The following is a 60,948-nucleotide window of genomic DNA, read 5'->3' as shown; positions in this document are numbered from 1 at the left end:
GATCGATCAATTCCATAAGGTGTAATTCTCCAAACCAATCAATTGAAACGAAATAATACTAATTCCACTTACATCTGTAGGACTTAAGAAAAGTGGATGGTTGTAATCAATACCTTTTCCAGACATGGACGGATTCAGCTGGACCCGTTAACCTAGGGTTTCTCACCTATCATTTTTCAAACTTTCTTCCTGATTTCTGTAGTTGTAAGGACGATCTGAGCTTAGATCTGTAGATCGACCAAAAAAAACTTTGATAAATCTATGAATCTAACTAGATTCTTTGACTCAAAAACTAGAACACCTATCACAGTGAATCACTGTGATACACGCTTTGATACCATGAACAAATTAATACTTGTCACTACCCAACTCCGTAGGCCATGATTGGTGCCCGAGTTGGGCACCCATACGTACCCTTAGCCCCACTTAGTACATTAATCGAATAAACATAGGTAATGATTAAAAGGGATCTCTAAACAGATATAATGCATGAGGGCCGATAGGCCATCACGAAACACAAAAAAACCCAAAACATATATACAAAACCCACATCTCATGTCTACGGACCTCTACGGAATAATATCCTAGTCATATGACAGGATAGGGCCCCGCCGTACCCCTGAACAACGTATATATATATACAACAGAAAGTGGCAGTACCAAAATAGGGCTCCGGACAATGGAGCACTGTCGACCAACATGGTGGATGTCCTAAGCGAGCGAATCATCAAACTAATCATCTATACCTGCGGGCATGTAATGCAGCCCCCGAAGAAAGGGGGTCAGTACGGAAAATGTACTGAGTATGTAAAGCATGGACTGAAATCAGTAAAGTCATTACCAGAGCAGAATGTGCAAAAATGAGCAAAATATCCAAAAATATCAAATGTTGATCAAAACCTCAGATAATGTATGCAGAAAAACATATGCCATATCCGGACCCATTATGGGACTCGATGAACAAACGTGGTCGCCCTTCCATCATTGGTGCCACAGCACAGCATAACACCAGAGTAGGGAATATCTCCGTAACAGATCATATCATATCAAATGGTCATATCAAATTATATCATATCATATCATATCATGTCATATCATATCATAAGCAAATGTGTACATGGCACAGCATAACTCCGTGACATAACATACACCACCCCATGTACATGTCATACCTGCCCCCTCACGTCGGGACACGGCGAACAATACAGAGAAGTACGCACGATAACAAAACCTAGCCCGAGCTCGGTGAAGGAAGCATTGAGGTATCTACGAGTGGAGTAGTGAGAAACTAATGCAAATTAAATCATATTTAAGACTCGATGGAATAATCAGAATGAGCTATCATGTAAAAATCGAGACAAGAGTCATGTCAATTACCTTTCGAAAGTTACCCTGGATTATATCAAAATAAATCTTCTAGAATCATATACATGTATCGAAGCATAATAAAATACCTTTCGAAAATCAAGAAATTGGCCATCCTAGTGGCTCTAGGAATAGGAACTTATCTGAAATTATATAAAAGACATATTTTTGTTTCATAAATACCATGCCCAAAAGAAAGATTAACTTTACGTACTTATGCCAAAACATACCAAGAGAAAGAATAAGCTTTACATACTTATGCCAAAGATATGCCAAAAGAAGAGAAAGGATAGGCTTTACATACTTATGACAAAGACATGCCAAAAGAAGAGAAAGGATAGACTTTACATACCTCTTACGGATTACTCTTAACTATGCTCGCCTCGTCGTCTCTTGAACCTATTTAACATGAAATTAATACTAAGGTTAATAACCTTTCACTTTCCAATTCCAACTCTACAACCAAGTCTCCATATAGGTCCTTTCCTTATTCATTTCCCTCAACTATTCATTACTAGCTACGAATCTACCGAAAATCGGGCAGCATCTCCCGTATAACTTCAACATCCCCGAGTTCTCAACTCGGTCATAATGTCAACAACAATACCAAAAAAAACAGCCAGTAGCATGTATACAAGTAAATCACTTCAAATTTACACAATACAAGCTCCAAATAACTTGTTCAAAACTACGATACCAAAGTAGAGTTTTTAACCTTTATTTCATAAAATATTTAATCATACCAAATGGAGGGTCGTGTGGCTGCAACCAGCAGCACCCACATCCATTTTTGAGTACTTTACAGCCCTGCAACACGCAATTAAGCCACCACCAAACTGCAGCACCACCAAACAACACACTACGCGACTTCGATTTAACTACTACGACTTCCATTTAGTTTGTTTCTAACGTCAAGCATCCTTATACATTTTTTACACTTCCATCATATTTTAAGACATGTAATATACTTCATAACATCCTCATAAATTTCAATTGAAAGATAAAACCTTACCTTTCCCGAAATTCACCAAAACTCGCCAAAACTCACCTCAGAATTTCCTTTAGCGCAGCTGAAACTTATTGGCTGTTTGGTAACGTTTTGGGCTGCTTCAAACCATAAAATTTCATTACTAATATCTTCATAACATCATGGTATAACTCATATAATTAATTCTTAGAACGGAATTGGAGAACTTACCTTTTTCTCCTCCCAAAACCGTAGCTCTTTCCTTCTTTCTACCTTAATTTCTCTTCTCTTCTCTTTTTTTTTTCTTGTAATTTCGTTTTCCTTGCTCTTGAACACTCTAGATGAGTGTGGAAATTAATGAGTCATAAGACTCATATATATATATATACTATTTTAGGGGTGACACATGTCATCCCCCAAGTGGTGACACGTGTCAAGCCCTAAGTGGCGACACATGTCAAGACCTAAGTGGTGACACGTGTCAAGATCTCATTGGTCCAACACACCCATTTCCTCCAATCACGGGCTTCCATGTGGCATGTGGGGCCCACATGAATCTTCTTGAAGACTTTATGAAATTCCTATTTTACCCCTAGCCTTCCACAATATTACCATAGGCCACTTTGCCAACTTTCCTTTTTGCCCTTTGCCTTTTCCATTATTTCCACACTATTAATGATCATAAATAATATTCATATCCAACTTGTATATTAAATAAATTTTGGAAGATGGTCATTCCCTTAACTTTACCACAGCTACCCTAAAACATCCAACCGTATAAAATATGGGATATAACATTCTCTATGAGAAATTCCAATTTTTGCCCCTCACCTTTTATAATATTTCCAAGTTGAAATTCTAATTTAGTCATAAGAATTTTGTATCCAACAAGATCAAACATAGCCTTGTCCTTGACTTGTTACCATTATCTCCAAAATATCCTAATGTGCAAAAATACGGGTTATAACAATACTGAGCTTCAGTGAGCTTAGAACCTCCTTGTGAGAACAAGAAATAGAGAAAAAATACAGAGAAAATACTGAAGAAAAGAAGAAGAAGAGAGAAGAGAGAAGAAGAGGAAGAGAAGAAAAAATATCTTCACATATTTTCTATATTCCACTCATCATCATCATACGTGTATATTACACATACTTATACACTTATTCAGCATTTAACAACTAGTCAACCAATCAGTTACAACCACCTCAACTAATTAACTAACTAATTAGTTCTTTAATAGATCTTTAGCAAAAAGACCAAAAAGTCCCTAGCTTACTTCTTAACTTCTAATCGACGAATTTAGTTGAAAGATAGTTTGACAGATTTTTCACTAAGGCAAAACCGACCTCAATATTTGAAAAGCTAATTTATCATATTTAAATCATCATCTCCAAGATATTAACTGATATTTTCATTATGGGGATCAGTAAAATATGCGATGAACTTTTTTTTTTAATTTCGATTTTGTCCCAATTGAGTTTTTATAGCAAAATTTTTAATGAGACAATTTGAAATGTACACTATTCGATATGTATACTCTTTTTGATTTAGTTGAGTTTTTTCCATTAAATTTTTCCTGATAAAATTTTAACAAAACATATTATCTGTTAATGATCATTCAAGGGGAATGTTATGAAATAATATCCTTATGGATGTTTATTCCTTTATGGTTAGATCTAGCAAAGGAGAATTTCCCTTATAATATCGTATTGTAACTTGACTTATTTCCCTAAAATTTAGCATTTTTTTCTTGTGGAGCAAAACTTTCTTGTTTTCTATAAATAAGAGATTCTCTTATCCAAATAGTATTACGTACTATATTAGAATCTCTACAAATTCTACTCTTCTCATCTTCTTTTATTGTTATTTATAAGAGTTTGAGATACATATTTTTGGAATAGCTTATAGCGGCTGAGGTCAAACTAATTGTTTCTCCAATAAAAGCAATGTATCTCTTGTTATCTGTGATATTAGATATATAACATAAATTGTCTCTATCGACTTTTCTATAATAAGAGAAAAAAGAAGAAAGGCTAGGAATGGTAGCCTATGGCCCAAAACATAAAAATTAATGGTCCATCATCTTTAATTCTTTAGTTCCTTGTACATGTCCACTTTTTCCTATGCGTCTACATGCACTCACTTGCTCCCGTCGACATTATTATTTCCTCTTTCGTTAGGAATTTTGACATATGAAGCATGTAAAAATTGCTTTTTTCTTTAGTGGAAACACACATCATTCCAAAACTAAAGGACCAAAAAAAGAGATTGAAATCCTCTCTTAATTTTAGCACAATAGTATTAAGTTTCAAGACCAAAAAAGAGACTGAAAACTTATCTGTTGAGAATCAATTGACTACCGGTCTCAAAAGATTTAAGAAATAAAAAGAACATGTTCAATGATGGGATCAAACTGTTGGCATTAATTTTCTTATCCCATGCCACCAAACATTAATATCCCCATTCCCCTCCTAAGTTTCTTAGCACAATAATATTTAGTTCCAAACTTTTAGTTTTTCTATCAACTTTAGTCTTGGAGGGTGTTTTGATTGAATTCTTAGTTTACTTCTTAAAAGAATATCAAACACAAGTGATTACGACATTTACACTGTTTTAATTAACTCAAAAGGTATCACTCAAAGGATGGCCACTGTATATTTAACAGCTTAATTAATAATTATTAATTTCACTATCAAGGGCTTATTACTTTAATCATTCTAGTCTAATTATTTATGGTCACATGAGGTGTCAAAGTCAGTTGATCTCATGCCGATTCCCGGCATGGTTGAGATTCGATCTTTTTTACTTTGATAATGGAAAATCTTTGGTAAATAGTAATTTATTCTTTTCGTGATTTGACAAATTCAAATCAAATAAACACTAGATTTCGAACTCTGTATCCACCCTTTTTTTTAGTCAATGTCAAAGAAAATGACACGTTTTTGTAAGAAGTACTTTTAAATGTTTATTTTATTTTTAATTAAATAATTTATAATTATATAAATATTTTTAATTTATTTTACATCTCAAGTTTTAAATTTATTTTTTCTTAAATTTTATGTCAAGTCAAATAATATCGCATAAATTGAGATAGAAAAATAATATCGCATAAATTGAGATAGAGAAAGTAATTAAAATTCAATCCATTCAGTGTAAACATCTTTAAGAATCATCATTTTAACTATTAAATAAGCGGCGTCACACTATAAGATGCGACATATGACACACCCGTACGTCGTGCCAAATGCAATTATGCAAACTCTATTTGTTACCGTATAATAATAATAATAAACTATGAAGCATACACTTTTTGTTTTTTTGTTTATAGTTTATCCCTCAATATTTAGATTTGCATGATAAGTTAAGTTTATAAAATTTAAAATTTAAGACTATAAAATTTAAAAAATTATTTTTAAATTTATTAAATTTCGTATTTATTTAAAGTAAGATATTTAAATTGAGATGAGAGGTTATAATATTATAATAGGTAATAAGAATGACAAATCCAAATAAAGTGACCAAAAAGGCTGTCAAAATCTCACAGCACATTTAATTTTGTATATATATATATATATACACACAAGTGATCTCCCACAATACATTAGTGCAATCTGATTTATTAGGAGTCTCTTATATTAGAAAGGTCGAAAAATGAAGAGTAGTACTAGTGCAGCTTTTCTAATAATTTCCCTTGTTGTTGTTGTTGTAATTTCTCCTACTATTAGGGTAGTAGATTTGAGATTTTGTTCATTGGTGTTGGTTCCTATTATTGGTGTTGGGATATTTTATAGTCTGTGGCTAAAGTCAGCTGAGAGACTTCGATGGAAACTTAAGAAACAAGGCATATATGGTCCTAAACCATCATTTTTATATGGAGGAAATGTTGCTGAAATGCAAAAGATTCAAGCTGCTGCATCTCCCAACAATGTGTATGCTGAATTTGTAGCTCATGATTATACTTCTTCACTCTTTCCCTACTTTGAACAATGGCGAAAACTATACGGTAACATTATCATCCTTTTTCTTTTCTTATTCTACGTTACAATGTTAATAGAAAAATTACTGGGTGACACTAAACTATAATTTGTTCCTTAGCTTCACTCAGCTAATCAGAAGATTTTGCATAGGATGAATTTTTTAGTTACTACTTCACTAGGTGTAGCCTTTCCATATAGAAAAATTACTAGGTGACAAATGAGCGGATCGAAATGGATAAATTATTTAACTCGACTCATATTTAATATTTAATATGGATAAAAATTGATAAACCCAATGGATACTGCTTCTTATTATGTAGAGAAATACCTACTTCCATTAAAAGATTTTTTTTTCTTAATTTTTTCTCTCTTTTAGGGTGTGTTTGGTATGAAGAAAAATATTTTTATATTTTGTTGAAAATATTTTTTTTGAAAAATGAGTGGTCCTAAATTGAGACTGAGGTCAAAATTCGGGTCTCGGGTCAAGGTCAGAAGTCGGGGTCAGAAGGACTCATTTCGAATGATGTGGTTTAATTAAAGTTTTGAATTATTTTTCCTAATTTAAGGAAAATTTTGATTTTTTTTGCCCTTAATTTACATATGAAAGTCAGAATTAGAGGAAAGTAAGTTCATTTCAAAAATATTTTTCAAAATATTTAAGCCAATCAAACTTGAAAAAATTGAAAAATATTTAAATAAAAATATTTTTTTTATATCAAATACATTCTTAATAAATGTACTTTTTAGGGGTTCCTACTTCCTACTTCCTACTTCCTACTTACATATATTAAGGAAAGTGCAATTGATAGATACCCATGAATTATATATCCATATTTTATGATAGATAATGTGAATTGATCTATATTTGACACACTTTTAAATAAATAGATAACCAATCCATTTTAAAATAGGTTAATCGAACGAAAATTTTACCTATTTTGCCACCACTGATGAGGGACTTAGAGAAGTTTTTTGGGCTAAAAATATTCTTTACTATATCAATAAGATAGTAATTCTATAAATATTTATGCATTTTTGGTTAAAATTTAATAGTTTGTAGTTTGTTTGTCTCTATAATATGCAAATAAAGAAAAGACTGCAAAAGGTAGTTATGCTATTAATAGTATTATTATATGATGCTGATATTGCTTGCAAAATTATCTAGTGATTCCGCCACTTAGAACTAATTAAAAGACCTTGACACAACAGTCTATATTGTAGTGAGGTATTGATTCCTTCATTTTAATTAGAATTTTCGAATTCGATTTCTAGAAATGAAAAAATTATATTGAAATTATTGTTTTCGAAAATAAACCTTACATGGAGGAATATGACTTTAGTCGTACTCTAATATAAATATCCGATTAAATAGAAATCCAAAAAAACAACCATATCTTAAATCATCAAAAACAATAAGGGAGACATGCGCTGGCAACTATGTTACTAGTTTATATATATCATCTCTTATTAGACTCTAAGGTGCTATAAAGTAGTGCTACTTGCAGATTCAAAAAAGAAAATTAAGAAAGGAAAAAGAAGAGAAAAGAAAAAAAAGAGAAGCAGGAGAGAGAGTATAAAATCCAAAGCTTTAGAGATATTGATTTCATCATATGCAGTTATGCACCAAGGTTTGTCTTCTTGCTATTATTAAAATTTAGGCCTCTTGTCCAACAAGGCTCAAAATATAGTATATGGTTTGTCATCACATACTTTTTTGGCTTTGTTTTTTCGATTTTTCTAAGATGCTATGACATATATATTTACGTTGATGACAATTAGTCATTTTCAATTCATTTACTAATATTTTGAGATGATATATGATTTAATACGCAAACGAACATGATATATGATTTAATACTGAGGATCCTTAAATAATTGCCCTCAATATTAGATATTTAGACTTTAAAATTTAAATAACTGTGGATATTTAGACTTTAAAATTTAAATAATTGTGGATCATTAAAAATACTTTTATGGGAGTCTTCTTTAATTTTAGAAGATTTTTGAAAACTCTTTAGTTTCAATTATTCCGTAAATATAATAGCCCGTTTGGATGAGCTTAAAAAAGTAACTTTTATGTATAAAGTGTTTTTAGAACTTTGAAGTGCTGAAAGTTATTTTTATAAATAAGCAGTTGAGTGTTTGGATAAAAGTGCTTATGATGTGAATTTTAGGGTTAAAAGAATAAAAAAAGGTAGTTTGTGAATTTAGTTAAAATATAAAGGATATAAAAGTAATTTCCATGGTCAAAGAAAATGACTTTAAGCACTTTGGAAAAAAAAGTTAGGAATCCTAACTTTTCATTTTTGACTGACTTTAAAAACTTTATAGCTTAAAGTCAGCATTAGGCAAACACGTCCAAAAGCTGAAAAGGGACTTTAAGTTGGTTTTGACCAACTTAAAGCCAATCCAAACGGGCTCTAAGTCACATTATGGTCACGTGATACCCTTAATCACGGAGAGATCTTGTCAGATAAGAATGACATATTAGTTCTTATTCTAATTCTCCCTAAAGATGTGAGGTTTTTTCTTTAATAAATGAAAAAAGGTACTAAATTAAGAATAACTAAACCAATTTATATGGACTTAAAGTATCAAATTTGACTTTAATGATAGTCATTTTTGGAGTGATATTGGATAATTATCTTTGAGATTTAATAAACTGTAGTTGATGTAGGGTAAAAATTACGATCAAATTGTTAGTTTTAGTTTACGGAGCTAGTAGTCAGCATGAATATATTTTGCTCAAAACAATATATTTGTGTTAATAAATTTATTAAATATGTTTAAATATTAAATTTAAATTCCAGTTATTATCACTAAAAATCATTATTATAAAATTCAGTGCTCATTAAATTGAATCCTACACCTCTTGGGGTTGGTGAGAAGGAAAACCTTTTTCTAAAAATCAAATGATTTTTTAAATTTATTTTTTAATATTTAGTAAGTAATTAAACCAAAAATATTAACCTAAAACATTCTTTATATAATTTTGATAAATTTTAAGGAGTCATTTGGTTGGGAACAAGTTATCACGAAATTAATTATTTCGAGATAAGTTATTACATCATATATATATGAAATAATTTATTTCATCACTAAAATATAAATAGTAAAATAAATAATTCTAAAATTATCTAATATTTTCAATCAAACATAAAATAAAATAATCATATATTTTATTTTGAGATTATCATACCTTATGTCTCACAACAACTCATGTCTCCTAAGAGATGGGTAGGGAGTCAGAACGATAAGCGTGGATGGGGAAGACACCATCACTCAAACGGATGAGTGAATTCTTTTTAAGTTTGATTAAACTTGCATTGCATTCTTATCTGAATTTCACCTCCTGTTCAAGTAGTGTACTAATAATAGAGGGCTGACATACAGCAGGATGAGTTGACAAGTTAATAATCCTAGAGACAGAAAATACTGTTCATGCCTAGAGTCTAGAGACAAGTTATCCCCATTGTACTTACAAAGAGCCTCTTCTTCCACAAAATCATACAAGTACTCCTAGTAAATATTTTTGTTTTGTTGATGGTCTAAACAGTTGCAAAATTGAAAAATAAAAATGAAAGGTACTTGTAGCCTGTGTGGCTTAATTTATTTTAAACAACTTATAAGTTGAAAAAAAAAATTGAGATTTTTCTTGACTTATAAGTTGCTTTAAATAAGTTAAGTCAAATAGAACCAATTATTTTTTGAATTTATTTTAACCATAAAATGACTTTAAGTTTGATAAGCTCATAACTGGAGCTGTGTATAACCTCACAACAATGAGAAGGTTTAGACGAGAGAGAAGCAGTGCAGCAGAGAAGAACAAGAAGCAGAAAAACAGATGAAGAAGATAAAGCAGAAGAAGAAGAGAAGAGAGCAACTACATTGTGTAAAATATTATCAATTTTCAATCAACTTTACATGTGTGTGAGTGTGGTGCATTTATAGATCACTTTGTAGTTAGTTTCTAATTTCAACAACCTCTAACTAACTCTAACAACCTTTAACACCTCACTTAACCATGGTAGCTTGTTACCTTCCCTATGGTTAACACTCTCCCTCAAGCTCATGGTTTGATGGTTTGAACAAGTTCATAACTCCAAGCTCATTCAGTAGCATATTGTATTGTGCCTTACCAAGACTCTTTGTGAGCAGATCAGCTAGTTGATCCTTAGTGTGTGTGAACTCTGTTTTCAGCATTTCTTGATTGATTTTCTCTCTTACAAAGTGACAATCAATATCTATGTGTTTGGTTCTTTCATGAAAGATAGGATTAGCTGCAATCTGAATTGCTACTTTGCTGTCACATACCATGGTTATAGGCAGCTCGATGTGTACTCCAAGTTCTTCAAACAGTCCTACAAGCCATGTAACTTCATCTGCACAGTTGGCCATACTTTCAGGATATCAATGCTCCACCAAACTTAACCAAATAACCAGTTATTGATCTCCTTGTCTCTAAGCATTCACCCCAATTTGAGTCACAGTTGGCAAGAAGTTTGTTAGTGTCTTCTACTGGCATCAATAATCCAAGTCCAGGTGCTTCTTTTATGTATCTAACTACTCTCAATGCTTTTTCCATGTGAGACTCTTTAGGACAGTGCATGTACTGACTTAGGACCTGAACTGAGAAAGCTAGGTCAGGTCTAGTCATGGTCAAGTATAGAAGTCTTCCTACTAATCTTTGGTATCTTCCAGGATCCTGTAACTTATGATCTTCATGTCTCTCATTGCTTTTGATACACTCATCATATTGCACTGATGTTAATTTCTAATTCTGTTCTAGAGGAGTTCCAGCAGGTTTGGCTCCCCTTAGGCCACATTTAGCTATTAGTTCCAGAGCATATTTTCTTTGAGACATGTGAATCCCTTTGCTTGATCTAGCACATTTAATACCTAGGAAGAATTGGGCTCTCCCAGATCTTTCATCTTGCACTGTTTTTGTAAATCTTTCCTTATGTCACTGATGATAGATTTACTGCTACCAGTGATCAAAAGATCATCTACATAGACCAACACAATGAGTATATCATCTTCATCATGTCTAGTGAATAGTGAGTAGTCATAGTGACTCTGATGGAATCCCAATTGAAGTAAAGACTGTGTTAGTTTGAAGTTCCACTGTCTTGGTGCTTGTTTGAGACCATATAGAAACTTGTGGAGTTTGCAGACTTTAGAGCTCTCCCCCTGTCTAGCAAACCCAGGAGGAATGGTCATGTATACATCTTCTAAAAGATCACCATTAAGAAAAGCATTATGAACATCCATCTGATGAATAACCCCACCCTTAGATGCAGCAAGAGCAATGATGGACCTCATAGTCACCATCTTAGCCACAAGACTGAAAGTCTCACCATAATCAAGTCCCTCCTGTTGAGTGTATCCCTTAGCCACTGATCTGTTCTTTACCTCTCCACTTCCCCTGTAGACTTATACTTGACCTTATAGATCCATCTGCAACCAATAGGCTTCTTACCAGGTGGAAGATCTACCAGATGCCAAGTCTTATTTTCCACCAATACATCAATTTCCAGCCTCATTGCTTGAATCCATTGAGGATCAAGAGCAGCTTCTTTATAAGAGAAAGGCTCTGAGATGGCTGAATAAGCTTTGAGACATGAGGTATAAGAAGGAGAGAGGTGTCTATAGGTAACATAGTCAGACACAGGATATACACTAGAGTGGCTTTTAGGCTGAGTGACAAAGTCCTGAAGCCAGAAAGGTGGTTTGGTTGATCTAGAAGACCTCCTGGGAAGGACAGGAACTGCTGCAGGAGGTGAGAGAACAACAGATGACAGATTAGGAGAGTTAGAAGTAGGAGTAGAGGAAGGGACTACAGGTGCATGTGGACTGGAGAGTGAAGTAGGGACACTTGTAGTAGGTGGATCAGCAGCAGGTGGGATGAAGGTTAAGACTGAGAATATGGGATTGGATGATGTGTGAAAGTTGCTGAAAGGAAACAGGTCCTCTTTGAACACAACATGCCTGTTTACAAAGAAGGATTTAGAATGCAAATCATATAGAAGGTACCCTTTTTGTGACAAAGAGTAGACCATGAGAACAGCAGGTATGACTCTAGGAGAGAACTTATCTTTGATAGTTGGACAGGTGGCATAACACAGGCAACCAAAGGTTCTGATATGAGAGAGGGGGGGAGAATGTTGATACAGTAGCTCAAAGGGAGACTTATAGAACAAGAGTTTGGATGGAAGTCTATTGAGAATACAGACAGCAGTGGTAACACATTCTCCCCAAAACTATAAAGGTACAGATGCCTGGAACCTTAAGGCTCTTGCTATGTCTAATATAGTCCTGTGCTTCCTTTCTACCACTCCACTTTGCTGAGGTGTATGTACACATGTGGTTTGATGGCATATCCCAAGACTCGACAACACGGACTTACATGGTGAGCTCATAAATTCAGCCCCATTATCAGTTCTAAACATTTTGACATATGTAGAAAACAGATTGTGAACTTGAGCAAAGAAATGTCTCAGCACAACTATTATATCAGATTTAGATATGACAAAAAATAGCCAAGTGAACCTGGAGTAATCATCTACTATAGTAACAAAGTATTTCATTCCATGATGAGTAGGCATACTATATGCATCCCAAACATCACAATGCACTAAGTCAAAGATTGCCTTTGAAGTATGAGTGCTTACAGAAAATGGAACTTTAGTTTGTTTAGCTAATGGACACATAGTACATGTAGACTGATCAGAGACATCTATACCATCAAGGCTAGAAGACCTCCTTATTACATCAATGGGAGCATGTCCTAACCTTCTATGCCATAGTGCAATGGAATCAGAACTACCATAAACAGTACAACATAAACTTTGAGTAGAAGCAGAATAGTTGAAGCCTTCCTTGAGGATGTAGAGTCCTTGATCTTCTCTACTAATTCCCTTGACCTGTCCACTGTAGAGATCCTAGAAAACACAAAAATTAGTGAAAAAAGCTGCCATACATTGAAGTTCCTTAGTTAGCTGAGACACAGATAACAAGTTGCATTTGAATTCAGAAACAAAGAGAACATTTCCAATAATTTGATCCCCAAGGACTTTTGTGCTACCAATATGAGACACTAATACTGTATTTCCTGTAGGTAGAAGTATCTGCCTTCTTTCAGACTCAGACACTGAGGTACACTTATCTAGCAGGGCTGACTTAGATGTCATATGGCTAGTGGCTCCTGCGTCAACTATCCACTCCTTATTCACATATTTAGACACTATAGCAGATAGAACTCTACCTACAGTGGCTGCTTTAGCAGAGTGCTCTCCACCGGTGTCACTTTCTTTGGTTAGTAGATGCAGGATCTGTTGATATTGATCAGCTGTGAAGAAAGTTGCAGGTGGCTTGTTTGCTGCACTAGTTTCTTTATTGTGTGATGAGGCTGCACTTTGAGTAACTGAAACTTGGTTAGCAAAAGAACTAGAGTTAGATGTAGAACTACCAGTTTTCTTCTTGGATCTCCAGCCAACTGGATAGCCCTTGACTTTAAAACATTGTTCTTTAGTGTGACCTCTGTAACCACAAACTTCACAAGTGATAACAGACTTCTGTGGTTTCTGAGGATTATACTGAGGCTCATAGTGAGTTCTACTTGGATTACCATCACCTCCACTTGATGGATGACCAAAGTTACCACTACTAATACTGTGACCACTCCCTCTTTTTTGACTGAACAAAGCAGTGCTTTCAATCATTTAGGAAGGGATGATCCTTCATAGCTAGTGTGTGCTAGGTTCCTTTGACTTTCATGATTGATGACAATAGAAAAGGCTTTATTCAAGTTTGGAATCGGTGACTGCATTAGAATTTGTCCTCTGACTGTAGAGTAAGTTTCATTCAGCCCCATTAGGAACTCTAGTAGCCTTTGGTAATCATAATGATCTTGAAACTTCTTATATTCAGGACATGGGCAGCCTAGAAAGTGCATAATTGAGTCATATTCATCCCATAGTCCTTTGAGAGTAGTGTAGTAATCTGTAATTGTCATAGTTTCTTGACTTAGACTATGAATTTTCTTATGGATTTGATACACATGAGCTCCATTAATTTTGTCAAACCTTTCTTTCAGATCACACCATACTTTGTGTGCATCACCACCACAATAGTCCCTAGTAATCCTGGTCGAACAACATTCATGATCCAGGAAAGAACTACAGCATTACACTTCTCCCAAGCATCAGAGAACTCAGGTCCAAACTTAGACTTAGAAAATCTTCCATCAATAAATTCAAGCTTGCTCTTCCCTAGCAGTCCAATTCTCATGGATCTACTCCAGATTGCATAGTTCTCAGAACCTATCAGTTGAAGGGATATTAAGGAGCTACCTGGAGTGTCATTTTGGTGCAAAAATAGTGGATGATTGTGATCAATGTTTGGAATTATGAGGTCAGGTGTAACACCTTGCTTGCTTCTGTGTTTGGATAGAGGTTTTCAGTACCTAATGTTCCAGCTGCAACTTCACCTATTCAGCATTGCAATTGCTTCGAACCTGAGTGTGCTGCTGATTTGATACTTACTTGTGATTCAAACACTTTCCGGGTTTGAATCTAAGTATCTGTCTGCACTACTTTAAGTACTCTATGGCTTGATCTAATTAGACTTCACCAACGCTCTGATACCATGATAAGCTCATAACTGGAGCTGTGTATAACCTCACAACAATGAGAAGGTTTAGATGAGAGAGAAGCAGTGCAGCAGAGAAGAACAAGAAGCAGAAAAATAGATGAAGAAGATGAAGCAGAAGAAGAAGAGAAGAGAGCAACTACATTGTGTAGAATATTATTAGTTTTCAATCAACTTTACATGTGTGTGAGTGTGGTGCATTTATAGATCACTTTGTAGTTAGTTTCTCATCTCATCAACCTCTAACACCTCACTTAACCATGGTAGCTTGTTACCTTCCCTATGGTTAACAAAATTGGCCAGTCAAACACAAAAAAAACTGAAAACAACTTATAAGTAACTTATAAACCAATCCAAAAGGGATCTTAGCATTAAAAGCTAATTAAGTTGTGGATTCTTCACTTTCAATATTGCATTCGTGTCCAATTTTATTAATTACACTACTTTTGAAGAATCCAACATATACCAATTAAAATTTTTAAAAAATTCACGCAACATAGATTAAAAGGAACACCACATACTCTGACTAGCAAGTACTGCGATTCAAAAAATAAAATGCCAGTGCTTGAGATTTTTAGGGGCTCATATTTATGGGTTAGATAGAAATTAGCAAGTAATATAGTAAAAATAAAAATTCTCTAAGGGGTTAAAAAATAAAAATATACTATTTAAAATTTAAATTTGAAGTCTTACTGAATTTGAATTCCCCATATACAATGTAATATTTTATCAATAAAGTGTAGGTGATTATCATGCACCCCTATATTCCGCCTTTTGTTATTTGATATAATTTTGAAGTGATTCACGTTTTATATCCAATTCGATAGCCAAAAATATGAATCATATCATACTTATTTTACAAGTGAAAAGCCTCTAAAGTTAAAAGTTGAACTATCAAAATATCCATTAAATATTGAATAAGTTGATTGTTCTACCATTTGAGTTGTCTTTTTCTCTTTTACAACTTGCCTTAACTATAAGACCACTAAAATCATTGTTGGTTTTTTTTTTTTTTTTTTGGTGGCCTGTATTTTTTCTTTAAAATGTACTTATACATATTATTAAAAATAAATTGGGAAGGAAGTAAAATAATTTTTTAGTTAACCATTGGTTTTTATGGGAGAATGACATAATTTTGGGAATAGTTTCCTTAATTACATGAAAAATTATATTTTCTTATTTATCTCCTAACAACTTGGGCCTATATTATTATTTATCTTATATTTATTTTTTCTATTCTCTTGTTTAGTTATTTTTATTTTCAATATTGAGCTCCTTCCCGTGCCTACAAGTTAAAAAGAACAAAAAATTGAAGAATTATTGTCCTTTCCAAATTTCAAGAATCACAACAAACAATTATTATATTGAAGGAACACAATATACTTCTATATCGTTATATAACTTATCAATTTTTTGTATCAAATTTTATTATTCTAACTTTAATTTATAGTTTTTCTTGAAAATTTGTTGTTGTTAATATTCTTAGTTCATATGTATATATTCTTGTTTAGTTGTTATAGAAATTTATTCAATTTAAATAAGTCAACTAGAAAATATGATTCCAATTTTATAAAAAGAGGGAGAAAGAGAAAAATTGAAGAATTAAATAAATCCCCCAAAAGAGCCCTTGATGGATTTTTAACAAATAAAAAAAATTAATATTGAAAAATATAGGGGATGTTCTTCAAATGAATAAGTCACTAATAGAGTTGAGTTAGATGATAATAACATCCAAGAAGAAAATCTAGAAGAAGTTAGTGAAAAATCTGACATAGTACCCGAAGATAAAGAACTCCTAATACATATATCGTTTCAAGAAAATTTTGATTAACATTATGGAGCACACGTGTTCATAAACTAGTTATGTTATAATTATGGAATACTAAAATTTAAGTGAATATAACATATTTGTTACTTTCTTTTTACAAGGTAATATACTAAACTTGATTGAGCAGAGAGTCTATCGAAAATAATCTTTTTACTTTATTAAAATAAAAGTGAAATATGTATATATCCTACTTTGTCAGACCTGATCACTTACGAAATTACATTTAATATGTATATTAAACTTATATGAAAAGTTACCTTTTGATGTTAATCAACTTAGAGCCCGTTTGGATTGGCTTTAAGTTGGTCAAAACCAACTTAAAACCCCTTTTTAGTTTTTGGACGTGTTTGTCTAATGCTGACTTTAAGCCATAAAGTTCTTAAAGTCAGTCAAAAATGAAAAGTTAGGATTCCTAACTTTTTTTTCCAAAGTGCTTAAAGTCATTTTCTTTGACCATGGAAATTACTTTTATATCCCTTATATTTTAATTAAATTCTCAAACTACCTTTTTTTATTCTTTTAACCCTAAAATTCACATCATAAGCACTTTTATCCAAACACTCAACTGCTTATTTATAAAAATAATTTTCAGCACTTCAAAGTTCTAAAAGCACTTTATACATAAAAGCTACTTTTTTTAAGCCCATCCAAACGGGCTCTTAATATGGATGGTAGCATTTTAAAACAAATTATATCCATCAATGTAGAAAAATAATTTTAACTTTTTCTTTAGGTAAAACCTTTCCTTGTTTGGTGTTATACCATTAAATCACCTTCCTTGAATAGACTAGATGGAGGTGGGTTACAGTTAGACACATGTAACTGAGTTAAATGCAATGTAGGAGTTTGAACTCCATCAACTTCTCATTTTAGCTTTACTCATTAATGGAATTTCAATATTGCGACTCTAATTAATCTATAATTGCACAAATTTCACACTATATTAGTTAATGGCGGAGTCAGAATTCTTAGTTTAAGAATTTTGTACCAAAGCTACTATTGTAGTTATTATTGTGGTTCCACCAAAAGCATATTCAGGATTTTTAGAGGATAGGTACAGTATAGATTGTATGCTATATCATCTAGCATTACTAGTTTTAATATACACATATGGTTTAATTATATAAAAAATTGATAGTACTAGAGTTTTGGAAATTTTGAAAGACTAAGTAAAAAAAAGGAAAACGGTCTGCAGTTGACACTTTTTTCTAAAGTATAAAACGGTGTATTTGTTGGTTAATAATTAAGTCGATGTTTTGGTGGTTTAATTGCAGGTCCTGTATTTACATATTCAACTGGAAACAAACAACATTTGTATGTGAACCAGCCTGAGCTAGTTAAGGAAATGAACCAAAGTATTAGTCTGGATTTAGGAAAACCTTCTTATGTCACTAAGAGACTTGCCCCTATGCTTGGAAATGGTATTTTGAGGTCTAATGGCCATATTTGGGCCATGCAAAGGAAAATCGTAGCGCCCAAATTCTTCATGGACAAGGTCAAGGTAATTAATTAATATTAAAAAACAATGATTGGATATATAATTACACTGTAAATTTTTTTGTTGTTTAGCTATAGAATTTGTGTAGTTATGAATGTCGAACATGAACTTACAGGGCATGGTGAGCCTAATGTTGCAGTCATCAGAGTTATTGACGAGGAAATGGGATGAAAGGATTGAAGCGGAAGCGGGCAAAATGGCAGAGATTAGTGTGGGAGAGGATCTGAGAAGCCTATCAGCAGATGTGATCTCAAGGGCTTGCTTTGGGAGCTCTTATTTCAAAGGCAAAAAGATTTTCTCAAAGCTTCGAACCCTTCAAAAAGTCATATCAAACACAAGCATTCTTTTTGGTTCTCCCGCATTAGGGTACGTTATTTTATAACTCACACGAGTAGCAAGGAGGGTTCAATCGAATCTAATAGCTTGTGTCAAATATTATTATGTGTTCAATCGATACAAATTTAGTTTGTCAAAATGACTTATCTTTTGAATAGGAGGGAATTGTTTTCGATTATATTGACATGAGGAATACGTGATAGGTTTCTTCCGAGTAGGCAGCAAAAGGAGATTGAGAACTTAGAGAAGGAGATAGAGTCGTTGATATGGGAAGCAGTGAAAGAACGAGAAAGGGAATGCTTAGAAGCACCCTCAAATGAGAAGGACTTGTTACATTCGATACTCGAGGGAGCCATCAATGATGACAATGTAGGCGCGAATTCGTCTAGGAAATTCATAGTTGACAATTGCAAGAACATATACTTTGCAGGTCATGAATCCACTGCTGTTGCTGCATCATGGTGCCTCATGCTTCTGGCTCTACATCCAGAATGGCAATCTCGTATCCGCGAGGAAATGACTCAGATTTTCCCTGATGGTGTCCTAGATGCCGAGTCTGTCTCCAAGATGAAAATGGTACTTAACACATTAATCCTTGACTACTCAGCCATATTATTTTAAATTGTTAATTTTATATTGAATTGTATGATCATCCCATCTAAAAGTTAAAAAGAAGACATGTTTAATTGCTTGATATATTATGCCTCAATAATTTGTATCTAACAATTAATCCTAACATTAAGGTGACAATGGTCATTCAAGAAGTGATGCGTTTGTATCCACCAGCAGCATTTGTGTCAAGGGAGGCACTGGAAGATACACAGATTGGTCACATTGTTGTGCCAAAAGGTGTATGCTTGTGGACCTTGATCCCAACACTGCATCGCGACCCTGAGATATGGGGACGAGATGCCAATGAATTCAATCCAGAGAGGTTTGAAAATGGAGTTTCGGGTGCTTGCAAACTGCCACAAGTTTATATCCCATTTGGACTAGGTCCTCGTCTCTGCCTAGGCAGGAATTTCGCGATGGTGCAGCTCAAGGTTGTTATTTCACTTATTATTTCCAAGTTTCGTTTCTCTCTGTCTCCCAAATACAGACACTCGCCGGCTTATAGGATGATTGTAGAACCAGGCCAAGGAGTACACATTCTTGTTGAGAGATTGAATCAACGTTGACACACTGGATATAATATGCTTCAGCATCAACAGACACTTCGTTCTTTTCAGCTTGTGTTGAAAATGTAAATGTCGATACATAAATAAATACATAGATATGTTTTACTTAGATGTGTAATATTAGTAGAGACTAGTGCATCGAGCCCCATGACTTTCTTTGTTTTAGGATTTTAGCCCATCCTTTACTAGTTATGTTTCTCCCCTTTTACTCACACAAAAATGGGGTTATTTGCACCGTTGTCCCTATTTTGTGTTGGTCTTTTAACTTTTTGTTTGAAAATATGGAGCAAGAACAATGGAATTGTGTGTCTTTAGATTCGCAGCCGATTGTTGTTGTTGTTACCAAGAGAATTTACCTGAAGTCTTCTTTAATTTTACTAGAAAATCAAGATTAATATTCACAAACTAAATGTTCTTTTTTCGTGTGTTGATGAGATCTAGAAAATTAGGATAAATTTCTGCTTTCTGATTTTTGTCTTTCTGATGCATTACTTCCGCATAAGAGTCTTTTCTCCTTTTTAAGTAGGAGAGGTTGAGTGGTTATAAAATTGTTCCCTCTCCTTTTCAAAAAAGGATTTGAACAGTAACCGTTCCCTCTTCCAAAAAGATAGGTTTGAACAATTATAACGTAACTGTTCTACCATTATTTTAAATCAAATATATCCTTTATTTACAGGTCGGGTAAGATTGGATTGGGTTGGTTCACATGGGCGACCCATGATCCCCAAAAAAATCTTACATCTCCCACTTCGCATATGTTGGACAAAACTCGAGACAATATCACATCAACTAGACACACAATTCATAGGACAAATAGTTCGTGTGACTTGTGAGCATCAAAGCTTGTCTTCAAGGTCTTATAAACCTTGTATAGAAATTCAATCACATATGGAAAGAATTCACTATTAATATGAGAATACCAGTACTCACAATACCCAGCCTTTACTACATCAGTTGTTTCTCATTCGATCTCTCATCCTCTTTAAGAGTTAAACTAAAGTTCAATTTTAACTTCATATACATAATTACACTCAAAATCTTGTGTACATAAGTCATATTATTTCAATTTAATAGTCTTTCCTTTTTACTCAAATCTATCCGTCTCAAATCAATTGCTTTCCTAGACATATACTGCATTGCCGAAACATTCATAGGTATTAGACATGCTAAAGTAGCAACATTGATTGAAATTTCAAGAAACAGTAAAAGGTCAAAGGGTATTCTAAAGAAAAGTTTAACTTTAACTTTTTAGGGTCTCACACAATGAAGAAGCATAGATCATTCTTTCATCAATCCATTGATCGCTTAACTATTTAGACAATAACTTTGCCATATTAACTATTTAGACATTATATATGTAGGATTTATCAAATAATTTTGAATATGATGATTTAATCGTATTTAGATTTGAATATCATCTCACTTAGACATCATGCCCATAGAATTTTATAATTTTAATATATCATGCCTATATATATTTTAATTAATATTTTTCAACATGCTAATCATTTAGAAATCATGTTCATAAAATTTTATGTTAATATCATATAGCAAATCATGTCTATAGGACTTAATAAATATGTTTCTGATTGTAAATCATAATTAAATTTTAGCATGTATGAATATGTAATGAATATTTTCAGAAGGTCACTTTAGGTAGAAATTATGCCTATAGGTTAAGATTGACCTCCCTAATTAATCATGCCTAATGTTGATGACATATATTTTATCAATTTAGACACCATGTTCATAGGACTTAATTTAATACTCTCAGCATGACAATATGCATAGAAATCATGTTCATAGGATTTTAATAAATGTTTATCATGATATTATGTGTAGAAATCATGACTATAGGATTTTAATAATTATTTATCATATTATTTTATATTGAAACCGTGCGTATAACATTTTAATAAATATTTCAGCATATAATCGTATTAGAAAGCTTGCTTACTATTTTTCATAATTTTTCAATATATTGTTAGAAATCATGCTTATAGGATTTTAAATAAGTTTTCATAATGTTATTTTATAAATAGATTATGCTTGTGACATTTTAATAAATTTTCAGCATGCTATTAACTAAAAATCATGTTAATAGAATTTTATAAACACTATTAGTTAATAACTAAAATTATCAAGCATGCTTTCTTTTATTACAATTACCTTAGTAATTAAAATTACGTGCCTCCATGTTGTTCAAGTTTTTATATTTATGATGCATACATTTGATTGTGTATGCACACAGGTTAATTTTTATGACTTTTCATTATTTATCTGTGTTTTCAAGCATGCTAATTAATTAATCTAGATGTTTACTTGAGATTCTATGTGCTAACTGCTCGTCCTATCTGTTTTGTTTGACGTGTTACGATGTTCTCACCTTATCTTGAAGCATGTGTCTCATTATCCAACATCGTACATACCTTGGTCTAGATACCTCTTGATGTCTAACCTGAGTTTGTCTCTTCAGTGATCCTTAAACTCATTTTCTTAGAGAGACTTCTTGTCTGTTTTTTTTTAAAAAAGTTATAATATGACAGTGAAAATTATCTCTTCACTTTCTTTGACGAAAGAGTCGATTGCTTGTGTGAGAGAGCCGATCTCGCGACTTGTTCGACACATTTTACTTTCAAAACATTATCACATGCATATGAGATATAAATTCAGTAGTCTTATATTGATGAAAATATTATAACAACAAAGTTGTTTTACTGTACAAATCATATCCTACGTAAATCTAGATCCTTAACATGCTTCTCAAACAAGTCTCTAGATATCTCCTTTGTAAAAGGATCATCTATCATTTCACGAGTAGGAATGTATAGTAAATTCACTTCTCCACTTGCTACAAAGTCTCTCACAAAATTATATTTGATGTTAATGTGTTTGGTTTTACTGTGATACTTAGGATCCTTCATATATGCGATAGCTACTTGACTGTCGCAATACAAAGTCATGGGACCTTTAGAATTCTTTGTAATATTCAAATGCTCAATTTTTTTTAACAAACAATTTCTTGTACTGCAGTTGCACAAGCTACGAATTTAGATTACATAGTTAAAAGAGCTGTGTAAATTTGTTTCTTACTTTTTCATGAAATAGCACCACCATTAAGTAAGAAAGCATAGCCGGAGATTGATTTTCTATCATTCCGATCACCAGCCCAATTAGCATTTGTGTAACCTCTTAAGAGTAAATGAAATCCACTAAATCATAGTGAATAATCTGCAGTTCCCTTCAGATATCAAAATATTATCATTACTGCCTTCCAATGATCTCTTCTTGGATAAAATTGATACCTACTAACCAGATCTATGACATAATAAATGTCTGGACGAGTACACACCACAGCGTACATCAGACTCCTGATGGCACTATAATATGAAACTCAAGACATGTCTTCCTTTTCTTTTTCATTCTTTAGACACATTTCAAGACTTAAAGTATCGTCTCTTGCTACAAGAGTATCCATGGATTTGTAACTACTTATTCAAAAGCATTCCAATATTTTCTTTATGTATGTTTCTTGAGATAAACTCAAAAATTTCTTGGAATGATCTATTTGTATCTTAACATCTAATATATAATCTACTTCACCCATATCTTTCATTTCAAATGACTTTGAAAGTCACGACTTAATAGTTTTTACATACTCTAAATTATTTCCGGCTAATAAAATATCATCCACGTAAAGAGAAAGAATTATAAACTTTCCATTGGACTTTTTCACATAGATGCAATGGTCTTCATTGATCATGGTGAAATCAAATAAAATCACCTCTTTATGAAATCTTAAGTACCACTGCCTTGAAGAATGCTTTAGGTCATAAATTGATCTTTTCAATTTATAAATTTTTTATTCTTTCCCTTTAACAACAAAACCTATATGTTGTTCCATGTAGATTTCCTCGTTAAGTTCTTCATTGAGAAAAACGGTCTTCACATCCATTTGGTGTAATTCTAGATTTAAACATGCAACGATAACCAAAAGTAATTTTATAAAAGTAAACTTTACAACTGGTGAAAATGTTTCCTCATAATCTTTTCCAGCTTCTTGAGTAAATCTTTTGCCACCAATCGTGCCTTGTGTCTTTCTATTGACCCATCCAATTTGCGTTTAACTTTGAGAATCTATTTATTCCCAATAGCTCTACGTCCTTGAAGAAGGTTAACTAGATCCCAAACTTTGTTGGTTTTCATGGAGTCTAATTCTTCTTTCATCGCTTTTAACCATCCTTTTTAGGGCTCGATAAAATCTCAGCCACAGAATTAGGTTCATCTAGTTCTGTGGGAGATACCAAGAAAACATAATCCTCAATATCATAAGATCATTTAGGTACACCTTTTCTTATACTTTTACGTAATTGAAATTCAGATTCCTCTATAGGATTTTGGGATTCAAAATTTCCACTTGGAATCCATTGATCTATTAAGTATGTCTGATGATATTATCTAATCTTCTGAATTCAATATTTCGTAGAGAGGATCACCTTCATTTATATCACCCTTTTTGGAAAAATTATACTCTAAAAATCTGACATCTCGTGATTCAGTTTCAGTAATACTTCCATCTTCCAATTCATCAATGAACACATACCCTTTGGAGTGTTCTAAGTATCTAATAAAGATACATTTATTTCTTTTTGGACCTAGTTTACCGAACTCACCGAAATGATCTTTAATATATGCAACACACCCCCAAGGTCGTAGATCATTCAGATTTGTTTTATGACCAGTCTAAAGTTCTAAAGGAGTGGAAGATACTGATTTAGAAGACACTTTATTCAGTAGGTAGGCCACAGTCAATAATGTATCCCCCCAAGAAAGAGAGAGACAAATTTGCCTGCGCCATCATTGATCTTGTCTGACAATGCCTTTTTTCAGTGCATAAATCTTCAAATTGTTTTGAGAAATATTCACATCCTCGGTCGGTTCTTAAGACCTTTACTCTTTTATCTAATTGATTTTCAACTTCATTCATATATCTTTTATAGAACTTAAATGCTTCAGATTTATGAGAAATCAAATAGACATAATCAAAGCGCATGAAATCATCAGTAAATATAATGAAGTTTGTGGTACCAGACCTTCCTATCACATTCATTAGACCATAAATATCAGAATGGATTAATTAAAGTAGGAACTCAGCTTTTTTAGCCTTTCCAAATGGTTTACGTGTAATCTTTCCAGCAAGACAAGTTTCACAACTTGGCGTATCAATTTTGGAATAAGAACCTAAAAGTCCTTCCTTTACCAACCTGTTCATGCGATCTTGCCCTATATGACCTAATCTTGCATGCCATGTAATAACATCAGTATCGTTGTTACGTGAATAATATGTTACTACACAACGATCAACATAATAGTGATAAGTTGAAGAATTGCAATCTAAAATAACAAAGCGATCATAACGAAGTCCAAAATCATACAAAACATTATCTAGAGTTATTCTAACACCATTACTGTTGACAACCAATTTCGACCAACTCATAATTATTTTTCGGATTGCTATCTTAATAAATAGACATTTCTCAAAAAATATTTCTCTATTAAGTAATTGAATTTATATTTAGTTTAACCAATATATCGTATATTTTGACATTCATAATTTATAATATTTTTGCTATTTATTAATATTATTACTATTATCTTTATTTTTTTATTTTTTTTAAAATAACAAGCTTCATACGTTCAAATATTTTTACGTGTCTATTTAGTATATATTATATGTGTGTGTATTTTTTTAAAATATAAATATTACTTAACTAAGTTTATTTTATAATTTACTTATTCTTATTAATATGTACATATTACATATCCATTTTAATACGTCTTATATACATGTGTATATAAAGTTATTACTTAATTAATTTTATTATATATTTTAGTTAACTATATTAATTATACATCTATTTTAGTACGTATTATATACATACATACGTTATATATACATATATTTATATAGTATATACCTAAGTAGTTACTTTATGTATAAAAATATTACTACTTGATAACGTTTATGATTTTACTTATTCAATATATATATTATGGTTATTAATTAGATAACAATTTATTCAATTTTTCTCCATTTTATTTTAAGCATAATTCTTTTATTCAATTTATTTTAATTGTAGCCTAAATTAAATTAAATATGACTCAAATTTAAATTTTAAATCAGTTTTTTAATCAAATCCATCCATCCATCTCATCTTTATTAAATATCAAAAACCAATCCTAACCACTTATCAAAATTAATAAACGGCTAAAATTACAACCCCTATTTCTAATTACTCAAACCCTTATCCTAACTCCATTTTTCATCTTATCAAAAATAGAAGAACAAATCCGCCGCCCTCTCTCTCTCGAGAGCTCTCCATATTCTCTCCTCTCTTCCGTCTCTTCGCCGGCGACACCACCAAAAGGAACGAAGCCGCCGCTCCTTCCTACCTCCCTTTACTGTCTCCGACGAAGTCTCGCCGTGGAGACCATACAGCAGCCTCCGCCACCCTCTCTTTCCTTCCAGCCGCAGCTCCTCAACGAAGCAGCCTCCGCCACCCTCTCTTTCCTTTCTGCTGTTTCTCCTCCGCCAGCAGCGACCACTAGCGCCACCCCTATACTCCTTTATCCCTCTCACGCACCAACACCACCGCTCCACTGAACTACTGTAGAAGCAGCCGCTGCTCCTTCTCCATCAGCGAAAACCAGAGAACCAGCAACAACCACCAGCGAACACCTCGCGCTGGCGTACTGGTCCGATCTCCTCCCGTCGCTGCTGATGCTTCTCCTCCACGAGCTCGCACCAAACAGCCGCAGATCCTCAACACAGCAGCCACAACCGTCGCCTTCTTCCTCTCCTATTCCTGCCAACCGGAGGAACCACCAACTCCGGCGAAGCTCCATCAAAGCGGAGCTTCCATGGCTGCCTTCCTGTTCTCTTCTCACTCTCTCAACTCCTACGAAGAGAGCAGCTCACAGAGAGCTCCGATGGATTGGCAATGATCACAGCAAGATCATTGATGCTCATCCAGCAACCGCGAGAATGACAACGAGCATCAGACGGAGTTTTGAGGTCTTAGTCCCTAGAGACAGATCTTATCTGTGCTTGGTTAGTTCTTTGTTAAGTTATAATCTTGTTTTTCTAACAAATTTTAATTTATTTTTGATTTTTTAGTATAAGATCTATGATTTTTCTTGCATGTTTGTTTATTTGAAAATCTATAGTGGTTGTGAAATTTCTCTTTCAGTAAGAACTCTTTGTGATTGTGAGCTTCCGGACTTGTGTATTTTTAACCCTGTATTTTGATATTTGCTTGAATGAAACAGGTGTTAGTATGTCCTTAAACTTTCCCTTTACACTGGTTGGAATTGTCGGCATTGATATGGCTGTGTGTTCTATTTGATTTAGTGATTTTAACGTAACAATTGATTGATTCTCCCCATTTTTGATTACTTATTCTAACCACTCTTAATTAGCCTTAGCGCATAATTTTTGCCCTTGGTTTATTTTTGAGTCAGTCTTTTGGTTGAATTGTAGTTAATTTGCTATAATTTTGGATGCTAGATACGATGCTGAATTAACTTAGTATATTTTTTTACAAGATTCTTCCTCATTTAACTGATTTCGGTGTTACCATTATTCCTTATATATTAGTATATTTATTATCGTGATGATTGATACCCTTTACTTAAAAGCCTCTCTTCTTAAATTAATTTAGGTAAAATATCATTGACTCTCACGCCTAATTAGTATTTTTGTTTTACTCATTTGTTTATGGTAATATGTATATGCTTGAATTAATTATAGACATGTCAATCATAATATTTCTTGTTTATGGTAAGATGTGATATTCCTTAATCAATTTCCCTTTTTATAGTATGTATAATTGATATTCTTAAATTTTGAACAACTCTAAATCTAGTTTCCTTGGAATTCTCAATTATTCCCGTTGTGATAAATGTTACTTTATTTCTGCCCATCATCGATTATTTTTTTTCTTTACAATTATTGATAATGGGTCCCTCTTGGCATGATATTTAGGACTTTACTGACAGATATTAGTTGTTCTTTATGATTTTTTTCACCAATTGTTGAAATAATGTTTGATTAAATTTAACCAAATCACAATAATTGATTTGGTTGTTGTAATTTTGAAAGATTTTATGGTTGACATTTTTTTTGATTTTGTTGTTGAAATTTGGTATCCCCTTTTAAAAATATTTGCTCATTTATTTGAATTATTTGAAAAAATTTTGACTAAAAATAGTGGCCAGCCATTTTTGTTGATCCTCTTGTCTGTTCTTTGATGACTATAATAAGAAGACCTCCCATCTTTATTACGGGAGGACAGACACACACAGAGAAGAAAAGACGAGAACAAAAACACAGAGAGTAGAGAAAGAACAGAAAAGAAAACATTTTACTTCACATTTTTTAAAACACCTCAAACAAAAATAAAAAAAAGAAAAAGACAAGAGCTTCTAGCATATTTTAATATTCTGTTTCTAGCTTGGTATCACAGTTCAGATTTGTATTTACTTATTTTTCCTAACTAAAGTATCCAGGATAGTTCCAACCTTTCTTTATATGTTAGCTTATTATTTTTAAAAATGCTTTTGCCTTGCTTGTTTGCTTTATTGAAGTAAAATTATATAATCATGCAATACCTCTATATTATTTGTATACTGCTTGTATTTTCTTTATGGTTTAACAGAGTTTGGACTTCAAAGTTCAAGACATTAAGAGTTCATTTGGAACATGATTCAAATAGTTTTAGTTCTTGTTTTATTATTTCTATTTGCCCATTATTCTTTCTTAATTATTTTGGCTTGTAATAATAAACTTTGTATATAATAAAAGGGGAAAATACATGGGGAGGGAATATACTTGCTACTTGCTTATTTTATTTATTTTTTAGTTTATCATGAATTTATGTGTGTTTGGGATATAGGTTTACCTGATCTAGTTATAATATGTATATCCATATGTTTAGGCTCATTTATATGCTATATAAGTATTTTATTTTTTTAAAAGATGTTTGCTTTAATAAAAATAAAATAAAATGATCTAATGTTAATTTATTAAATATCGTTTATCATCATATACGTTTCAAAATAATTTGTCTATTTTATATGTGCTATCTGTGTTTATTTTTTTTATTTAAATCTCATTGGAGTGATTGTTTTGATGGCTATCTTACATTATAGCATGTCTTTAGAAACTGAAACAATGCTTATAATTTTAAACAATAACTTTGCCATATTAACTATTTAGACATTATATATGTAGGATTTATCAAATAATTTTGAATATGATGATTTAATCGTATTTAGATTTGAATATCATCTCACTTAGACATCATGCCCATAGAATTTTATAATTTTAATATATCATGTCTATATATATTTTAATTAATATTTTTCAACATGCTAATCATTTAGAAATCATGTTCATAAAATTTTATGTTAATATCATATAGCAAATCATGTCTATAGGACTTAATAAATATGTTTCTGATTGTAAATCATAATTAAATTTTAGCATGTATGAATATGTAATGAATATTTTCAGAAGGTCACTTTAGGTAGAAATTATGCCTATAGGTTAAGATTGACCTCCCTAATTAATCATGCCTAATGTTGATGACATATATTTTATCAATTTAGACACCATGTTCATAGGACTTAATTTAATACTCTCAGCATGACAATATGCATAGAAATCATGTTCATAGGATTTTAATAAATGTTTATCATGATATTATGTGTAGAAATCATGACTATAGGATTTTAATAATTATTTATCATATTATTTTATATTGAAACCGTGCGTATAACATTTTAATAAATATTTCAGCATATAATCGTATTAGAAAGCTTGCTTACTATTTTTCATAATTTTTCAATATATTGTTAGAAATCATGCTTATAGGATTTTAAATAAGTTTTCATAATGTTATTTTATAAATAGATTATGCTTGTGACATTTTAATAAATTTTCAGCATGCTATTAACTAAAAATCATGTTAATAGAATTTTATAAACACTATTAGTTAATAACTAAAATTATCAAGCATGCTTTCTTTTATTACAATTACCTTAGTAATTAAAATTACGTGCCTCCATGTTGTTCAAGTTTTTATATTTATGATGCATACATTTGATTGTGTATGCACACAGGTTAATTTTTATGACTTTTCATTATTTATCTGTGTTTTCAAGCATGCTAATTAATTAATCTAGATGTTTATTTGAGATTCTATGTGCTAACTGCTCGTCCTATCTGTTTTGTTTGACAGTGTGTCTAATTAGGATGTTTATATTTTCTTTAGTCTAAAATGTACTCTAATAGCACGTCTAATACCTCTTGGATATTAAGTTGGGACGTTAGACACCTATTAGGACGTTCGTTTTTATTTATTTCTTTTAGATCGCTTTAGAATTATAATAATAAATAAACCTAGGAGGGGTAGGGGTAGATAGGCCCTTCGATTATTGTTAAACACATTTTTCTAAAATTAGTCAAAATCAGAATTTTTAAATCACTGGTATAATAATAAATAAACCTAGGAGGGTTAGGGGTTGATTGGCCCTTCGATTATTGGTAAACACATTTTCCAAAAATTAGTCAAAATCAAAATTTTCAATTCATCGGATAACCGCGCGTTAGCGGCAAGTTTGAATGCTTAACACTTTCTCAAAGTGGAAATAAAAACTCATACCTTTTTTCTCTCAATTTTTAAGATTTAAATCTGTTAGGGTCTTTTAAATTAAGTTTTCTTAATTTCTTTAAAAAATTAAGTGGCGATTTTTTTTTTCTAAAATTGATTTTTTCGCTATAAAGTTGAAATTAATTTTAAACCGTCTATTTTGGACATAACAATTACGACTAAAAAGAAATTGAAACCAACATCCAAAAGAACTAAGACAGATACTAAATTTCATCAAATCTCTAAAGTATATAGGGCGTCATGCAGCATCAAAGATCGACCACCTCGCAATTCCAATTTGCAAGTGCATATTCCTTTGATCCAAGTGAAACTCGATAGAACTCCACAAATGCTTCTCGATCTCAACTCACGTGGTCAGTGGATCCTGGGTCTATAATCCACTTAGGATGAGATTCAGTTAGTAAACAAGTTCTAGAAATATATGAAGCACTTGGAGATGCGATTAGAAATGCTACTTTTTTCTGCTTGGTACATTCATGAGTAAAATGCCCAAATACTTGGCAATTGTATCACTTCATTTTGTTCTTGTCTCTTTTCTTAAAAAAATTGTTTTCCCTTCTTGGAATTTGATTTGTTCTTTTTCTCAAAGGGTCCTTCAATTTCCTTACTCTTTCCTTTCTTTTTCTAATTTTTCTTACTCTTAAATCCTAAATACTTTGTACCACTAGATTTAACCACAAAGACATTAGAAGCAGCTTTAGCAGCATCAAGCCACACGTCTTCAAGTTCAACATGTCGAGTGACATTAGAAAAAGTTTTGATACTTTCATTGTGGGTCAAGTTAACCTTCAAATGTTTCCAACTATTGGAAAGCGACCGGATCACTGCCTGAACTTGTTGCTCATCTGAGAGAATATGACCAACACTCTTAAGTTATACTATTATGTTTAACATCACCCTAAGGCATTGTTTGATGCTTTGATCATGACATTTTTTGATAGTGTCAAACATGATAGTCAGTTGTCTAAGAAGGGTCACAGAAGTACCTCCATATGTTCCTCGTAAGTGTGGCCTACATGAAATGAGCATTAAGAAATTCCTCACATTCACAAATCAGTTCATCAACCACAAAACTCACAATGATTTCATGTGCAATAAAATTTGTTCTTTTTCAAGCTTTGTAAGCTTCAATATCTCTTACATGTTGAGTAGTGTTGCCCTCTTCAGGTTGACGTAGGACATGGTTTATGCCTTCGTGAGCGTTTTGCTCATTCATGACATACCATATCTTTATGACTCTAAATGTCGTAATTGTCACCATTTAGTTTCTCACCTTTGTTTAAGTCAGCAATAATGCTTTTTAATTAGGAGGAGTTGAGCGGTTATAAAATCGTTCCCTCTCCTTTTCAAAAAAGAATTTGAACAGTAACTGTTCCCTCCTCCTAAAAGGGTAGGTTTGAACAATTATAACTTAATTGTTCTACTTTTATTTTAAATCAGCTATATCCTTTATTTACGGGTCGAATAAAATTAGATCGGGTCGGATCACATGGGTGACTGATGATTCCAAAAACATCTTACACTTTTTTCCGTTAAGGTAAATAACTTTTTAGTGAGACATAAATTTATAGAAAGTTCTGAGTTAATATCTCAAAATATCACTGAACAATAAGAGTTAATCTAATAAAGTCATTGAACTAGATGTTGTATCAATAAAATCACTCAACTTATGACTTTTATTTTTTGAAATCACTCTAACTCATGTTTCAAAAAGGTTTATGCTACAATGGCAAAATGCAGGAAAAATAAAAATTATTTTCTATTAAACTTGAAAAAAAAGCCAACCTTAAAGGTTTCAACTTAAATTTATAAAATAACTATCTCAAGGCAATTTACATGAAAATAACGAATAATCAAATTATCCAATCATGCTCTGATATCATTTGTTAGAAAATACAGAGCAAGAACAATGAATTGTGTTCGTTTAGATTCGCAACGGGTTATTGTTATTGCTAGTAAGAGAATTTGCCAACAAGTCTTCTTGAGTTTCACTAGAAAATCAAGATTAATATTCGCAAAATAAATGCCATTTTTTGTGTGTTGATGGGTTCTAGTAAGTGAGGATAAATTTTCTCTTTCTGATGCGTTACTTACACAGAAAACTCCTTTCCCCTTTTTAAGTAGGAGAGGTTGAGCGGTTATAAAATCGTTCCCTCTCCTTTTCAAAAAAGAATTTGAACAGTTACTGTTCCCTCCTCCTTAAAGGATCGGCTTGAACAGTTATAACTTAATTGTTCTACTTTTATTTTAAACTAGCTATATCCTTCATTTACGGGTCGGGTAAATTTGAATCAGGTCGGATCACATGGGCGACCGATGATCCCAAAAATATCTTACACTTTTTTCCCTTAAGGTAAATAACTTTTTAGCGAGACATAAGTTTATAAAAAGTTCTGAGTTAGTATCTCAAAATGTCACTGAATAATGAGAGTTAATCTAATAAAGTCATTGAACTAGATTTTGTATCAATAAAATCACTCAACTTATGGCTTTTATCTTTTGAAATCACTCAACTCATGTTTCAAAAAGGTTTAGGCTACAATGGCAAAACGCAGAAAAATCAAAAATTATTTTCTATTAAACTTGGAAAAAAAGCCAACCCTAAAGGTTTCAACTTAAATTTATAAAACAACTATCTCAAGGCAATTTACATGAAAATAACGAATAATCAAATTATTCAATCATGCTCTGATATCATTTGTTAGAAAATACGGAGCAAGAACAATGGATTTTGTTCGTTTAGATTCGCAATGGGTTATTGTTATTGCTACTAAGAGAATTTGCCCCAAGTCTTCTTGAGTTTCACTAGAAAATCAAGATTAATATTCGCAAAATAAATGCCATTTTTTGTGTGTTGATGGGTTCTAGTAAGTGAGGATAAATTTTCTCTTTCTGATGTGTTGCTTACACAGAAGACTCCTTTCCCCTTTTTAAGTAGGAGAGGTTGAGCGGTTATAAAATCGTTCCCTCTCCTTTTCAAAAAGGAATTTGAACAGTAACTGTTTCCTCCTCCTTAAAGGATAGGCTTGAACAGTTATAACTTAATTGTTCTACTTTTATTTTAAACTAGCTATATCCTTCATTTACGGGTCGGATAAATTTGAATCAGGTCGGATCACATGGGCGACCGATGATCCCAAAAATATCTTACACTTTTTTCCCTTAAGGTAAATAACTTTTTAGCGAGACATAAGTTTATAAAAAGTTCTGAGTTAATAGCTCAAAATGTCACTGAACAATGAGAGTTAATCTAATAAAGTCATTGAACTAGATTTTGTATCAATAAAATCACTCAACTTATGGCTTTTATCTTTTGAAATCACTCAACTCATGTTTCAAAAAGGTTTAGGCTACAATGGCAAAACGCAGAAAAATCAAAAATTATTTTCTATTAAACTTGGAAAAAAAGCCAACCCTAAAGGTTTCAACTTAAATTTATAAAACAACTATCTCAAGGCAATTTACATGAAAATAACGAATAATCAAATTATTCAATCATGCTCTGATATCATTTGTTAGAAAATACGGAGCAAGAACAATGGATTTTGTTCGTTTAGATTCGCAATGGGTTGTTGTTATTGCTACTAAGAGAATTTGCCCCAAGTCTTCTTGAGTTTCACTAGAAAATCAAGATTAATATTCGCAAAATAAATGCCATTTTTTGTGTGTTGATGGGTTCTAGTAAGTGAGGATAAATTTTCTCTTTCTGATGTGTTGCTTACACAGAAGACTCCTTTCCCCTTTTTAAGTAGGAGAGGTTGAGCGGTTATAAAATCGTTCCCTCTCCTTTTCAAAAAGGAATTTGAACAGTAACTGTTTCCTCCTCCTTAAAGGATAGGCTTGAACAGTTATAACTTAATTGTTCTACTTTTATTTTAAACTAGCTATATCCTTCATTTACGGGTCGGGTAAATTTGAATCAGGTCGGATCACATGGGCGACCGATGATCCCAAAAATATCTTACACTTTTTTCCCTTAAGGTAAATAAATTTTTAGCGAGACATAAATTTATAGAAAGTTCTGAGTTAATAGCTCAAAATGTCACTGAACAATGAGAGTTAATCTAATAAAGTCATTGAACTAGATTTTGTATTAATAAAATCACTCAACTTATGGCTTTTATCTTTTGAAATCACTCAACTCATGTTTCAAAAAAGTTTAGGCTACAATGGCAAAACGCAGGAAAAATAAAAACTATTTTCTATTAAACTTGGAAAAAAGGCCAACCCTAAAGGTTTCAACTTAAATTTATAAAACAACTATCTCAAGGCAATTTACATGAAAATAACGAATAATCAAATTATTCAATCATGCTCTGATATCATTTGTTAGAAAATACGGAGCAAGAACAATGGATTGTGTTCGTTTAGATTCGCAACGGGTTATTGTTATTGCTACTACGAGAATTTGCCCCAAGTCTTCTTGAGTTTCACTAGGAAATCAAGATTAATAGCAAAATATATGTCATTTTTCGTGTGTTGATGGGATCTAGTAAGTTTGGATAAATTTTCTCTTTCTGATTTTTGTCTTTCTGATGCGTTACTTACACAGAAGACTCCTTTTCCCTTTTTAAGTAGGAGAGGTTGAACGGTTATAAAATCGTTCCCTATCCTTTTCAAAAAACAATTTGAACAGTAATTGTTCTCTCCTCCTAAAATGATAGATTTGAACAGTTATAACTTAATTTTTCTACTTTTATTTTAAATCAACTATATCCTTTATTTACGAATCGGATAAAATTGGATCGGGTTGGATCACATGGCGATCGATGATCCCAAAAACATCTTATACTTTTTTCCCTTAAGGTAAATAATTTTTTAACGAGACATAAGTTTATAGAAAATTTTGAGTTAATATCTCAAAATGTCACTGAACAATGAGAGTTAATCTAATAAAGTCATTGAACTAGATTTTGTATCAATAAAATCACTCAACTTATGAGTTTTATCTGTTGAAATCACTCAACTAAATTAATTAAGTATTACAAAGAAATTAACATGGAAACATAAATTATTTCTTTATATCATATAAACATGGACTCCACAAATAAACAAAATTAAAGAAAAGATATTTGGACAATAATTAATGAGCTGTTTGGACAATATTTGCTTAACATTAAAAAAAAACATTATAATCGAAAGAGCATAATTGATAGTCAAAATTGTGCTTGAATATTAATTTCCTTTAACAAAAACGTTGAAAATTTGTGAATAGATTATCCATTGATATACTCATCAAATGGACTTTTATAAATATCTTATTACCCGTATTTGCAAATAATAAAATAGATAAGAGTATTTCCCAAATACAAAGGCATTGAAGAAGTCATTCATTCATACAAAAGAAATAAGAAAGCAGATTTTCAAAATAAGTAATGTACATATAATTGGAACTTCGGGACAAAGTAAGAGATATTTAGTATTTACACATCATCAGGATCAGGAGGAGGAGAATTTACGATTTAAATTATCGTGGCTGGCACCCACATCAATCCTCATATGGGTGAATGAAGAAGGAGAAAAAGAATTTCACGACTCAAATCATTGTGACTAGCACACACACCAACCCCTCTAAGGGCGAACCAACACTTTACATCCTAACTCATACGACTTAAAACCATTCTAGTCAAAATATAAAGGCACAACAGTAGATAACTCCAAGTCAATAAATAAATAAAATAGTGGAAGTCTAAACTATTACATCCCAAAATCATCATGCTAAAATATCTAACTAAAAAGTTTAAGAGTAGCAATAAATTAACAATAAATAGTCTCAATGTCCGAAAAGAAAGACATCATAAATAAAAGGATTTGCTACAGCTCGATCAAAAGTAGCTCACTCTTAGATATGGAAATAGTGCTACTAAATACGTTGGATCACAGTCCGCACTCAAAATAACTGCAGAAATAGCATCAATACAAACACTATGTACTGGTAGACATCATAGTCTGACTAAATTAGTAATAAATATATAATCACAATTATATAACAAGTAGATATACATTTTCACATAAGTCACACTTCATCAAAATCATCGCAAGTCATTAGCTCGTCAATGTGAAAACAAACATAAAATACAACTCATTATCCTTTTTAATAGTCCAAAGTCAAATACCTTAACTTACCAAGTATACACTGCTCAATCCCCATTTAGCAATTATAAGTGGAATCAAATATAAGATACCAAGTATGTACCCCTCTTTAACAACATTAGACCTTAACTAGCATATCAAATCATGAGGCACTAAAATTAACCATCAATAAATGTAAATCATCAAACACTTGTTCAACATACAAACAAGTCAATATAATCATGGAAATCATATTCATCCTGGCCTTACATTTATATAGTCACTGTAGCTATCAGAAATCACGAACCATCTCTCAAAATCATAAGTCTCACTCTCATATGTATACATATATGCTAAAGGGTCTTAATCTTGCTCATTTCGTCATGACCTGTAGGAGACCCTAGGTGTCCATGTACCGTAACAACGTGATACCCAATCCAATCACACACACATAACCGCTCTATCCTAAGCTCACATCAAACTCGAACCACTCATCATCTGAATAGTGGATATATATCCTAACTGAATTTGGATAATTTAATATGCTAACCTCTCCAGTTACCTCTCAAGATAACACAACAAGCATAAAATAGCCACTCAAAAGTATAGGATAAGTACAAGGTTCACGTCTTGTTTCCGATCTCGAGGTGAATCAGAGCTACCAACTTGTCCTCTTTTTTCCCTCTAGGACTCTCTCTAGGGACTATATTCTTGGTCACTCCCCGCAATCTCCTAATCATATAAATTGTTGAAAGTTCAACTCCTATTGTTCTGGATGGTTTTGTCCCCCTATATGGATAGGAGTCAATGCATCACTGTTGTATCAATTTTGATCGCCTACTTATATGTTGCTCCTTGAATTTGGATGGTAGTACCACATCTTCTCCATTCGGGGGCACATCGTTATTTTGGGGTATGCCACTATTGAATTGGTTACCATCCAACTGAGTGTTTCTTTCAATTGTAGACATGATAGTGACTTTTTGGGTAAAACATAGTAAAGCAAGTTAGCAAAGAGTTATCAACATGTCAAAAGAATACTACAATTTTCATGTCCCCATGGTGCGCTCCAAATTGTTTAGCCCTAAATCATTGGCTTAGAATAACAATTGAATTTATTTTAGAAGTTCAAGAGCATACAAATTATAATTACCAAATAAAATTTGTTGTTAGTGAATATAATCAAAGCAACAAGCAAGAGTAATGGACAAGAAAAGAATGAATAATCAAGATAGAGTGAATCTTAGTAGATTCTTCTGACATAATTGTAACGTCACCAGAAAAGTGAGAGCTTGAGAGTTTGAGTTACAATAGAGAATACTAGAGTTCCAATGATGAAAGTCAGATGGAATACAAGTGAAGTGAAGGGATATATTTATAACCTAACCCTAAGTAGTGTTTTGCATGAGTTTCACCCTTAATAATGAGTATTACTGCATATTAAAGCCATTTTCTCTTGTTAGAGAGAATCTCTGATTCTTAGGGGACTGTTACTTGCAAGGTTTATTTGTTCCCGCGACTGATACCCCCGAACTTATTGCTTCGCAGCTGAGTGAGTTTGCTTCATTGCTTTGGGCCTTTGATAAACAAGAACAAACTTTTTTGATGCCACTTAAAGGTATGCCAGGCTTGAGCACCGTTGAGTGGCCACGTGTTGTCTTATGATATTTTTGTATATCAAAATAGGGATTTAACCTATAAATGTTTGGTAGTTTAATTTTTTATTTTTTTAAAAAAATACTATACTCCATTAATTCGGCATGGTTTGATTTTGGTATGGAAAGTTAGTAATCATAGTTTATTAAACTTGGAATCTTCAAGAAACCTCTCAGTTATCGTATATTTTCACCTTCCAATTATTGAAAAGCAAAATCAATTGTAACACCCCAAAAATTTCTACGCTAAGATCTGAATCATTCTTTGTATGCGTATAGGCCCGAATCCAATAAATTCTTTCGTAATATAATTGTTATGACTAATTCTTTAGTGTTTGAAGTGTATTTGAAGTGAATTAGGGTCACAATAATCCTCTAGCACAAAGTTGAGTTGGAAGCTTTCGTACCGATTGAGTTTCGATATAAGATATTAGGTTGTCAACTTCAAAAGATCATATCTCCTAGAATATAACGAATTAGGTGTCCCATACCTACTAAATTAAAGTTCTTTGATTCTTCTTTCCAACGCCACCAAATTTGCCTCATTTTGAGTTTGGAGTAAAAAGTTATGATCATTTTACTAGAGATTGTCAGACCATTAGAAGTTACGGGTCAACATTACGACTCATGGATATTTGTACGGGTCTTAGAAATGACCCGTAGAACCTTTGAACACTTAGAAAAATTTCAATCTTTTGGGTCTTTTCTACGAGTCTTGATTACGACTCGTAGGAATTCTTACGACTCGTGAAAAGGACCCGTAGAACCTCCAAAATACTTAGAAAAATTCCAAAAGTAAAGTCATCCCTACGAGTGATGATGAAGACTCGTAGGAGAGATTTAGAAACTCAATTTTTAGAGTTTGACAGGACGAGTGGATTTGACGAGTCGTAGGAACGACCCGTGCAAGGCCCAAATCAAATTTTTTCTTAAGGATAATTTGGTCTTTTTACACTATTTTCCAATCAAAATCTTGACGTTTTGGGACTATTTTGTCCCTTAATAGTACCCTATGTGCCTAAGTCGTCATTAACACTTAGTTTATTTGAGAGCAAGTATTGGAGAACAGAAAAAAGCTAGGGTGCAAGCGTTCACTCCCATCTTTCAAACTTTTGATTGTTCTTCGAGTTACAGGCATGTAAGGCTAACTAAAGCATGGTTTAAGTTCTTCTATATTCCTTAAGTAGATGATTGGTTGAGTAGTAAGTGATATAAATCTCCTACGAATGAATCTTTGAAAGATCTCTTTAAATCCTAGTATATTTTTGCATAACTTTGCATGATTGATAGTTTTCAGGAATTAAGCACTTAAAATAAATGGTTTTGTTTCTCCCTACATGAACCCTATTTGAGTATTAAATTTCAATGTATTACATAATGTTTGAGTCTAAAAGTTTGATTGGTGAATATTGAATGAGCATGAGTCGAATTTGAGTTGGATAGTAAAAGTCTAAATGATTGTTGATTTGGAGTTCTGATGGGTCATGAATGAGTCTTGAAAAGAATGTCTAATTAAAAGATGTGATTATTGAGTTTATTAGAGTCCAATGCAACTAGATGGACTGACTTGTATATACTGATTGATTTGAGTCTTATGAGCATATTGAGTCTTGGGAGGAGTATTGAGCATCGATTGGGTAAGAGTGTAGTTATAACTCAATCCCCATGAACTACATCACCAGTGTAAGATGGTGGGTTAAACCTCTTAAGTCCCAAAATGATGGGCTTTGATTGATTGTGGATCAAATGATAGTGATTCGTCCTTTACTCTAGCAAGGTATTGGACGGATGTGGCAACGACACCACTTTGTTGTACATCACCGGCTCATAGGTGATAGTTGTTGGTTAGAGAAACTCCCAATTAGGATATGATCTTGCATGATAGGATTATTTGATTGAGATTATAGATGGTTGAGTCGATTTGAGAAACATTTGCTAAATTCTAAATTTTTGCATATCCTTTGAGTTAATTGATGAGCTTGAGGTAAGTGTTGTTGATTTTTTCTCCTTCCTGCCATTTTACATCTTCGTACAATTCATGTACTGACGCTATTTGGCTTGCATCATTTAATAATGCAGATACATGCGTTAGAGATCCTTAACAGGTGCATCATTGACGATCACTTCTACTCTCAGATTTGGTGAGTCGTCCTTGCATCCAGAGGCACTCTAGATTAGTTATCTTTTCTTTGAGTATTTCTTTTGGATAGCCATGGACTTGTCATTTACACCTTCTGGATAGTATTAGAGGCTTCATAGACAGATAGATGATGGTGTCGAGTAGATGTTTTGGTTTTCAAAACAATCCTTATGATATGGAATTGATTTGAGATCTGTTTTAAATAAATTATTCTCCTCGAAATGTTGATTTGGTTAGCCCACTTGAATTTCTTTTAAATTCATTTTTATGTCTTCTACTGAGTGATTGAATGTGTGATCGGATCAAGTGGTTCGCTTGGAGACCAGCAATGGTCTTTGAGTGCTGCCTACGCCTAGGATACCCTCTCGGGGCATGACAAACTTGGTATCAAAGCACATAGTTCAAGAGTCCTAGGATGTCTATGAAGCCATGTCTAGTAGAGTCTTCCTTATGGATGTGTCATGCACCACACTTATAAAAAGGAGGCTATAGGACATTAGAAATTGTTTCACTTCTTCATATTCTGAGTTCGTGCAAACGAGTTTAACTCTAAAAGACCCTTCCTAATTCATGCATTACACGTTTACAAATAATGCCTCCAAAATATACCGCTAGTTACAAGAACGATGCTAGCACCGAGATCCCTCAGTCTGAGATGCCTCCACCTTCTAGAGTGAGAATTAGGGGTCGACCTGCTCGATCAACGGAAACACAAGTGCCTACTGTTCAGCCTACACCGACTTCAGAGGCTGATTTTCGAGGAGCGATTGCTACGCTCACTTAACTAGTAGCTGCCCAAAATAGTAGCCAGAGTTCACCAGCTCCTAGCTCTAGTTCTCAAGAGACATCTGTTGCCATGAGAATTAGAGACTTCTTGAGGAAGAACCCATCAGTTTTTAAGGGTTCTAAGGCTAAGAAGGACCCCCAAAACTTTATCGATGAGATGTGGAAAATACTAAAAGCAATGCATGCTACTGAGATTGAAGGGGTTGAGTTGGTTTCCTATCAGCTCAAAGATATGGCGAATGTGTGGTATAACCAGTGGGAAGAAGGTGGAGGTGAGGTTACAAAGCCTGCTATTTGGGATGAGTTTGAGGGAGCATTTCTTGATAACTTGTTCCCTAGAGAATTGAGGGAAGCAAAATTAGAAGAGTTTTTGAACTTGAAGCAAGAGGGTTTGAAAGTGAAAGATTATGGGCTGAAGTTTATCCAGCTGTCCAGATATGCTCTAGAGATGATCCCAGATATGAGATCAAAGATGAGGAAGTTTGTCTCCGGCCTGGGCAAGCATACGAAAAAAGAGTGTAAGACATCATTACTGATTTCTAATATTGATATTTCTAGGTTGATGGTGTATGCCCAACAGGTTGAGGAACATAAGAAGAAAGACAAAGAAGAAAACTTGAGCAATAAGGCCAAATTAGCTGGGCATGAGAATGAGCAAAGATAAGGTAAGGGCAGCAGGTCCTTCCAGAAAAGGTCTTCTAACTATGCTCAGTCGACAACAAGTGCACCTGCCCCCAACCATAGGTATGATCAGAAGGCACAAAGCCACCATAACTTCAAAGCTCAAGGTTCTCAATCCCAAGCTATTGTGGCTCTAGGTTCGAAGGAGAAGCCACCTTGTAGTAGATATGGCAAAATCCACTGGGAGAATGTCGAGATGGAAGTAATGGTTACTACAAATATGGTAAGATAAGCCATTTTCAGTAGCAATGTTTGATATGGGGTGATAGAGCCCAATCCTCTACTGCGACAACCCCAACTCGAGGTAATTAGAGAGGTACCACTACATGTAAGGGTAGAGGTTCAAACCGCCTATATGCTATGCCTAATCCCCAAAATCAGGAGAATTCACCAGATTTAGTCACTGGTATGCTTTGAGTCTTATCTTATTCGATTGTTATGCTTTGCTTGACCCGGGTGCCACATTGTTATTTATGACCCCTTATGTGGCTAATAAGTTTGATTTAATACCTGAGTATCTTCTTGAGCCTTTCAGTATGTCTACCCCTGTTGGTGAATCTATCTTAGCTAAGAGGGTCTATAAAGATTGTACTGTGTCAATCTATCACAAAGATACCATAGCTGACTTAGTTGAGTTGGACATGGTTGATTTTTATGTGATTCTTGGCATGAACTGACTTTATGCCTTTTATGCCTTTGTTGATTGTAGGACTCGGATTGTTAAGCTCCAATTCCCAAATGAACCTGCCTTAAAATGGAACGATAGTCTTGTTGTGCCTAAAGGTAAGTTTATCTCCTATCTTAGGGCTAGAAAGTTGATCTCTAAAGGGTATATCTATCACATCGTTAAAGTCAAAGATGACAGTATTGAGTCCCCTACTCTCGAGTCAGTCCCGATTGTAAATGAGTTTCTCAGAGTATTTCCTGAAGATCTGCTCGGAGTCCCTCCTGATAGGGAGATTAACTTTGGGATTGATATTCTTCCTGGTACGCAACCTATATCTATTCCGTCATATAGAATAGATCCTGCTGAGTTGAAAAAATTAAAAGAACAGTTGAAATATCTCCTAGATAAGGGATTTATTAGGCCGAGTGTCTCACCTTAGGGTGCTCCTATCCTCTTTGTGCGAAAGAAGGATGGATCATTGAGAATGTGCATTGACTATCATCAATTGAATAAGGTCACCATAAAGAATAAGTATCCCTTTCTTAGGATAGATGATTTGTTTGACCAACTTCAGGGTGCCACCTTCTTCCCAAAGATAGACCTCAAATTAGGCTACCACCAATTGAAAGTGAGAGAATGTGATATCCCAAAGACCGCTTTTCGAACCCGGTATGGTCACTTCGAGTTTCTTGTTATGTATTTTGGTTTGACTAATACCCTGCAGCATTTATGGACTTGATAAATTGAGTGTTCAAATAGTATTTGGACATGTTTATGATTGTGTTCATCGACAACATACTGGTCTACTACAAAAATAAGAAGGAGCATGCCAATCATCTCAGAATTATTCTTTACACTCTCAAAGATAGGGAGTTGTATGCTAAGTTTCCAAAGTATGAGTTTTGGCTTTCTTCTGTGGCATTGTTAGGCCATGTTATATCAGGTGAGGGTATACAAGTTGATTTGCAAAATATTGAAGCGGTAAAGGACTGTTGATTTGCAAAAGATTGAAGCGATAAAGGACTGGCCTAGGCCCACATCCCCGACTGACTTAAGAAATTTCTTGGGTTTGGCTTGTTACTATTAGAAGTTTATTGAGGTATTTTCATAAATATCATGTCAATTGACTAAGATGACCTAGAATAAGGCTAAGTTTCAATGGTCAGAAGCTTGCGAGAAAAATTTTCAAGAGCTGAAAATAAGGTTGACTACTGCTTCAAATTTGTCCCTACCCAAGGGAAAAAATGGATTTGTTATTTATTGTGATGCGCCCAGAGTTGGATTGGATTGTGTATTGATGTAGAAGGGTAAGGTTATTGCATATGCTTCCAAGCAGCTTAAAATTCATGAGAGGAACTGTCCGACTCATGACCTTGAGTTGGCAGCCGTAGTATTCGCTCTCAAGATTTGGCGTCATTATCTCTACGGCATATATGTTGACATGTTCACAGACCACAAAAGCCTACAATATGTGTTTACTTAGAAAGAGTTGAACCTGAGGTAGAGAAGATGACTTGAGATGCTCAAGGACTTTGATATGAGCATTCTCTACCACCCAGATAAAGCTAATATTGTTGCTGATACTCTTAGTAGGTTATCTATGGGGAGCACTGCCCATGTGCAAGAGAGAAGGAGGGAGTTGGCTAAAGAGGTGCATAGGCTTGCACGTTTGGGAGTTCAACTTATTGATGCTAGTGATGGTGGTACCATTGTTCGGAATAGGCTGAATCATCATTAGTTACAGAGGTGAAAGAAAAGAAAGATCAAGATCCTATCTTCCTCCAATTGAAAGATGATTTCCACAAGCAGAAGGTAGTGGCTTTTGACAAAGGGGGAGATAGAGTGTAGAGGTATTAAGGGAGATTGTGTGTTCTAAGTGTTGATAACATTCGAGAAAGAATTATGGTAGAGGCCCATAGCTCCAGGTATTCCATCCATCCAGGTTCTACAAAGATGTACCATGACTTAAGAGAAGTATATTGGTGGAGTAGAATGAATAGGGATATAAGAGAGTTTGTGTCCAAGTGCCCGAACTGCCAACAAGTCAAAGTTGAGCACTAAAGGCCTTGTGGAGTGGCTCAGAACATTGAGATTCTTGAATAGAAGTGGGATATGATAAATATGGACTTCATTACAGGTTTACCGCGACCCCACAGGCAGTATGACTCTATTTGGGTGATTGTGGACAAGATGACCAAATCAGCCCATTTCTTACATATTAAGACTACGGACACTGCAGAGGACTACGCTAATTGTACCTTTGATAAATTTTCAGACTTCAAGGGGTTCCTTTGTCTATCATCTTGGATAAGGGAGTTCAATTTACTGATCAGTTCTGGAAGTCGTTCTAGAAAGGTTTAGGTTCGAAGGTGAATCTTAGTACCGCTTTCCATCCTCAAACAAATGGCCAGGCAGAGTGTACTATATAGACCTTTGAGGTTATGTTAAGAGCTTGTGTTATCGACTTCAAAGGTAATTGGAATGACCACTTGCCACTTATTGAGTTTTCTTACAATAATAGCTTTCATTCGAGCATTCAAATGGCTCCATATGAGACTCTTTACGGGAGGAGATGTAGATCACCAATTGGTTGGTTCGAGGTTGGTGAAGCTGAGTTGATTGGACCAGACTTGGTTCATCAAGCTATGGAAAAAGTGAAGATTATCTGGGAAAGGTTAAAGACTGCGCAAAATCGTCAAAAGTCCTACATTGATGTTAGGAGGAGAGACTTTGAGTTTGAGGTAAATGATTGGGTGTACCTAAAAGTTTTACCTATGAACGAAGTTATGAGATTTGGGAGGAACTAAAAATTGAGTCCCTGATATATTGGTCCTTACTAAATTATAAGGAGAGTTGGAAACGTCACCTATGAGTTAGAGCTTCTACCAGAGTTAGATGTCGTTCATTCGGTGTTCTATATTTCTATGCTTGAGAAATGCTTGGGAGATCCTTCACTCATTGCTCCTATAGAAAACATTAGAGTGAGAGATAATTTATCCTATGAGGAGATTCCCTTCTAAATTCTTGATCGACAAGTTCGTAAATTGAGGACCAAATAGGTTGCTTCAGTTAAAGTTCTATGGAGAAACCAGTTCATTGAGGAAGCTACATGGAAAGCCGAGGAGGATATGAAAGCCAAGTATCCGCACTTATTTATTTCTCTGTGTCGATGTTGAAGGTACTATTCCTACTCTTATCTTTCAATTAGTCCCTTCCTGAGTTGAGAAATTGAGTGAATTAGTCTTGTATTAGAATCTTTTGAGTTCTTATGATGTATTCATGCCTTTGGTAAATCTTGAGCTTGGTCATCATTCGAGGAAGAATGATCCCAAGGAGGAGATAATGTAATACCCCAAAAATTTCTACGCTAAGATCTGAACCATTCTTTGTATATGTATAGGCTCGAATTAAATAAATTCTATTGTAATATAATTGATATGACTGATTTTTTAGTGTTTGAAGTGTATTTGAAGTGAATTAGGGCCACAATAATCCTTTTACACAAAATTGGGTTGGAAGCTTTCTTACCAATTGAGTTTCGATATAAGATTTTACTTAGTTCAACTTCAAGTGATCATATCCCCTAGAATATAATGAATTATGATGCCCATTATCTATTAAATTAAAGATCTTTGAGTCTTCTTTTCAACGCCACCAAATTTGCCTCACATCGAGTTCAAACTAAAAAGTTATGACCAATTTATTAGAGGTTGTCAGACCATCAGAAGTTACGGGTCAACATTATGACTCATGGAGATTTGTACGGGTCGTAGAAACGACCCATAGAACCTTGGAACACTTAGAAAAATTTTAGTCTTTGGGGTCTTTTCTACGAGTTCGTAGGAATTCTTACGACATGTGAAAAGGACCAGTAGAACCTCCAAAATACTTAAAAACATTCCAAAAGTAAAGTCATTCCTACGAGTGATGATGACGACTCATCAAAAAGTCTATGACTCATAAAAATGACTCGTAGAAGAGATATAGAGACTTAATTTTCAAAGTTTGACAGGACTAGTGGATCCTACAACTCATCAAAGTTTTGATGAGTCGTAGAAACGACCCGTACAAGGCTAAAATCAGAGTTTTTTGAAGGATAGTTTGGTCTTTTCCCATCTTTTTTCCAATCAAAACCTCTACGAGTTGTTCATTCTTCTGATTTAGACAAAGACCATTCATACACAAGACTATCAAGACCTATATGAGAGTTTCTCTTATCCGACAACCATCACTTATGAGCTAGTGATAGTACATCAAACCGACATTATTGCCACGTTCATCCATACCTTGCCAGGGTAAGGACAAATCAACAATCATGGATCCATGACCAATCAAATCCTATCATATCACGACAATAATTTGGAAAATATCTGACTTTTATGGTTCAATTCTCTCATACGTTTGGTGATGTAGTTATTTGGTTTGAGTTATTACTTACTCTTTCCCAATTCGGTGCTCAATACTCATCTCAAGGCTCAAGCTCATAAGACAATCAATCCCAATCAAAACAAATCAGTAAGTCTCTGTTGGACTATTTTGAACACATTTGTTCTATCAAATTAATTCTTTCAACCAATCAACTTCCCAATCATTCTCAATCATTTAGTTAAGAGAGGTTTTAAACAATCATTCATAACAACATTCAGGACTACCAATTTGTCGTTACTATTAATACTATCACCACACTCACATTCCAATCATAATCGTACATTCATAATTCAAGGCTTTAGACTTAATCTTAAAATGTATATAATTCCATATCGATTAACATGCTACTAAGGTTTAAATAAACAAATAGTTCAAATCATGCATTCAAGGAATTAATTTGTAGAAATCAATATTTCATCAATAATCAGTATTATATATATATATATATATATATATATATATTAAGACAATAATTTCTCAAAAAATACAATCATGGAAACTTAATCCATTCAAAATCAATCTATCACAATCATGGGTACATGGAGAAACAAAATCCATATTTTAGTTCAGCCTTACATACCTGGAATGAAGAACAATCGCAGATTCGAAGATCTTACTCAATGAGTTTGAATCCTAGCCTTTATCCCCTTCTCCAATCCTCGCTTTCAATTTGTTTAAGTGTTAATGAGAGCATTATGCGCTCAAGGTTCTGTTAAGGGATTTAATTTAGTCCTAAAACATTAGATTTTTAGTCTTAGAGGGGTGGAAAAAGAACAATTTACCCTCATTAAAATCTTGAAAACAAGCGCCTACGAGTCGTTACGAGTCATCTTCTTTAATCGAGATACAGGGCTGGAAAGGATAGTGGTCTACGACTCAGGTCTATGAGTCGTAAACCCCTAGAGGGGTCGTAAGCATGACTCTTTTTGCAGGTTTCTCAAAAGCTTTAAATAATAAGTCTCTGAAATTTCTCTATGGGTCATTTCTACGACTCATCAATTTAACTCGTAGGAATGACTTTCAACCTTAGAATTTTAGTTAAGTGTCAAGTACTTCTATGAGTTGTTTCTACGACTCGTAGGAGTTATTATGACTCATAAAGGTAGTCGTAGAAAAGGTTCTCCAAATCAAAATTTTACTAAGTGTTAGGAAGTTTACGAGTTGGTCCTATCACTCATAGAACAGTCTACAAATCATAGACCTCCCTCGTGGTCCATTATTCAATATAATTCATCAATCTTGAAGGGCTAGTGAAGTCCATAGAGCTAGTGAAGATTCTTCATGGTCCTCAAACTTATTCTAGCCTAGAATACATGGGGTGTTACAGAAAGTCCATAGAGCTAGTGAAGATTCTCAAGGAAAGAAAGATTAGTATAGCTTGTGTCTAGAAAACCAGATGAGTAGGTACCCAAGGCTCAAAATATGGAAGGGCTTAAGTTATGGTATTTAGGAGACTCAAGGGATAGAAATGACATAGGTATTTAGTAGACAAGGACCCTAGAGAGAGTGTGGAGGAGTTTATGAGGGTAAATGATAAGGTGATGGTGATTAATCTAATCGTAGGTGGGCTTACTTTGAATGTTATTAGTGCCTATGCACCTTAAGTGGGCCTGGACGAGGAGACTAAACGATAATTTTGGAAGGATTTGGACAAGGAAGTCAGAAGTATACCAAACATTGAGATTATGTTTATTGGTGGAGATTTTAATGACCATATCGGGGCTACTTTTAGTGGATTTGATGATGTTCATGGAGGCTTTGTTTTTGGAGAGAAGAATGGAGGTGGAGCGTCACTTTTGAATTTTTCTAAAGCTTTTGAATTGGCAATTACTAATTCATGTTTCTAAAGAGGGAAAACCACTTGGTTACCTTTCGTAGTCTAGTTGCTAAGACCCAGATAGATTACTTACTCCTTAGAAAGGGTGATAAAGGCCTTTGTAAGGATTGCAAAGTTATTCCGAGTGAGAATCTTACTACCCAACACAAATTTTTGGTGATGGACTCAGAGATTAAGAACGATAGGAGGAAGAAGATATTATATGACCAACTGAGGATTAAATGGGATAGTTTGACCCCTACCTTTTCTCGAAAGATAAGGGAGAAATTGATTGGTATGGGGGATTGGAGTAGTAGCGGGGATGTGAACACCATATGGGATAAGACAACTAGTTGCATTAGAGAAGAAACTACGGAGGTGCTTGGGGTATCGAGGGGTTATTTTGATGATTGTCAAGGAGATTGGCGGTGGAATGAAGAAGTTCAAGGCAAAGTGGAAGCAATGAAGGTCGCATATACAAATTTGGTGGATTATGTGGATGAGAAAGCTAAAGGAACACTTAAGGAAGTCTATAAGATAACAAAGGCAGAAGCTAAGTTAGCAGTCACCGTGGCTAAAATAATAACTTTTGAGCGCTTGTATGTTGAGTTAGAGGACAAAAGTGGGGATAGGAAATTATATAGGCTCGGCAAAATGACAGAGAGAAAGGCTTGCGACTTGGATCAAGTGAAGTGTATCAAGGATAAGGGGGAAACGTGTTGGTGGAGGAGACCGTCATCAAGCATAGATGGAAAATATACTTCCATAAACTCTTAAACAAAGTAGGGGACATAGACATTGTGTTGGGTGATTTGGCACACTTTGAAAGACTTTGAAACTTCAGGTATTGCAGGTGTTTTAAGGTTGAAGAGGTTAAATGTGCAATTAGTAGGTTAAGTAGGGGAAGAGCAACCAGACCTGATGAGATTCAAGTGGATTTTTAGAAAAGCACATACAAGACATGGACTGGGTTGTTAATGTTATTTTTAAGACAACAAAAAATGCCTAATGAATGAAGATGGAGTACAATGATTTTATTATATAAGAACAAGAGTTGTATCCAAAATTATAACAACTACAGGGGTATCAAATTGCTAAGCTACACTGTAAAGGTTTAGGAGAGAGTAATAGAGATGAGGTGAGGAGAGGGGTGTTCATTTTTGAGAATCAATGTTTATTCATATTGAGACGAACGACCGCTGAAGCTATCCATCTTGTGTGGAGACTAGTGGAGAAATATAGGGAAAGGAAAAGGAATCTACATATGGTGTTCATTGACCTTGAAAAGGTCTATGATAAATTCATAAGGAATGTCCTCTAGAGGTGCTTGAAGGATAGAGGTGTCCCAATGATTTATATGAGAGTGATAAATGGGATGTATGATAGAGTCAATATGCGAATTTGAACGGTGGGAGGAGACTCAGAGCCCTTCCTAATTGAGATGGGGCTACACCAGGGATTAGTTCTTAGCATTTCTTATTTGCCTTGATGATGGATGAGTTGACTTGGTGTATTCAGGAGAGGTTTCATGATATATGTTATTTGCGGATGACATAGTGCTAATTGATGAGGCTCGGGATAGAGTGAATGTTAATTGGAGGTTTAAAGACAAACTCGATAGTCCAAAGGATTCAGGTTGAGCAGGACTAAAATAAAATATTTGGAGTGCCAATTCAGTATGGTGTTAGGTAAAGTGGAGGTGGAACTAAGGATTTCCACTCAGACTATCCCCAAGAGATAAAGTTTTAAGTATCTTGGGGCCGTAATCTAGGATAGTGGGGATATTGACGATGATGTCACACATCGCATTGAAACAACATGAATGAACCAGAGGCTTGCCTCTAGAGTCTTGTGTAATAAGAAAGTACCATCTAAATTTAAAGGCAAGTTCTACAAAGTGGTGGTTAGACCTTATTGCATGGGGTAGAGTGTTCGCCAGTTAAGAACTCATATGTATATTGCGGAGATGTGGATGTTAAGATGGATGTGTATACATAGTAAGAGCGACAAGATTAGGAATAAGTCGAGAGAAGGTAGAAGTGGCCTCTATGGTGGACAAGATGAGAGAAACGAGATTGAGAGTGTTTTAACAAGTGAAGAGGAGGTGTGTTAACGTTCCGGTGAGGATGTGTGAGAGACTGGTGGTAGGGGGATACACAGAAGGGTAGAGGTAGGCAGAACAAATATTGGGGAGAGGTAATTAAACGTGATATGGAACAACTTTAGATTACCGAGGACATGACTCTTGATAGGAAGGAGTGGAAGTCGCATATTAGGGTAGAGGTTAGTAGGGATAGAGTATTGTCTTGCCTTGCTAAGGTTCGTTGTACTTATTGTCATATGTTTCTTATTGTGTTTCGATTATCATACTATTTGCTGATGTTACTATTCTTTTTTGTAAACTCTACACTGCATTTCTTATTAACTATTATGCTTTTTCATTATTTTTTTCTTGTACTTGAGTTTGATGCATCTGAGTTGAAGGTTTATCGAAAACAACCTCTCTACCTCCTCAAGGTAGTGGTAAGGTCAGCATACACTCTACCCTCCCTAGATCCCACTTAGTGGAATTTCATTAGATATGTTATTGTTGTATATACTGATCGTATATGTTAGCAGATATACGATATTCTATTATTATTTTTGTCAAAATCGAATATCTTATGAAATAAAAAAAATACTAAATACTATAATACATATCGCAATATCAGAACTGTAATGCCAGAAATTTTGGTGAGGTTATCCGAGAGAAGGTGGGAGTGGCCTTTGTGGCGGAAAAGATGAGAAGAAGCGAGATTAAAATGGTTTTGACAAGTAAAGAGGAGGTGTGTTGATGCCTCGGTGAGGAGGTGTGAGAGGCTGGTGGTAAGAGAATACGAGAAAGGGTAGAGGTAGATAGAAAAAGTATTGGAAAGAGGTAATTACACAAGACATGACGTAACTTCAGATTACCGAGGACATGACTTTTGATAGGAAAGAGTGAAAGTCGCGTATTTGGGTAAAGGTTAGTAGGGATAGAGTGTTATCTTTCCTTATGAAGGTTTGTTGTAGTTATTTTCATATGTTGTTTATTGTGTTCTGATTATCACACCATTTGTTGATGTTATTTTTCTTTTTTATAAATTCTACACTGCCTTTCTTATTAACTATTATGCTTCTTCATGTTTTCTTTTTCTTATACTTGAGTTTGATGCACCTGAACCAAGAGTTTATCGAAAATAACCTCTCTACCTCCTTGAGGTAGTGATAAGATCAGCGTATACTCTACCTTCCCTAGACCCCACTTCGTGGAATTTTACTAGATATGTTATTATTGTATATATTGATTGTACATGTTAGCAGATATACATTATTCTATTTTTTTTGTCAAACTCGAATATCTTATCAAATAAAACAATATACTAAATACTATAATACATATTGTAATACCAAAACTATAATGCCAGAAATTTTGGGTTCTATATGTACCAAAGTACTAGTTACAAGAGCTCGTGCAAGCACGGGCCCAATGTATGTCACTCCAGCTGTCTCAATTAATTTATGTGTTACAAAGAAACTTTGAAGAGTTAATCAATTTTTATTTGATTTTTGAATATTTAAAATTATTAATTATTGTGATTTATAGAACTTTTAATGTAATTTATAAATAATATATGTTACTTCTCGTGTCTTAATTAATCTAGCACAAATAAAATTTTGAGAGCCAACCAATTTTTAATAGTTTTTAAAAATATTTGAAGTCGTTAATTATTGTGATTTATAGTATCACTTTTTTCGTAATTTTTAAATACTTTAATTACTAAAAAGGAAAGTAAGACAAGTAAACTAAAACGTAGAAACACTAAATATAAATAGAGAAAAATGAACTAGAAGGACAAATTGGTCAATTCACCGACTTATCCTAAGCTACTCACATTCTCTTCTAAAAATTTTATATGATTTAAAAATTTTGAAGTTGTTAATTATTGTATTTTATAGTACTTTTTACATAATTTTAAAATAATATATGTTACTCCCTTTGTCTTAATTTATGTGACACAAGTAAAAATTCAAGAATTAACCTAAATTATAATACATTTTAAAAATATTTCAAAAAGAACTATTTTTCGTACTTTTTAAATACATGACATAGTAAAAAATTTAAGACAAATAAATTAAAAAGGAGAGAATTTTTAATATAAATAGAGGAGTTGATGTAGACAAATTCTACACCAAAATAGATAAATAACCAACTAAGAAGTTTTATGATAATTGAAAATAAATTAGTTAACACCTTTTCTCAACTCCACATGACCATTAATAAAAGGGGCATTTACTTAAATAATATAGTATATAGCATTAATTACGAATTTTAATATATGTTATTGCTTTATAAAAAATGACAGTACTTTTTTTATCCAAAAGAGTAAAAACATTTTTCTCTCTCTTCTCCCCTCTCTCTCCTTTTTTTTCTTTTGTTTGTTGCCTCTCTCCCTTTCTTTCTTTTGTCCGTTCTCTCTCTTTCTTTCTCTATCTACCCCCCTTCTCGCTCTCTCCTTCTTCTCTTTTTGTGGGGCATTTTTTTTTCTCTCTCTCTCTCTCTCTTTATCTTTATCTTTCTCTCTCTTTTAAAAATAAAATTAATTATCTTAATTTAAACTTAATTTTGGATTGGATATTATGTAAATGATGATTTTACTACCTTTTAAATTAAGTAATTTTTTTTATGTAAATACATATATAATGCATTTCTAACACAATAAAGAAAATAAATATAAACAATAATTGTAATACATTTTGAATTCAATATATTATATATATTATAGACATGTTTAGTATAAACTAAAATATTTTTAGTACAATGATATATTCCATTAATAAGAGAAAAAATAAAAAAATAATTACACTAGATTTTAAATTCAATATATTATATTATAGGCATGTTTCAATGCATGTGGTGAATATATAGATAATATATTTTTACTACAATAATATATTTTAGAACCATTAATATGAAATAAATTAAAAAAAATTAAAACATTTTTTTATTCAATATATTATACATATTATAGGCATGTTTCAATGGACATGGTGAATATATAACTAAATTTTTTTAATACAAACATATTACAAGTATTAAGTGTAAATTTCAAACATTTCAATACAATTCAAATTAATCTATGTTGTTAGAAATATATTATATTTGTTGAAATAACAACAATCGAATTCATAACAATGTATAATATTGAATTCTAATTGTAATATATTTTGAATTTAATATGTTATATATATTATAAGCATGTTTCAATGCACGTGGTGAATATATAACTAAAATATTTTTAATAAAATGATATATTTTGTTAATAAGAGAAAAAAATAAAAAATAATTATAATAAATTTTGAATTCAATATATTTTAGGCATGTTTCAATGTACGTAATTAATATATAACTAAAATATTTTTAATACAATAATATATATTAACAACGTTAATAAGAGAAAAATTGGCTTACCTACTGGTGGGTTATAATAGGTGTCATCATGACCTAAGAATTCGGGTCATGACAGGAAACAACTTCAGCCTTGAATTGAACAGCAACACTTTGTCCCCACTGCTGAATTGGCACTGCTCAATATGCCTACAATGGTATAGTTTCATCATCTCTTTGTAAAGAGCAACACTCTCATACGTACGCAAACAAAACTCATCCATTTCATTGATTTGATCCAGCCTCATATGCGCAGTTTCACTCCAATTTAAGTTCAACTTTTTCAAGGCCCACAATGCCTTATGTTCCAGCTCCACAGGCAAATGACAAGCCTTTCCAAATACTAACTGGTATGGGGACATACCAATGGGTGTTTTGAAAGCTGTACGATATACCCATAGAGCGTCATCAAGCTTCCTCGCCCAATCAGTTCTATTGGCATTTACAGACTTCGCTAGAATCTCTTTGATTTCTCGGTTTGACACCTCAACCTACCTATTAGACTGGGGATGGTATGGAGTAGCTATCTTATGTTATTGCACACCGTATTTTTCCTATAGAGTCCAAAATATCTTATTACAGAAATGGGAGCCCCCATCACTCATGATAGCTCTAGAAGTCCCAAACCTGGAAAAAATGTTTCTTCACAGAAAACCAACAACAATCTTGCTCTCATTATTTGGTAAGGGGAAAGCTTCCACCCATTTGGAGACATAATCAACTGCTACAAGAATGTACTTCATCCCATACGAACTCACGAATGGCCCCATGAAATTGATGACCCATACATAGGTAGATCTTGACGCCTAGATATGTTTTCCTACCTTTGATACTGGTCACAACTCTTTACGAAGTCATGTGCATCTTTATAGATTGTAGGCTAGTAGTATCTATATTGCAGTATCTTTTGCACTGTCTGGCTCCTACTGTGGTGTCCACCTACCTGTGATGAGTGACAGGCCTCCAAAATTCTCAACATCTCTGCTTCTGGAATGCACCTCCTGATGACATTGTCAGTGCATATCCTGAATAGGTATGGCACATCCCAGAAGTACCTGCGAATATCATGCAAAAACTTCTTTCATTGGTGGAAAGTAAGATCGTCAGGCATAAGATCACTAACAAGATAATTAGCATAATTAGCAAACTAAGGATGAAATAAACAGTAGCAACTAAAACCTGTTCATCTGGGAAGGAATCATCAATGTCAAGCTCAACCTTACCTCGATTTTTATCTTCAACCTGGACAAGTGGTTAGCTACCTGGTTTTCACTCCCTTTACGGTCCTTTAGCTCAAAATCAAATTCCTGTAGCAACAGGACCCATCCGATCAACCTTGGCTTAGCATCCTTCTTGGTAATCAAATATCACAAGGCTGTATGGTCAGTGTGCACCACCACTTTGGTACCCAAAAGATACGCTCTGAATTTTTCAAATACGTACACTACCGCCAACACTTCCTACTCGGTGACAGCGTAATTCTTCTGAGCTGCATTTAGTGATTTTCTAGCATAGTATATGGGATGAAAAAACTTGTTGCGCTTCTGCCCTAGCACAACCCCTAAAGTGACACCTATAGCGTCATACATGATCTCAAATGGGGCACACCAATCCAGAACAACAATCACTAGGGCTGAGGTCAACTTCTCCTTCAAGAACTCAAACGATTTCATGCATGCCTCATCAAAGTAAAACTTTATCTTCTTCTCTAATAACTTACAAAAAGAGTGCAATTTTAGAGAAATCCTTGATAAAATGCCTATAAAAACCTGCATGGACCAGGAAGCTGTGAACACCCTTTATAGAGATAAGAGAAGGCAATTTCTCTATTACCTCTATATTTGTCTTGTCGACCTCCAACCCTTTTTTAGAAATCTTGTGACCTAGCACAATACCTTCTTTGACCATGAAGTGGTATTTTGTCCAGTTCAAAACTAGGTTAGCCTCTTCACATCTCTACAAAGCCCTACTAAGATTTAACAAACAGTCATTAAAAGTATCACCTACTACTGAAAATTCATCCATAAATACCTCAATAGTGTCCTCCACCATGTCAGAGAATATAGACATCATGCAGCGCTAGAATATGGAAGGAGCATTACATAGTCCAAATGGCATGCGCTTGAACGTAAAGGTGCTATAAGGATATGTGAAGGTGATCTTCTACTGGTCCTATAGTGCTATGGAGATCTAGTTGTAGCCAGAGTACCCATCAAGAAAACAGTACCAATCTCTGCCTGCCCACCTATCTAACATTTGGTCCATGAAGGACATTGGAAAATGATCCTTCAAATTCCATTTGTTAAGCTTTCTGTAGTCCATGCAGACTCGCCATCCAATGACTGGCCTAAGTGATAATAGCTCATTCTTATCATTCGCAACAATTATCATACCTCCTTTCTTAGGGAAACATTGAACAGGACTCACCCAATTATTATCGGATATGGGATAGACCACACCTGCATCTAACCACTTAATGATTTCTTTCTTTACCACCTCTTGCATAGGTGGGTTTAATCTCCTCTGGTGTTCAATATTGGGAATACAATCCTCCTCCAACTGAATTTTGTGACTGCAAATTCCAGGAGGAATACCTATGATATCATCAATATTCCACCCAATAACTTTCTTATACCTATGCAATACCCCCACCAGTGTTGTAACCTGCTCTTCAGTCAAATCTGCAGTAATAATAACTGGCAAAGTGTTATGCTCACCAAGAAACACATACCTCAAATGGACTGGCAATTCTTTGACCTCAAGTACAGGTGGCTCCTCTATGGATGGTTTACTGGTGGAGTTGGCCTATTCTTTAAGTCAAGGTCAAGCTTCTTGGGAGCATATGAGTGTGAACCCACACCTTGTAAAGCATTTACAAATTCATCATACCCCTCAATACCATCACCATCAAAATTCATGATTACAGCTGCTAAAGGCTCAACAACGATCCTTTCCTCAATGGGCATATCAACAACACTTTCAACCTCAATATCAAGAACATGCATCATGGTCATATCCATTGGTTGCTTCATAGAACCACATATATTGAACTTGACCTCTTCATCATTGAGTCTAACTATGAGTTCTCCACACTCCACATCTACCAATGCTTTACCAGTCACCAAAAATGGTCTCCCCAAGATGATAGGAACCTCAAAATCAACCTGGCAATCTAATATGAAAAAATCAGCAAGAAAAATAAACCTGCCCATTCGCACCAACATATCACACAAAATTTCAACTAGTATTTCACAGACCTATCTGCCATCAGAAGCCGCATAGAAGTCGGTTTGGGGTCTCCTAAGCCCAACTGTGTGTAAACTACTAGCGACATTAAATTTATGCTAGCACCCAAGTCACATAGAGCCCTTTAAAAATTGAAAGCACCAATAGTATAAGGTATGGTGAATGCGCCCAGATCTTATTTCTTTTGCACCAATGACCTGGTAGCAATAGCACTACAGTGATGTAAGTTGTTGGCTGGCTCAAAAGAAACGTCCTCTTCTTTGTAACCAAATCCTTCATTAATTTGGTATAACCTATTATTTGCTCAAATACTTCTACCAATGGGATGTTGACTGATATTTCCTTAAGCATTGAAATAAATTTCAAAAACTTGCCATTCTCGGCCTGTTTCTTCAATCTATGTGGGAACGGAGGCAGTGGCTTATGAACAGGTCGCAAAGGGGCAGTCTCTCTGCTTCTGTTTGTTACGTACCACTGTTTTTTTCGACCTTTTTCTGCTCCAATGCTGTCTCATCACCCTCATCATTGTCATCGAACAAAGATGCCTTATCTGCCTGATGCCTAGCCTACTCACCAGTCTTAAAAGTTGCATCTTTAGTCTGCTCAATGCCTGCAGTAATAGTGTCAGAAAGTATCTTACCACTCCTCGTTGTCATTTCCATGCATTGCCCATCTTTCCTAGGATTTTACAGTGTGTCATTAGGTAAAGTCCTAGTCTTCCTCTTATTAAGTGCTACTAACAACTGGCCCATCTGATGCTCTAATTGCTTGATAGAGGTAAAGTGTGAATCTACCAGCTGGCTGATATTAGACATGTCGCCTCGCATATCTCTGACACCAGACTCAGTTGGCACATACAACCCATTTCTATCATTCTTGAAGTTGTGTTTGTTCTGCTACCTACCTTGATCGTGATTTCTGGTTCGATCATAGTAGTTTTCTCTTTGAAAGTTCTGACCTTGATTCCTAGAGTTGTATGTCCGAAAACCCCCTTGGCTATTTAGAAACTTGGCTTCCTCCTCATAGTCAAAGTCTGGCTCATCATATCGATTTCCAGTGTCCACAACTTTCACTTTCTCTAATCCTCTAGCTAACAGGCGTTTGGTCAATAAGTCCATCTGCATTCTTATGTGAGCCATATCTTGATCACGCTCCTCCTTTTTTTTGCTTTTGTTTTGCTGACATCTCAAATGTGAATCCTGAACAATCTACATCTATGGTATACCAAGCCCTATTATTCTTTGTGAGCTGATCTTCGTGACTTCCTGAAATGTCCTAGCCATAAAAAACCCCCCACAAGCTACATCTATTACTGGCTTGGCCATGAAGTTGCAATACCTGTAGAATATCTCTTTCAATTGCTTGTCAGTTAAATTGTGATTTGGACACTGCTTTAGCTTCTGCCTGAATCTTTCCCAAGTCTCATACGGCTTCATTAGGTCGCTGTTTGTGAGCATTAATCTCATCCTTGATCTATAGCTTCTTGGATAGTGGAAAGAACCTTTCCAGAAATGCCTTTCTTAACTCCCTCCATGTCGTAATAGAGTCATGTGGGAGTTCATTTAGCCATTTCATTACCTCCTCATACAAAGAACATGGAAATAAATGCAGTCGCTTGAATGATTGGCTAACCCCACAGATTTTAGATGACTTGAAAGTGGCAATGAAGTTCATCAAGTGTTGGTTGGCATCATCACTAGCTATTCCACTAAATAGTCCCTTCAAATTTAGCATCTACAGCATAGTACTAGTGATAGTGAACTTCACACCTGGAGGTAATGGTGGGAGGACTATAGCTCCAGTAGCCCCGGCGCCATCCATATCAGGATCCTCATCAACAAGAGAAAAGTTCACAGGTTCTGATCTCTTCCTGGAAAAGCTCTATTGAGTTCATCCCTGTTGTCATCACCATCCTTGACTTGATTTTTAGCCAGCTCTCTCAACCTTAGCGCCTCGTGCTTTTATGTATTCATCTTGCAAATTGATCTTTGTAGTTGAGGATCGTATGGAAGTATTGGTTCACCCTTGCTTTGGGTGGTTGGCATGAACTATCTGTTCTCTACAAAAACACAAACAAGAAACCAAAAGAAAAATTAAGAAATACAACTACAAACTAAAGTAGTAACTAATAGAATATTTCAAAACCATAATCCCCGACAAAGACGCCATCTTGATAAAGCTCAATTATACCTCTCGAAAGAGCTATAGACGATCATTAGAAGAATACTGTGCCCAACTAAGAGTCAGGGTCGAACCCACAGGGAATAGGTTGAAACAAGTTGTATTAGCTATTTACTATTCAATCGTAGTTGCTACTTCCTGAAAATAAACTTGCATAAAGTAAAAGTGGGGTTTTTGGTTTTAGTTTAGAACAAGTAAAATAATGTAAAGGCAAGTACACAAGATTAAGGTTGTAAACTGTAGGAAGACTAGACTAGGATTGTGTTCCCCATGACTTGTTAGTTATTAGGCTAATCGTAATCATGATATCGTTCATTGTATTGCATGCAAAATCTAGCGAGTTAGGTAACATCTAATTCACCTCCCGGTCCTTCTTAGACATATTTCATTCATCTCCTCCCGGTCTCAGAATGTATACTTTACTAACCCTCGCCCTAGATCTCAGAGTACTATCTCTTCCTAGTCTCAAGTAACTTAAATGAAATTTATCCCTTCTTTCGAAGCTAGACTATTCAAATTTCTGTTGTGAATTTCTTTTCCTTATAACTACCTCCCTCCCAGGAAAGCAATGAATATGGACAAGTTCTTAATGTGTACACTCACTAAGAAAGACTTTTGAATGAAGAAATCATAATACATGCAAAAATAAATCACGAATCTCAATCCTACTTTTGCCTATTTTAGTTAAGTCGCCATGGTTCTCACAACTCTAGTTGTGGGTTTATCTACTCATACTTATAAGTAAAAGAACAAGAATTTGTGAAGAATTCATAAATTAATACCTACGCAGACAAAGAAGTCAATCTTGAATCAATCCAACAAATCACAAATAAAGGATGAAAATTGGAATGATGTATGAAGAATCAATCTCCAAAAGTAACTAAATATAGCTTCACAATGTTCACAAAGTACTCAAAAACTAGTAAAAATGCTGACCCCTAAAAACAAAATAAATTCAGGTATTTATAGAAACACAAAACTAAATCCTAAACCAATAAGGAAAACTGAAGTCGACACCCTTTACACTCATTCACCATGGACCATACTGAACTTGACTTTCCATGGTACTATTCAATGGTGTTTACCTTGGATTCTACAGCGTAGCTTTCATCTCTTCATGGACACCCATCACGCCCCGTGGTGATGACTACGACCCGTATTGGACTTTGTAGTGGTGTCCTTAGACAATTTTCCACTTTCTTCCATCAACCTCTACGAGCAATCACTACGGTCTGTGGTGGTCTCCATGGCCCGTAATGGGTTTTGTGGAGTTACACT

General features: G+C 34.0%; 1 protein-coding gene across 2 annotated transcripts; it reads left to right on the top strand.

Moving 5' to 3' along the window:
- The first annotated feature begins 5,919 nt into the window (after window positions 1-5,919).
- On the top strand, window positions 5,920-20,108 carry LOC129895473 (cytochrome P450 714A1-like). Of its 2 annotated transcripts, XM_055971196.1 has the most exons (6): window positions 5,920-6,335; window positions 7,815-7,937; window positions 18,061-18,287; window positions 18,400-18,650; window positions 18,824-19,196; window positions 19,364-20,108. In XM_055971196.1, exons 1-6 carry the CDS (start codon window positions 5,984-5,986, stop codon window positions 19,796-19,798), a joined length of 1,761 nt encoding a protein of 586 aa, XP_055827171.1. In that variant the 5' UTR covers window positions 5,920-5,983; the 3' UTR covers window positions 19,799-20,108. The 2 variants fall into 2 exon arrangements, with proteins under 2 accessions (XP_055827171.1, XP_055827172.1); XM_055971197.1 differs by lacking the exon at window positions 7,815-7,937 and having other exon boundaries at window positions 5,921-6,335.
- The last annotated feature ends 40,840 nt before the right edge of the window (window positions 20,109-60,948 follow it).

The sequence above is a fragment of the Solanum dulcamara genome, chromosome 7 (assembly GCF_947179165.1).
Source record: "Solanum dulcamara chromosome 7, daSolDulc1.2, whole genome shotgun sequence".
In the NCBI taxonomy this organism is placed as follows: Eukaryota; Viridiplantae; Streptophyta; class Magnoliopsida; order Solanales; family Solanaceae; genus Solanum; species Solanum dulcamara.
This window is presented reverse-complemented; position numbering and strand designations above follow the sequence as displayed.

What these genes read in the sequence shown, in the direction of transcription:
- LOC129895473 (XM_055971196.1), top strand. Translation starts at nt 5,984, where the DNA reads ATGAAGAGTAGTACTAGTGCAGCTTTTCTAATAATTTCCCTTGTTGTT. An exon ending in ACAATGGCGAAAACTATACG is followed by an intron (nt 6,336 to 7,814) that starts GTAACATTATCA and finishes TGCTACTTGCAG; the next exon opens with ATTCAAAAAAGAAAATTAAG. An exon ending in CTGTCTCCAAGATGAAAATG is followed by an intron (nt 19,197 to 19,363) that starts GTACTTAACACA and finishes CCTAACATTAAG; the next exon opens with GTGACAATGGTCATTCAAGA.